Source organism: Gouania willdenowi, chromosome 21 (assembly GCF_900634775.1).
Source record: "Gouania willdenowi chromosome 21, fGouWil2.1, whole genome shotgun sequence".
Lineage (NCBI taxonomy): Eukaryota > Metazoa > Chordata > Actinopteri > Blenniiformes > Gobiesocidae > Gouania > Gouania willdenowi.
Window position 1 is genome coordinate 28,506,932 of NC_041064.1, and position 72,089 is coordinate 28,579,020.

The following is a 72,089-nucleotide window of genomic DNA, read 5'->3' on the forward strand; positions in this document are numbered from 1 at the left end:
ACACATGTGACATGGTGACATTGAGATCTCAATGTCACCATCAGTGAACTTTTTTTAAATTTGTAAATTATTCACTGGAAGTGTAGATATTGTGTGACAAAGATAGCAAAAGTTATTTTAAGAAGAGTCATATTTATGATTAAAAGTTATGATTGTATTATATTCTAAAGTTTAGAATTATCTGGCTCGTCTTCCTTTCTTTCTGTTCACAGCATAACCTTATATTTAAAATGTGTTTACAGCTAATTTTACTGATTATTGTTACATCATCCTGCATGTGCATTATATACAGTATAAATGTGTAGATTTAACCAATTGTTAGAGAAACAATTTTATTAAATACAAAGCAAACAACATGCAAACAGAAAAACAAAGGTAGAAATAGTGTATTGTGAATAATTTGTGAAATTGGTGAGTTGTTGAAAAGTGCTGAGGTGTAGTGGAGGGTCTTCTTCTGCAGAGACGTGATGATGAGGGGTTCGAGTAAAACCCGGAATTCCAAGGTACTTCCGAGGGTACAAATATGCATATAAATGCATATTACTGGTATATTAACCCATACATATCATCGACCAACGAGCGCTTCTGACACCGCTATCATTACGGAATGTGGATGTTTATGTGCCGTAAAGCGTCGCGCAATACCAACGTCATCACATTTTGCGTCCGGGTCGAGTCAAGTTGTGTGTGCGCATGCGCGGCCCACTGTGCCAGTCCGGCATGCTGTTTGGACCACCTCTACCAGCAGCATCATCGTGCCGTTGCCCCTCCTGCAGAGCAGTTCACACCTACGCAGGCCAGAAAATGGTCCCCCATGATTTCACACATGCACAGAGCTGGTTAGGAATGGCCCTGGTTGCCAGTGTGAGTACCACCTAACTGTCATATAGTTATTTATTTATTCACTGTTCATGTGACTGTTTACTGCAAGACTTGCACATGCCTCTGCATGCATCTGTGGAACCAAACAGTTGTTTAGTCCATTGTGACTGTCTTATTTCAGTCTCCAAGCCATCTTCTTCTCATGCTTTTTTATTTCCGGGTTATTGGGACACCTCTCCAAGCCATCGAGAACGCACACCAGCACCATTTGACTTCACCACCAGCGTCATTTGACGTCATCAGCGGAACTGTACTGCTGTTTGTACCTGTAACAGCCATACAAAATGTATCACACAATCTTTTCAAGGCAAGAAGGTAGAAATATGTGGACTCATTCTCTTTGGTTTAGAGCACTTCATCACCCATTAGCATTAAAAAAAACTTAAAATTGACATGAAAAATAAAAAGATAAGTACTATAGCACAGGCTACTGCCGAAATTTTACAGTTTACTAATTTACCATGTGCAGTTAATAGCTTTGTTTTTGTATGTGTACTATCACTCTACCTCTGCAGGAGCTGTTGACTGTGCTAAAAAAAAACCAACTTAAAATTAATGTTTATTTTTTCTCGAATCCTACCCTATGCTCCTTTAACAGTCTAAATACAAGCATGCATGGTTTACATTTAACTCAGTCATTTGCTTCTGAAAGACATATCTTGTCATAGTTGGTCTCTTACACTCACTTAAATTAGAAGTGCTAGATGATAAATTATTCAAACGCTTGCATGCTAGCATTAATGTGTTCGTAGACCAAGAGGCAATTATGTTGTTTTTTTTTAGCCTCATTGCATGCAGTCAAATGAATAAATATTGCATGGTCATATCTCCCCTCCCACCATCTATGAATTTATCTTTATAGAATAAATTGTAGGAGAAAAAAAATGCAGGATCTAAGGAATTTGATATGCCAGCATTAAACAACAAATGTGTTTGAACATCGTGCTGATGTTATTTCTCTACCTTCCAGGAAAGAATATGTGATTGATTATTTCCTTCTAAAATGTTAGTAGAATAATGTAACACAACAATAGTAATCATGAAACTGCTCACAGAGTTGCTGCGCAACTGGCTGGCGTGTTTACGGTCATTTTTAACCTCTCTCTCACCATGTGCGTGGTCCCTTCCTGCATTATTCCATCCATCGTCGTACCAGTGCAAATGAAAAGCAAGGCAACATGTTTAAATGGCTGGTGTCCTGTTGCCCTCACTCCTATAGTGAGCAAATGCTTTGAGAAAGATGTCATAGGTCTGATCTTCAGTTTGTTACCGCCCACTCTGGACCCCCACCAATTTTCCTACAGGCAAAACAGATCAATAAATGATGCCATAGCCACAATGCTCCACACTTCCCTCACACACTTGGAGAAAAGTAACACCTATGTGAGAATTCTTTTTGTGGACTACAGCTCGACATTCAATACCATAGTTCCCTGCAGACTGGACACAAAGCTCAGGGATCTGGGAATAAACCTCAGCCTGTGCTGCTGGATCCAGAACTTTCTGACAGGTCGATGCCAGGTTGTACGGATGGTCTCCATAACGTCTGCCCCTCTCACTCTTAGCACAGGAGCCCCCTAATCCTAAACCTATATCTCTATTCTGTGTACACCCACGACTGCACCACCACACACAGCTCTAACCTGCTGGTTAAGTCTGTTGACGACACAACAGTAATTGGCCTGATTACTTTTTTTTTTTTTTTTTTTTTTTTTTTTTTTTTTTTTTCTTTTTTTTTTTTTTTTTTTTTTTTCTACCTTGTCTGCACATGCTTTCGAAGGTTAACACTACAAGAAGTGCAATCTTTTGACAGCAATGCATATTTTATTATTGCAATTAAATAAATTTATTTATTTCATTGCATAATTGTGACCGTCACCAGCCCTCCCTAGGGAAGGGTAAGAAATACTTTATTAAAGGGAGGATGTAAAAAAGAGAGGGCAGTGTTACACCAAGGTGAGGGGTTGGAGGGGGGTGGGGAAGTTAGCAGGGAAGAGGGATACAAGATAGGATATGGAATGGGTGAGGAATAGTTTTAAGTGATGCGATGTGAAATTGTGGTTGTGTATATTGTGTTTATTGTTGTGTTGTCAAGCCAGTTTGGTGACAAGTGTGTGGTTTAGGAATAATGGTGGTGGCTGTGAACAGAGGAAGAGGTGAGTGGAAATTCCATAAAACAGGTATTTGGGAACAACGTGTCTAAGGTTGAGCCCAGTATGAGTGTTATCCCACAGCCCAAGGCCAGTGCATCCATGACAAATGTATTTCCAAGTACCGCCACTGCAAAACCCAAGAGCCGCCCCCGGGCCCGAAGAAGCAGTCAGGCCAGCAGCAAGAGCAGGCAGCCTAAGGGCCCCCGGCGACCACCCCACGGCCAAGCAGTCCCCCGAACGCCCCCAAGATCCCAAGCCGAGAGGCAGCCATCGCCCCCCCATACACACCCGAGAAAGCCCCAAGGAGCCAAGGACCCAGCGCACCACGCCACCGATCCCACCCCCAACCCCCAGACCCCCCACCCCATCGACCCCCCCACCCCCCCACCCCACCCCCGCGCCTAACCCCCCGAGGGGAGGGCCCAGAGAACTCCCTGCCCGAGGCCCCAGCGGAGGAGCCGAAGCCCACACCCAGCAGACGACCAGAACCGCGCCGAACAGGCAGCCAGTGGGCACCCGCCGGCGAGCCCAGAGCCAGCAGGGGCCCGACCCCAGGCCAGATTAGATTGGCCTGATTACTGACGCAGTCGAGGAAGCCTCCAGACAAGATGTCCACAACCTGACACAGTGGTGTCAGGAGAACAACTTGACTCTCAATGTAGACAAGACCAAGAGGGTCAGAGGGTGATGAAGGACTCGAGAATGTGGCCATTGGTGAAACCATGTTCAGCTTAAGAGGGACAGGAAGAGGAATCTTAATTGCAGGAAACTGAAGAAGACTTGCAGGTATTTACACGTGCTCCTGAATTCTAATTGAAGTATTTTTTTTTATTATTTTTTTTATTAAGTTTTGTTGTATGAAATTGATAGAACCTGTATGGAACTGACTGGGATACATTTGATGGTGTCAATGAAGAATTCTCTGGAATTCAAATTCTAGATTATGGCCCCATCCCAATACTCGCACTTGCACCCTCATTTGCGCATTTTTCTGATATGGTGCGAGGGCGTAGGGTGTCCTAATTCTCCAGAGTGGTCTTTCGCCCCACCCCCTATGCAACCCTGATCCACATTTCGCCGAAGCCTGTATCCAAGCGGACTTCGGCAAAGCATATTACCCATAATTCTTTGCGGTATAGAAATTTTGCACCGAGGTCACTGATATCATGTGGGTTTTGTTTATCCATCTGCGGGTCCTGTACCAGAAAAATTTGCTCTTAAGTGTAATTATTGAAATATTTAAACTTTTCTTTTGCTGTATATGTGTAAATACAATCAAGGTTTGCTATGTGACTTGGAAAGAAGCATAAATATTTGATGAAGCATTACGGTGATTTATGCAAATTCTGCAAACAATTTCATAACTTTTTTGTGCAATCATTCATATAACATCCAATTTAAACTTTACACTTGTACAATAAACTTAGGTGGTATAAAAACTAAACTATAAAAACATAACTTATCAGATACCAGTAAGTTACCCACTCTACATTTAAAATTAAAATTATGTAGCTACCTCAAATAAATTTCTAATAACCAATATAAATTTCTTTTAACGTGTGTGGATCAACTAATTTTAATTACTTCTGTTTTGCTTCAATTTTATTTGGTGTACTTTTAAATATTTCTGACCTTATAATAAAGGCTTTTTCTATTTTTGCAAATGATGAGTGCCTGGATTGTATCTTTTTATGAAGTTTTAGCTGCTGTTTTTGGCTGGAATTTTTTTTTCGCTCCAAAGTTTCGTGTTGTGTACAATTTTCTTTTGAATGTTGAAATTTTGCTCATTCCTCTGCTTGATGGAATGTCTACAAATCTTAAATGAAATATGCAAATGTATCTTTATTTGTGGCATTAAAAATACACAATTGGGCATTAAAACCTTTAATCTGACTTACTGCTACCTGTAGAAACTATTATTCGTACAATGAGATAAACTGTGAACCACTTCTTTATCAATAATTGTTCAGTATGATCACCATTTAAACCAATAAAGAAACTGTACAGAATATGCATCCCTATTTAATCTATATTTTACTCTTGAAATTGATCTAAGAGTTGTCACAGTATTAAAATATCACACTCGAACTGCATGACAAATAAGTTCTAATCATAAAACTCAATGTAATCATGTTCAGAAAGATGTGCTTGTAAAGTAGTGGAGCAAAAACCTGGGCAGAATGTTGCAGATATGACGCAGCGGTGCAAGTCGATGACATAAACCGCCTTGTCCCAATTCTACAATTTTTCAGACTTGTGACCTGCGCACTCGAACCCTTCACGCACTTTGAGCAAGTACACACTTAGTCGAGGAGCGTATGGTGCTGTGTGAGTATTGGGACCGGGCCTAAGAGTGTCCTCTGTCTCCATCTGCTATGGAAGCAGTGAAGTCCCTGATCAATCCTCTGGCACCATCTGAATCATTTGGTAGAAAATGATATATATCAATGGTTCATTGCATTAACAAGCTGCGTAAGTTACAATAATTGTCATAAAAATGACAGACAACGTGCAAAATATGAATGTGTGATTTTAGTTTGTGACTGTGACTCATGTTGACACCCCGCAAAAACTTTTTTTTACAATTGTTAATAATTTACTGATTTAATAAATGCAAACCAATTGAAAGAAGTTCAAATAACTGTTAATAATTAGAAATAAATAAATAAATAAAAACATGAGATATTGGCATTATTGGCATAACGAGTTTGAGCATTTATGGTTAGTTGCTTAAAAAAGAAAGCCAAAAAAACAATCTCAGAAGAATGTGGCAAGTTTGAAAAAAGTCGTAGCAAAGTTCTTCCATCATGAGCAAATAGCTCACACTCTCTGAAACGACTGTCCATGGGTTATTATAGCAGTTTCCATGCTTTTGGTGGTCAAGTGAGCTACTGGTATTGTGCACATGCAACAGTAGGAAAACATATTGTGTGATTTTCCTCACAATCATGCTTGGATTTCACATATATGATGAAGTCTTCCTTCTCAGAACAGGCTAATGTGCTTGCACTGTTATCCACTAAATGATTTTTTCCAACAGTGAGGTGCTTTGGAACTGTTTTTCTCAATCTGGCCATTGCTGTCATTGTGTTGATCTTGTTCTTTAATAAAAGATCAACTGTTTGTAGGAATTTCACAAAACATCCTCAGCTTCTTGTAGGAAGTCCTGCAGGAAGTTCATAATCTTCATTTCTCAGTTGTATTTCAGAGAGCCCTTCTCACTTGTTTCTGGCTGGCAATTAACCATAGCTGTATCCACCTTAAAACAAAACAATAAAGTACAAAGTTGTGTTGGTGCAGAACACAAACGCAGAGACAGATAGAGGCAGCAGGCAGGGATAACGTTGATAATACAGTCCATTTTAAATCGAAAAAAGGCACAAGAGGCACAAAGAAACCAGAGAGCAGGAAGGGTCAGATTTTGACATTGCCAATGAACCAGCATTTGAGATCAATGTGTCTAAGATTAAGCTAGCAGCCATTCTGTGTCCGAGCAGTCAGCTAAATAGTGCAGTAGGCCTGATTGGGAACGGGCCACACCTGCGGGGGAATTTCATCAAACCCATCGTAACACTGTCCGTGGGTCAAACCTGCTTCCGACCAGGTATAAGCAGCAGGCTTGGCTTAAGCTGCAGACGCACTCTAATGAAACGTCATCATTTTGAAAGAAGTCATTTGGTGATGTTATAAAACACTTGATAATGATCTACAAAAGGAGAAAGTAGCTAAAAAAACTTCTGTCATACTTTTTCTTTTTTTAATTACTGCTTTAATACAGTATTTTAAAAGGAAATTATACAGACTATCATGGTAAATGTTAGAATTAGATTTTAAATCCATACAACTGACGATAGAATAATTGTTTTAATACATGTTTAATGTGTACCATATTTTTAATGATATACGACAGTCTCCATGTGTTTAAACCATCAGTAATAGTATATAAGAATACTCCGTTTTTACCGCACGGTATAAATGTGTCCTATCATTGAACAGAGATTAATAATGAGAAAGCTGTGGATATACAGAGAGGGAGGGACTGCAGGGACAGGAACATCGCTTTTTGGGATGTGCACACAGTGCATGCACCTCCCGTGCACAGCTCACCTGTATCTGCAGCGTCTGTGTTGGATGTGACATCCAACAGCACCGCTGCTGCTCCCGCTGTTCATTTAGTGCTGAATTCAACAAACTATTCATCAAAAACTCACAAATCTCATAAATTACACATTATTTAATTGTGAGTTACATCATCTCTTTTATTAAATGCTGACAGGTGTTAAAAAATGTATCAAATGCACACAATGCATTGTTTGCTATGACAAATTGACTAAATAACACCTTCTTTAAAACTTTACTACTTTTAAATGTTCAAACCACAGTCGTTCTTTCTTTTTTTTTTTTTTTTGTTAACATGTCCGTTATTTATTTTCACTGCTCAGTAACAGATGACATCACGCCATGTTAGTCTCAGCATTGGTTCCTATTGGCTTCTCATTCATCGTCAAAGCTGCAGCGCATGCGCCGCCACTCTCTAATCATTAAATCTGTGGTTGAGCTCGTGGGTCTTGTGAGGAAGTTCAGTTAAGCTAAACACTGTCAGCTGGCTCGGCTCAGTTGGAGAGCTTCAAGCTGAGAAGAGTTTGATGAAATGGTAAAAGCCAGCATGGTCACGGACGGCTTAGCTGAACCAGGTTTAAACCATTAGCCTGGCTCTACTGAGAACACTTTGATGAAATACCTCCCAGGAACACAAAGACAAGAGTTAACACAAGAGGCCAGACTCAAAAACACAATACACAAAGACTCTCAGAAAAAGAAAAAGAGGACCACAAGGGCTACACACAAACAAAACATAACAGATGCAGTACAGTTGAGTGCAGTACAAAATCCCTGAAACACATTTTCTGGAAGCCTTAGCTGAAGGACTACATATTTTTGTATAAATCTGGTATTGTTGCACTCAAAATTGAAATTTCCTTAGCCCTGACAATGTAGATAAAATGGAAAATACCTTATTATCTATTTTGTTTTTTAATCAACAGACACTTGTCCGGTGTATCCACAGCTTAAAACAACATCCATAAGATTACTTATATTGTCATCATGCTTTGTTTATCTGCAAGCATGAAGCTGAATTGGTACATTGTGTCAATATTAATAAAAATACATAACTCCTCTCTTCCAAATAACTTATTTATATATAGATTATCATTTAATTTTATCTTATCACTCGTAAATTTAAAGCACAAAAGTGGCTGAAAATAATAACAGCAACTGTGATCATCCCCAAAAATTTTAAATGAGTGCAAGTATGTTTCAGAGTAAAACAATACTCTCCAATAATACCTTCATTGTAAGCTCTGACAAAACAAAATCTGTGAAATCACAAGTCGACACCTGTATAGGGTCAGAGTTACCAGAGCAGAGGTATCTGCACCAGTCATGCAAAGAGTTGGGGAGAGGTCCACCTTGCGCAATGCCATAACTTCTCTTGCAGTCCTAAATATCAAGACAATAATTAAAAAAAAAACATTTCAAGCAAATAATACTCAATGAATGTTATATAATGCACGAGGATAAAAATATATACTTGAAGTAATTGTTGTCCAGGCTGTTGAGACAGAATGTGGGATTTTTTTCCCTTGTTGTCAGCTTCACCGGTGAAAAGTTTATTTTCAGTCCCAGCAACAATTTCTGAATACCAAAATACAGCAAATATGTCACTGCACACAAAACATCACACACAAAATTGCTGTGTATTGCAACTGTACCTGTCAGAAATTCTTTCCTGGGAGCATCTGTGGTGAGGCCATATTTTTTCAGTCTGTATTTCGGGGAGGATTTTTTTTTTTCTTTTTCTACTTTGTCTGCACATGCTGTCAAAGGTCAATATTACAAGAAGTGCAATTTGTAGATTTAGGTTTAACATTTAGATTTAGATTAAAAGTAACATTAAAACATTCATATACGTTTTTTAAACGTGGTTTGTTGCAAAATGTTGCAGAAAGTGGCTGTTTATTTTAGCATGCACATCTTTTACAAATGGTGCCGCTAAATGTTGCAAAATATTGCAGTTTTTTCAGAATGCAAAACTTTACAAACAGCGCCACATACCTACCAGCCTCAAGTTGAAGACAAAATCTAAACCAGCTTTAAGAAGTTATGAACTGTTCTAAAATGTTTATTGAATGATGCAGAGGTTTGGAGTAATTGCTAACATTTTTGTTTTCAAGTACTTTATAGCGGTATGATATTTTCTGCTAATACACTGAAAATAGTTTTGTATTTTTTAGCAGTTGTTCTGCAGTGTTAAAACATGTGGATAAAAGTTGAACTTCTATAGCCACACTTTCATTCATTCATTCATTCATTTTCAGACCCACTTATTCCTGTTCAGGGTCGCGGGGGTCTGCCGGTGCCAATCTCCGGCTCTCATTGGGCGCTGGGCTTGGGTACACCCTGGACAGGGGTAACAGTATTGAACATTGTATTTCACAGATAAATGTTGCCACAGCTGCATTAGGCATAGGAAGACATACACACACACACACACACACACACACACACACACACACACACACACACACACACACACGGTAAATTTTGGTTCAATATTGGCTATTGAAAAGTTGAGTCAATGCTTCTCTGACTTTGGTTGGCTGCATATCTGATGAGGCCCATCCTTCAGCCAGGGTTCTCGCCAGCTTCTGTTTAGCATAAGGACCCCCAACGTTGTAATTTTGCTCCCCTACGAAGCAATGGCCCCGATGCTGCCTGCCCTGTGTACTTCCTCCGCTTGCTAACTGTATTTACCGTCCAATATAAACAGTGTACTTCTTCTTTCTTTTTTTTTTAATTTATTAATTTTTTTATAAATAATAATAATAAATAAATAAATTTAAAAAAAAGAAAACAGTGTACTTCAACCAGACGTAGTGTGTATCGCTTGTCATGTTTCTAACTCACAATGGATCATATTATATGTGTGCGCACACACGTGAATACCATCTGATTGAAACGTGTTCGGGCTTAAAGAGACATCGTCTTCATTCTGGTCGGACAGGTTTGGGTTCTCTTGGCCCAGGTCTTCTTTTTTCAGGCCAATTAAATGTGTCTTGGAATCAGTCTTTTGAATAAAATATTATTTCTTATCTATACAGTGTGTGTGAGTATTCATTAGTGGAAGACCTATATCTATATATATACTGTATATACAGTATATATATATATATATATATATATATATATATATATATATATATATATATATATATATATATATATATACACCAAGCATGAGTAATTCATCATCACCTTCACGAATTCAACAAATAACTTTTAGCTTTAAAGTAAAGCTGAGACAAAGATTACAAAATACATAAATAAATAAATAAAAACAACTTTAACTTTACTTTACTAAATTTGGCCCTCAGAGAGTAATACATTTTAAAATTGTCCGCGCTTGCTCGCGCGCCACGTGATCCCCCTATGCTGTGACAATTCCTGCTTCAGCCCATCTCTCAATATGAGGAACTGCTCCACCAGATTCTTCATAGGCCTCGCTGTGCATTTCACACACGTTGTGGGGTGTGCAGCATATACTTATAATGGTGGGGAAGGTGGCGAATAGGGTTCAGTTACATTTTTCAGTTACAATTACATCTTCAATTATCCATGTTCAATTACAATTCAATTATGATTATGCTGACCAGCATTTGCTTAATTATAATTAAGTTACGATTATTTCTTTCCCCCTGAAAGTCAATAACAATTACACTCTAAATTACTAAATGTCTTAACCATGTCTTAAATCAGCTGTAAAATACACTGAAACAATTATCAGTCATCTAATTTGTTTCTCATGTCTTGGTTACCTTGTTAGGCTTCAATTAAGGCTATACCCCCTGATTTATTTTTTATTTTTTTAAACAAAAGATTATCTCCAACATAGCTCATAACATGATAAAAAAAAAAATCCTGTGCTTTACGAGGTACAGCAGACCATGATTCATGCTGAAGTACTCTAATACCAACTACCTGTATGGGTGTGAAGATTCACAAGGTATTATGCATCACGGCATCCGAGGACATAATAAATGTTAAATCTAAATCTAAATAATAAATCTAAATCTAAATGTTTAAGTCTAAATGTAAAAATTATATGTTAAATGTTTAAATTTATATCTAAATGTTATATATCATATCTAAATGCTTACTCTTATATTTAAATGTTAAATGTTAAATCTAAATCTAAATGTTTAAATCTAAATCTAAATCAAAATATTAAATCTAAATCTAAATGTTAAATCTAAATCTAAATGTTAAATCTAAATCTAAATGTTGAACTTAAATGTTTCGCACATATGCTAATTGACCCCGCCCCTTGTAACCTCAACCAATACACAAGCAGAGACACACACAGCCGCTCCCACCCACCTCTTCACCAATGCTTGCCTGGGTGATATGTATGGCTGGTTCTCTCCTGGCAGCGGAGATCGAGTGTGCAGTCATGGCAGGTGTAAGAGCTGCACTTCACAGTACACTCCCAACACAACAGTGCAACACTATCTTTATCTTTGTTACATTTATTTGGATTTACTGTTAGACTATGTTTTATTACAAGACAAAGGTATGAACAGAATGAACAAAATACATAATTTGTGTTTAAATTGAATATATATATAGCAAACTCCCAGCTGGTCTGGCTCACTCACTTGGTGCACCACACACCTATACCCAACCCTTTGGGGGCTGGGGCTTGGGGTGGAGGGGGCCACCGTCTGTGCTACTAAGTAGTGGCGCCTCGTGGCTGCACGCGCCGCATGCCGGGGTGATGATCTGACTGTGCCCTTGGGGGGAGGGGGCTGACTTTAGCAATAACTTATAAGGCATCAATAAAAGGTGATCAGGGGTGCTCTGGGGGGCTCAGTCGGTGCACCTGGGGGCCGGCGAGGCAACTTGCAGTGTCACGTTGGTGCCCTAGGCGGCTGGGGATGTGGTCGTCATCCCTGGTTGGGCTGCTCCCAGTGCTGCTTCTATTCTGGGTCCTTCTGGCCTGGGGTCCAGTCCCTGCTGGCTCTGGCGCCCGCCGGCTGCCTGGCTGTCTGCTGGGCGTGGGCCATGGCTCCTTTGCTAGGGTCTCGGGGGCTCTCTGGGCCCTCCCCTCGCGGGGGGGGGGGGGGGGGGGGATGTTAGCGGTGGGCCTTGGGGTTGGGGGTTGGGGTCGGTGGTAGGGTGCACTGGGTCCTCGGCTCCTTGGGGCTTTCTCGGGTGTGTGTGTGGGGAGGGGGCAGTCCTTGGGTTTGCAGTAGCGTGTCCACAGCCACCACCATTATACCTAAGTTTCACACTTGTCACCGGACTGGCTTGATTACACAACACAATAAGCACAATATACACAACTACAACTTCACATCTCACTTTCACTTTCTCCTGTTTCTCCCTGGATTTCAAACATGTTTGATTTCCTTACGACTATACTTTTACCGATCTGGAGCTGGTCGTGAGGTGTTAATCTCTTCTCGTGACCCGATGTTTACTACACGATGCGCGACACATGATCTAGCAGAGACTCGCACGATCCCAAAAATAGACGCACAAGTCGAAAATAGGCTCAAAATGGGCCAAAAATCCCACAGTGTATGCCTGCCGTTAGGGAGGGCTGGTGATGGTCACAATTATGCAATAAAATAAATTAAATTATTTAATTGCAATAACAAAACGTGCATTGCTGTCTTAAATAGATTGCACTACTTGTAGTGTTGACCTTTGACAGGGGGGACAGGCAACCCGGCATGCGTGGGTGGGTGTTCAGCGTCGGGTGGAAGGCGGGTCGGCGGAGGGGGCCGGGTCTGGGCAGCGTCTTTTTAGCCTCCTCAGATGCAGGTTTAAACTTGTTGCTTGCCTCGGCCATGACCAGGAGTCGAACAGGCAAAAAAATACTAGCAAACGCCTTAGCCCAATGAGTATATCCGAGCCTGTGGTCACGTGACTGCCGTAAAGGATTTTTTCTCCAGGTCACATGACCTGGCCAAAGACTCTCCAAACTTACATTGGTGGTATTTCAAGAGGAAAGTCTCGCTTGGAGCATTGATACTGTCGAGCGCTGTATATTGGCCTGAGGAATCATTTAAAATAACTCATATGGGTCAAAAAGTCAGCGGAACTTTATTCTGTTAAATTTTGTTTTGTATTGTATAATGTATTTTTACATGATATAATTGTATATCATATTTATATAATATAGAAGTATATTATTAATAAAAAATATTAAATCTATAATACATTTTGTGTGTATAATACATGTGTGTGTGTGTGTGTGTGTGTGTGTGCACGGGCGTGCGTGCGTGTGTGTTCAAATGAACAATCAAACTTGTTTCTTTAATGCAATATCAAATTAATTCATTTATAATTTACCAACATGGCATAGCCTACCACATGTTTATGTTAGAGCACAACATTAAGTATTTTAGCATGAAAGGACGTATTTTTCAATGTTGAGAGCGTCCTGTGTCATAACTAAATCTCTGCCGTTTGTAACAAACTAAACCGTGTAAAAATCGGGTAAATATTCGGGGAGTCATGATGATGATTGTAATTGGGGATACTACACCTACCTCAGTACAAATAAATGCAGGCGCATTAGAGACCTGTCCAAGATGGCGGCCGCGCGGATCGTCAGCTCCAATAGGCAGCGTCAGTCGATGAGGCGTCCACGTATTATGCTACTAGGCTGTGACTGTCAGTGTCCAATCCTTTCACAGGCCTGATAGTTTCAGATCCTTTCAACGCATGCGCGAAACGCGTCTTCATCCGGTCGACCTATTTTACGGCAGTTCGTGTACTATTTAAAAAGTTGAAATCATGCTAATTAAGAGTAATTAGAAATTTATGTTTTTAGTGAATTCGAATTTCTTTTGGTTTTTTTATGTTTGGTTTTTTATCCGTTTTTTAAATTATTATTTTTTAAATTGTATTTATTTTTATTAACAATTAAAAACACAACAAAACTGTCACATATTTAAATATGTACTATCAACATATTTAACAAACGTCGTATGGTCGGTTTACATTCAAATATCACGTTCCCAGCAGCTCTGACGTCAGAATTGCGAGTATAGGAAGTGACGTGTTCTACGCGCATGAGTTACAAGGATGTGAAAAAAAACAGGCTCGTGAAAGTATTGGGCACTGACAGTGACACTCAACATGCCTGCTGCTGTAATAATGGAGGAAAACTTCGATCGATTATTAGAACAATGTGAAGCTCAAGAACTCGAGGTAAGAGTTTAATATAATGTTTTTATTTCTCACGTACATAGTCTACGTTTTCTATTGCTTTCTCCTGAAGAACTCGACTTATGATGCTGACAGTCGGTTAGCATTGGAGGTATGTGCTAGCATCATAGTATGTTTGAAGATGCTGCTGTATAACTTTACTGGTCGTCAAACTACCTGGTTAACACACAGGCCGATGCAAATAGAGAGAATACAGCATTAATATTATTATTTTAAAGTTTTTTTTTTTTCGTTTTTTTTAAATGATTTAATGTCGTTAATAGATGCCTGTTAGCTTCTGTTGGTTCTTTAAAAAACTGCTTTCCGACTAGTTACATATAATTTATTTGAATTTCTTTTTCAGAAATGTGGCAGACCAATACAAATGTTTATTGAAATATTTATTATTTAATAGTGTTTTGCTCATTAATTCTATATGTTTAAGTAGACGGATGGCATTGGCATCAGTTACAGCTTCTGTCATAACAAATCAAAGCTGTTGTTTCCAAAGCAATTAAAGATGTCTTCAGGTGTCATTTATAGCTCTTTATTCTGCATTTCTGTCTCCCAGGCTCCTGGTGGCATTGCAACTCCTCAAGTCTATGCTCAGCTGCTGGCTCTCTATTTACTAAACAACGACATGTAAGTTCTCTGTGTGGCCACCCACAGCCACCAGGGTCAGTGCTGATGAATTAATGCTATATACACTATATATTAGGCTTAGTATTTGGACCACTGACTTGTGATGTAAATGTCAAATGTTATGTTGGCATCAGTCTAATATTGTATCTTTCTGACATTTAAGCATTTGGTGTCAGGTAAGTCTCAATTAGTATAACCTTTGAAATATAGACAAAAAATAACATGGCTGCATGATATCGCCACAACATTGTGGCAGTCTTACTCGAGAGTAACTACACATAGCAATCAGCTTTTTTACATGTCATAAATAGGGCTCTTCTCAAATCGATCACAGCAGTTGACAACAATATGCAAGATTTGCAGCTAAGATGTTGTAGTGTAAACTGTTCACCATGTACTCATCAACAGCCAGCCAGAGCACTAGTTTCTTTTTTTTATATAATAACATAATAAAATTAACTGCAGAAGTTATAATTAGACATAAGTACAATATATTTAATCTACAGTATATATGATACAGACTAGAACTGGGTGATATATTGAGATACAAGATATATTGAGTTTTCTATTTTGAGGATATAAAAAATTATATATATGTGTGTGTGTATATGTTTTAGGATTTGCTGCTGTCTCTACTTCTCAGAACAGTATAAAAAGCACAGCTTGATGGATTACTGAGTGCATCCCAAGCCACACCTTCACCTAAACAATCACACTACGAAACTCACTCGCACGTGCTGTCCGTTAGAGGAGAAAAATACCTAAGTGACACATTGTGCAGCTGTTTGCTAGTAAATGTGCCTGTGTGGCATTTGAATTGTACCATGAATTGTTTTTCTGATCAGACTTTATTCTTTATTTGAAACAAAATGATCAAGATTTATATCGTATATCGCTTTTTTTTTTTTTTTTTTTTTTTTTATATCTAGATTGGTCAAAGTAAACTTATGAAGTATTGAGTCTTCTTACCTTATTATCAAACTCCAGATAGGCTGTTGCCTGTCAGTCAGTAACGCTTGTTAGTTAGTGATGTAACGATATCTAAATCCCACAGTTGGGTATAATCACAGTAGTAACCTCACGGTACAATAATTATTGTGATATTGTGGGAAAGCTCACAGTTTTACAGGAAGTCACACAGTTTGCAGCAATGCTAAAAATATTTATAACATAAACTTAATACTGCCTACTATCACAGATTCATTTGCTGTTCACCACATCAAGAAACCAGGAGAAAAGGTGGACAATATGCTAACATTGCTAGTGTACCGTGCGCTACTCGTCCGCCACTTAACAACTCGGCATCCATAAAAGTTTAAGGATTGTGTCAAACAAACAATCCAGTCTGGTCAAAAAACTGTAAAGGAAGCATTTACAACAATGTTTCCACACCTCTGACTTGTACCCGCTGCATCATGCACAAGTTCTACAAACTCCTTCATTTTTATGTCATTCTGCTGACTGTCACCATTCGCCATGTTTCCTTTCCCCTCTGACCAGACAACCATCCAACAAAGGGAACCGATTCAAGTTCCTCCATCAGATCCACCCAAAGTTCCACAAACACGGGGACAGAGATGAACCTGTAGCAACGATTATGAACTGGAAACTCAACTAAAGCTAACTATGTTAAACTAACCCACTGACACGCAGACTTGGCTAAGAGCTAATGTTAACCACTCCATATAAGAAATTGACCAAGTTAAAAGAACACGTCTTACTGTCATAAAGCCACAGAGAGCCATCGATTTGTTTATGGTCAGATTTAACACTTGTATAGAAGGATAAAAGCTAACATGTCACACGTTGTGTGAAATAAATGTTAGTATAATATGAATGTCACTATTCATCTGTCCCAACTTGTGAAACGCAATATTTTTTAATTATATTTAACATGTTCACAGACAAAGCTGGTCCCATGAGACTAATGTAACTATTGAGATTATTACACCAATATATACTGAATTATTAAATCATCAGCTTGATCTGGTTTAATTATAGGAAATCAGAGTTATTTATCAACCAAAAGTTTATGTAACTCATAAGATAAATGAAACAAGATTCATCAGCAGTGAAAACACTAATGGAGTTATTTGTGCTTTTCATGTGCTTTTTTTTTTTTTTCAGAAAATAATTTCATTTCAAGTGAGGAAAGAAATAAATACATTATATTCCATAAAATATCAGCTCATGAACTCTGAGTCAGCAGCTATTGTAGCCTTTTTTAATGTGTCTAGTAGGATGTATTCAGATTTATTTGTGTTTGTAAGGAACCTGTTTACACTAAGTTGTAAATGTATTTATTTATAGCTTTTATTTATCATGATTTTTATCGTTATCGTGATAATACCAGAAATTATCATGATAATTTTTTTAGTCGATATCGCCCATCCCTATTAAGTGCTCATTCTAGTACTTTGTTTCCAAAGTACTAGAATGGGTGGAGACAGAGTTGTTGAGACTCTGTAACTCCACACTAAGGATCCCACGGACCTGCAAGACAAAAGCCAGAAGGAGTACAGGAGCAAACACACAAGGGAAGAAGCAGACATAGAGGGAGTGTTTGAGAGAGGAATGGGACCCTCTCCGGTCCTTCTCTAACCTAAATGACCTCTCTCTTAACGCCCTCTCCAACCTCTCTCCAACCGAGCATGCCAGACCCCCCCACCGGCAGTCTATGCCTATTGCATCTTGACTGTGAGCTATGAGCTGGTTCCTAACTAAAAGCTTTACCAAAGAGGAATGTTTTGAGCCTAACCTTAAAGGTAGAGAGGGTGTCTGCCCCCCGAACCGTGGTTGGTAGATGGTTCCAGAGAAGTGGGGCCTGATAACTGAAAGCTCTTCCTCCTATACTACTTTTAGAGACAAATGGAACAACGAGTAGTCCAGCATTTTGAGAGCGTAGTGTTCTGGGGGGATTGTTTGGCACTACAAGCTCCTTGAGATAGACTGGTGCCTGTCCATTTAGGGCTTTATAAGTGAGAAGAAGAATCTTGAATTCTATTCTATATTTTATGGGAAGCCAATGCAGAGAGGCTAATACAGGAGTAATGTGATCTCTTCTCCTAGTTTTAGTCAGTACACGTGCTGCAGCATTTTGAACCAGCTGAAGTGTCTTAAGTGACTTGCTCGGGCAGCCTGCTAAAAGAGAATTACAATAATCCAGTCGAGAGGTAACAAAAGCATGCACTAGCTTTTTGGCGTCGCCCTGAGACAGGATAGGTCTGATTTTAGCAATGTTACGGAGATGAAAGAAGGCAGTTCTTGAAGTTTGTTTTATGTGAGAGTTGAAGGATAAATCCTGATCAAATAAAACCCCAAGGTTTCTAACAGTTGTGCTCCGTGCCAGAGTAATGCCATCTAGGGCAGTTAGGCTAGCATATGTTTCTCTAAGGTGTCGTGGGCCCAGTACAATGACCTCAGTCTTGTCTGAGTTAAGAAGAAGAAAATTTTGGTCCATCCAGGCCCTAATGTCCTTTAGACAGGCCTCAAGTTTAGATCGCTGATTTGTTTCACCTGGCTTCATTGATACATACAGTTGGGTATCATCAGCATAGCAGTGAAAGTTAACAGAGTATTTTCTCATAACATTACCAAGGGGGATCATATAGATACAGAAGAGGATTGGACCTAGCACAGAGCCCCGAGGAACCCCGTAGCTTACTTTAGTGTACACAGAAGACTTATTATTCACGTGTACAAACTGGTACCTATCAGATAGGTAGGACTTCAACCAGTTTAGGGCAGTCCCTGTGATTCCAAGTAATTCCTCTAATCTCTCTAGTAGAATATAGTGATCTATAGTGTCAAAAGCTGCACTAAGATCTAATAAAACCAGCACTGAGAGTCGTCCTTCATCTGAAGCCCAGAGTTGATCATTAGTTTCTTTAACTAAAGCAGTCTCTGTGCTGTGTTGAGCTCTAAAACCTGACTGGAAGTCCTCGAACAGGTTGTTGTTTTGAAGGAAGTCACAGAGCTGAGCCGCCACAACTTTCTCAAGAATCTTTGAAATAAAAGGAAGATTAGATATAGGCCTGTAGTTTGCTAAAGTGCTGGAATCAAGAGTAGGTTTTTTGAGAAGGGGTTTGATTACAGCTACTTTAAAGGACTGTGGCACGTAGCCTATTGATAGGGATATATTTGTCTCCAACAAAGATGGGCAGATCAGGGGAACAACTTCTTTAAACAGCTTAGTTGGGATTGGATCTGAAAGGCAGGTCGATGGTTTGGAGGATGAAATATCAGAGTTAAGTTCCTGAAGTCCTATATGTGTGAAACAGTTTAGGTTTGGCCTATTTACATTTAATGGTACAGCAGGCCCAGGTGAAGGCAGGGAGTGGCTAATTTTATCTCTAATCTTGTGAATTTTATCGTTAAAAAATGTCATAAAGTCCTCACAGCTGAGGGCTAGAGGAATCATGGGTTCAATAGAGCTCTGACTTTGTGTTAGCCTGGCTACAGTGCTGAAAAGGTACCTCGGATTATTTTTATTTTCTTCAATTAGTGAGGAATAGTATGTAGATCGACTATGTCGTAAGGCTGTCATGTATTTACTATGGCTTTCTTGCCAGAGTATTTGTGACTCCTCTGTTTTATTGGAGCGCCACATTCTCTCTAATTTACGGGTTGTTTGTTTGAGTGTGCGAGTTTCAGAGCTAAACCACGGAGCTTTCCTCTGACGTTTAATAGTTTTTTCCCTCAATGGGGCAATTGAGTCCAAGGTGGATTTTAGTAGACTAGCAGAGCTATCGACAAGCAGATCCAGTTGAGAGGGGTTATAATTAATATCATAGTTATTTATTGGATGGTGCACTGAGTTTAAGGCAGCAGGAATGGCCTCTTTAAATTTAGCCACAGCACTATTGGACAGATTTCTACTCCTAACTATTTTATTGCACAGTGCGAGATCCTCTAGGATAATGTTAAAAGATATTAAAAAGTGCTCTGATAGCAGAGGATTTTCAGGGTAGACTTTTAGTTCATTAATATCAAGGCCATATGTTAGAACAAGATCAAGAGTATGATTTAAACAATGAGTAGCTTCATTAATAGTTTGAAAAAAGCCAACTGAGTCTATTAGGGACATAAAGGCTGAGCTCAGGCTATCACTATCTTTGTCAACATGGATATTAAAATCTCCTACTATCAGTATTTTATCAGAACTGAGGACTAAGAGAATTCTGATAGAAATTCAGAATAAGGGCCTGGAGGACGGTAAATTATCGCAAATAAGACTGGCTGGCAGGTTTTTGATTTGGTATGAGATAAATTTAGAACCAGGCTTTCAAAGGAAGTGTAACTGGCCTTTGGTTTAGGATAGATTAGGAGAGAGGAATGATAAATAGCTGCTACACCACCTCCACGGCCTATGTCTCGTGGCATATGAGTATTTAAATGACTGGGAGGAGTGGCTTCATTTAAACTAACATGTTCATCTTGATACAGCCATGTTTCAGTTAAACAGAATAAATCAAAGTTATTTTCTGAGATAAGGTCATTTACTAGTAGAGATTTGGATCTCAGTGATCTAATATTTAATAGAGCACATCTAATGGTTTTATGTTTTGGTGTTTCTAGATTTGAGATTTAAATTTTTTTCAGATTTTTATAATTGATAGCTCTTTTATTTGATTTTATGTTAAAATCATTGTGAAATTAGGGTCGGGGGACAGACACCGTCTCCATAAAATAATATTCATCACCATCACAACAGTTGTCATGACGATGAACACAGCTATCATAATAGCAATGGGAGGGAAACTGTCCTAAGGCAAGCGCAGAGGGGCGTGGAGGACTCCCCCTCTGTAACATGGTCTCATTCATGAGATGTCATAACAGTGACTGTGCCATGTTTTCTGATAGTAGAGATGCTCCCTCCAAAGTAGGATGGATTCCATCTCTTCCTATCAGGTTCGGTTTTCCCCAGAAAGATCTCCAATTAATGAATTCATGTTGGGTGTGGGATACATATGTATGTGCATATACGTATGTGCATATACTGTACGTATATATGCATATGTGTGTAGCCATAAAATGAAGAGTCCGTCCTTAAGACTGCTCTACTGTAAAGTGTCTTGAGATACCATTGGTTATGATTTGGTGCTATACAAATAAAAGATTGATTGAGATTGATTGATACTTGAACCATCTTTTTCTCTCTCCCAGTTGGTCTAATACTTTCCACCGTGTAGTTGTAGGACATGGAGATGGGATGCTCTGGTAGTCTCCTTCGTACATGTTCAAACCATCTGATTTGGCTGTTCTTAATCTTAATAGCGATTGGTATAACGTTAAACCTTTTACATAAGTCTACATTGTGGATTTTGCCCATTCTAGTTACTCCGTTTATCATATGGATTACTTTCATATAGGGGTGTTGGAAAAAATTGTTTCGCCGATATATCGCGATATTATGTCACACGATTAACAGATCGATTCTAATTGCATCCATATCGATTTTTGAATTTAATTATTAATTTATTTTTTTTACATTTAACCAGGAATGTCATTTCCATAGCAGGAGACATTGTAACTGCACAAAGAAGTGCGCTGAAACCTAGGCATGTTGACCAGCTTGTGTTTTTTCAAAAAAATTAAAAAAAAGTACTAACTTTCTGCATTTATTTGTTATTGTAGGCATATATCTCAGTTCAATTGCACTAAAGTTATGTTGCACTAAAGTGAAAGTTGGTTTAAAAGCCACAGGCAGATTGTATGTTACTTTTTATTTTAAGTTGTTGGCACATGGCATGTTAAAGCCAATAAAATATATTTCATACATAATGTTCTCATGAAGGTGTACAAATTTACAGATTAGTTGTTTCTTAAGTCATACATAAAAAATAAATAAAATTGCAATAATCACCTTATTTACTTTAATATCGGGATATATCATATCGTATCGTGACCTATGTATCAGGATACGAATCGTATTGTCAGATGCCAGGCAATACACACCCCTACTTTCATATATGTTGCTTTTATTATCTTCATATTGTTTTTGTTGATGTTCCATGTTTTCCTATCATAAAGCTGGATAGGGCGCCTTATTCCCAAGTGTATTATATTTTTTGGCTTTGAGAAGCTTACAGAGGAATCTCAGGTTTTGCGAAAACTTCTTGATTCTTTCATTGATAGCTGTCTATTAGTCACATTTATAAAAGCATTCAAACCATTTTGTGAGATGATGCTAGATTGCTACCAGTAAACTTGTAAAGGTCTGAGTAAACTTGTAAAGTACAAACTTTCCTGTTTGACTAAAGTGTGGTCTGTTATATCTTCCATCACCAAATATACTTACAGTTTTGATGTTGGTTTAACAGGAACAATGCAAGATATCTATGGAAGAGGATTCCGCAAGCTATAAAATCTGTAAGTATTACAGTACAAATATTCTAAAACAAGTATTTGAATAAGTTGTTACTGGGTCACATGGTTCCACACAAAATAAATCTTTTAGTCTATTCATTAAAATTCCTTGCTGGTTGTTTGTGTTGCAAATATTTTACTTGCCCTGTTGACTGCATCACACATACAGTAAGCACAACCTCATTGCTTTTCATACTTTGCTACATTTAGTTATTAGACCTGAAGACCCTCTAGTTTTTACACGTTTTGCCTAAAATCTTCTAAATGTACTTATAAGACGATATTTGCCTAAGAAAACAACTTATTATGCACAATATTAATTGTATTGTCTTTTAAAGATGGGCTTAATAAACTCTGTAGGTTGCCAAAAGGAATTGCCAGAAAGTATCATAGGTTTCTGAAATTTTTCAGTCAAACTGCCTTCACTTTAAACTAGGGCTGAACGATTAATTGCATTTGCAGTGATATCATTCTAATCGCATATATACAGTATATAATTTTTTTTTTTTTTTTTTTTTTTTTTCTTTTTTTTTTCTCTTCCTGTCTTGTACTGTCCTGTTAAGTTCAGAGTGTTTAAGAAACGTGAAGTTTGTTGGATATGTTGAAGAGGTTAAGCCACAGATTTGTTTGCTTCATTGTTGTAATCTGTGCATAAAAATGTATATTTTATATTTATTTAAAGTTCAAATACATCTGAAATTGTTTATTATGAAACAGATTTATTTATTGCTTGTGTTCATTGAAAAATACATGACAAGAGGCTCTTGAAAAAAATTATTGCAATCGCAATATTGAGGTAAAAAATTGCAATTAGATTATTTTCCAAAATCATTCAGCCCAACTTTAAACTGCACAGCCCCTTGACTGAATGTGTTTGTGAGCTAGTAAAATGTAACAAAAATTAGGTGTTTTCTTATTTAGGTCAAAGTTGTAAAAACAGCAGAGCTTTTTCCTGAATATGTGGGTTGGAATTGATTTTCCCTTGCTGCTAACAGGCAAACGCTGAATTAACTGCTATTTGGGCTGTTGGCCAACGCATTTGGCAGAGGGACTTTCCAGGGATCTATGCAACCATTGCAGCTCACCAGTGGTCAGAGAATATTAATTCCGTCATGGAAGCACTTCAAGGTAATAAGGAAATATGTGTTCCATCTTTTCCATCACCCTTTAGGTTTGAACAATATACAATGATTTAAAAAACACACCTTGTGTGCCTGCCATTTTCTTTTACTGAATTTTCAAATATTTTTACCGAGCAAACACGACATACACTGTAATGTGAGCTGTCTGTCACTAGGGGCCAGCAGCAGACTGATCTATCTGTTTAAATATATTAAGAAGTATCAACAGCAAGTTATTAATCCTTTATAATTGTGGTTTTCTTAATTGTTTCATTCCAATATTTTAAAGATCTCAGTACATACTGTATATGTTATGTTTATTTAAATATAATAAATGTGTTTATATTGATGTAATCATGTCACATTTTGGTTTCATGCCACCAGGGGTTGCAGCATTTGTGTTATCTGATTTTTTTTTTTCTTTATGCAATGGTTAAGAATAGCTTCTCCCTCATGTTTATGGCAGCTGGTACTGAACTACTATTGATTCTCACTTGCAGTTTGTCCCGAAACCTTTGGTTAGAGACTGATAGATGGAAGGATTTTGAAAAAAAAACTACACTTTCAGTGCTTTTTATAAGGAAAAGGTTTTTAATTTAGCCATTAACGCCAATAAAGCCTTTATACATAATTCACTGACAAATAGGATTCTTCCAACATGAGGAAACTATCAGTTGTCTATTATAGCCGCATTATCCAATCCATTATAAAAGCGAGTAATCTTTGTAAATTAAATGTAAATTTGGAAATTTCAAAGAAATTGTCTTCATTTTATACATTATTATTGTCTGTATGAATACATATTAGGAACTTTAAATGTGTTTTATGCTTTAAAAAAAAAATCTTTTAGATAAAATATGTATAAAGAATGTATTTAAAAAAGAATGTATTCAGTCCTCTAGAGTGCTTTAATCATGTCAACATGCTAAGACCTGTAATAGTTATACACTACACAAACAAAACTTGCCTCTAAAGCTCGTTTATTTCAAACCAAAGCACAAACTTTGTTTTACTGATCCAAAACAACTTGTGCAATGAGGTTTGAGAAGCGATGGCACATGAGACCAGAGATGTGGACAGACAAACATTTGCCAGGATGTTGACATCAACTTGTTTACTTATTTGACTGAGCCTCTTGTCTGTGATGAGCACCTTGGAGCTGGTCACATGGACCCTGTTTGTTTGTGTGCTGGCCACCACAGTCCACCAGTGTCACGGGAGACACAGTGCCCACTGGGACATGTGACACATGCTGCACCCTTTTGGAGGGGGGGGGCATTTCTGTGAAAAGATTTTGGGCCTGTAACCAGCCTGGAATGTGTGTTCTCTTTGGTGGAAGGATCATGTGTCACCAGCTGGGCCTGGTATATAGGACAGAGCTGCTAGCTCTTAACCAGAATAGATATCAGCACTTCACTCGTGGCTGCACACACAGAGGATAAGCTTTGAAAGGCGTCTCCATTTTTTTCCAATTTCCAAAGAAAGCTTCAAGGTCTTTTTTTCCACTTACATTTCTCAACTGGTGTAAGTGTCGACACAGTCTCTATAATGGATGTCCAGAGGACAGGATCCATTGTTCGCCCTCCTAGCCCCATGGATAGCCTTGAGAAGCAGCTAAGCTGTCCCATCTGCCTTGACATGTTTACGAAGCCAGTAGTCATCCTGCCCTGCCAACACAACCTCTGTCGCACTTGTGCCAGTGACCTCTATGACTCTCGCAATCCATACCGCTTTTCTGGTGGTGTTTTCCGTTGTCCAACCTGCCGGTTTGAGGTGGTACTTGACCGCCATGGTGTGCATGGGTTGCAGCGCAACCTGTTGGTGGAAAATATCATCGATCTCTATAAGCAACAGCAAGAGGGAAGTGGAACCGGAACCACAGAACCTGCACTGAAGCCAAAAGAATCCAAAGATCCTATGTGCCTAGAACACGAGGATGAGAAAATCAACATCTATTGTGTGAGTTGCCAGACACCCACCTGCTCTATGTGCAAAGTGTTTGGTCAGCATAAGGACTGCGAAGTGGCACCTCTAGCAAGCATTTATCAGACCCAGAAAAGTGAGCTGAGTAATGCCATCGACACCTTGGTGGCAAGCAACGCTCGTCTGCAGGCTTTGCTAAACCAGATGGAAGATGCCTGCCGTGCTGTACAAGAGAATGCTCAACGTGCCAAGCAAGGCCTGTCTGAACGCTTTGACCTGTTATATGCTGTCCTTGAAGAGCGAAAGACCATCCTACTTGAGCAGATCGGGAAAGAGCAGGATGATAAGGTGGCGGCTCTGCGAGCTCTGGCTCAACGTTACGGTGAACGACTACAGGCAAGCTCAGAGCTGACAGATACGGCTGTGAGGGCACTGGAGCAGAGTGGAGCTGCTGAATTTCTTTTGGCTTCAAAGGGCCTTATAAATCAGACCAAAGATGCTGCCAAATTAGCCCTCGGGGAAGACAGGCCAGAGCCAGGCTTTGAGAAGATGGACCACTTCACTTTGGCAACAGAGCATGTTGAAACGGTCCTTGGTAAAATGGACTTTGGAGTGGGTGACGAAGATGATTTTGAGGATGCAGAAGAAGAGGAAGAGGAGGAGGAATAAATAAAAACTGAAATGCTCAGTAAATGTTTTTAAAAAAGAAATAGTTTGTAATAAGAACTTTGAATTTGATATGAAATGGAATTGAAGGTCTTTAAAGAAGAAGGGTTACAACAGTCTGTCCTTTAAGTGCAATATTTAATTTCAACGTTGTAGGCCTTTTCTTAACTTTTTATACTTTTGTACTTCTACACCACGTAAATGGGAAAACTAGGCTTCAAATGTCTGTGAAATGATTGCACATGGTTTTCAGTTGTCGGTTATGGAAATGGTTTCTTGTGTTTAGCTGGTGATCAGTTGACCTGTTTGTAGTCACCACATCTGACTTGAATAAAGCTGCATGAAGTTAAGCTTGAGGTTTTTTTGTTGTTGTTTTTTTCACAGCAATTTATGAGGCAGTCCTTATATTTTTGGTTGCATAGAGTTTCTTTGCTGTACTTTAATCCAAATGTTTCCCAGTCTGATCCTGCACTTACTTGGCAATACACTGAATGTAAAAATAAAAGCCCTTGCAATGCCCTGTCTGCTTTGCCTTTGCTGGGAGACGTGGGGGCTATTTTTAAGTGGTGAGAGGGTGAGAAATGATAGCACAGCCCTGGAATAGACCGTCACAGAAGGACAGGCCAGGTCCTGTTTCTGCTCCATAAAACTCCCCACCTCCCACTCATGGATGTCTTGCTCAGCACCTCCAACCCAGTTCTGCCATGCCAGAAGAGCACATTGAGACAAGCCACTACAGTTGCTATACAAGTCATCTCTTGGTGGTCAATAGGGCAGGATCAGAATACGTGTCTGCCAAAGGGAATGAGTTTTGGAAAACCTCTTCAGATGACCTGCTTTATTGGGCTGAGAGCGTGCTGATCTGCAGCCAGTCAGAGTCAAGACATGGATCAAGAACAAATAAAAGAAAAATACACTTTACTCTTCAGTTTAAACAAATAGTTATCACTGTGTCGCATGAATTATAATCTTTTCATTAATTGTTTGTAAGTAAGTACTGGTACACAGGTTTCACTTTGCTGTGTTTTCAGTCTTATTAAAATTTATAAAAATACTATAAAAATAATTGCTCATCTGCAGTCATTCCATTTTAGTTTCTTTTTGCTCTAAAATAAAAACTGTGAGAACAGGAAACGTCATCAGCCCTTAGGATTTGCAAGAGTGGCCTTCCCCTACACAGCTGTCTCTTCTCATCCTGCGTGTAATTTTTACTGCTGCTAACAGTTGCAACAGGCACGAAGCTTGGTGTTGATACACATTGCCACGTTGCTAGGCTATTAAACACAAAGGGCTGCAAACCTGGGAACTTAGTGTGATACCACCAGTAGCTGCAGCAGATACAGCCCACCACTCAACAATCTCCACAGTTACAGCAGAAGGTCAAGTCTTAAGTGATAAACAGGACTGAGTGGACAGAAACCAGGCCCTGCTGATAAAACAGACTTTTTTTTAGCCCAGGCAGTGATGCTCTCCATTTAACTTTAACCTGTTCCTTTCATTATCCCTAAAACATTTGACTACAGTATCAGCAATCAAACAGCAAGTCACACCTAATGAGGAGGAGCAGTTAAACGCATATTAGTTTGAATCCTAAAGCATCTGTTTGATTCCGTACACACACTATCAATAGTTTGCTTTAGATACTCTTCCTGTCTGGAAAATGTTGTCACTTGCTGCTGCTGTGGCCTGTTAGCTGCACACACTGTGTGCTGTTTACAGACATTAGTCTTGTGCGGACCATATGCATTTTTTCTAATTGTCATGTCTTCACAGAAAGCACACGACAAAGGGCATACAGTCTTTTGGCCCAGGCATACACGTCCATAACAGCAGACGATTTCGCTGCCTTTGTGGGTTATTCTGTGGATGAAGCTGTAAAAGGTAATGTCCAACTGATGCACTCACTACCGGAGAAGAACCTAAACAAAAACAATCAAAAACTTTAGTTGAAATATACAGACCAACCTTAACTTTTCTGAATTGAGTCCGTAAGTTAGTTCAGTCTGTACATGGGAGTCTAGACTTATTACGATGAGTCTAGAGCTTTACCTCAAAACTGGGTTAACATACCTACTTTCTTTTAAGAAGGGGTTAAGGAATCACTTTCTTTAAAAAAAAAAAATGAAGCGGAGATAAGACACTGTGTCTGCACATTCAGTTTCAGATGACTGTTTAATAAAAAAGAATCAATTCCACACAGGCTGCTGTGAAGAGTATAGATGTCTGTTTATTAGACATTAGACAATGACACCCCATTGACATGTGCTGACCAACTTAAAGGACCCTGAGTTTCTAACTAGTAATTGTCAAATCACTGCAGGCTCCTGTAGCAGTTTCAGACTGATCAACAGTTTTAAGATTTGATGTATCACATTTATATATTTTTATTGTTTATTTTTTTTAATGTATTCTATTGTTTTACTTTGCAAGATAGAAGAAAGTGCAAAGAATGTGGGCGTATAATGACCAACTCTGTAAATACAGTTGAATAAATGAAAAGCATTAATATGTCCATATACTTTACAATACTTCAAACCTTTATTTTGTAATGTTTTATCTATTTAAATTTATTTAAGTATGGTTTTCCTCGCTCAGTTTTTTGTAGGCATTATTTTTGCAGATTTTGCTTTCTGCTTATTTTATCGATTAGATTCTGTATTTAGTTGAAATATATTTTATAGAAGCCTAAAACTGAGTTTTTATGTTAAGTGAATTAGAACTTAAATGTGTTCACCGGTACAAGCATTTCGGTGTAGTTTTTAGGCCCAACCCCAGTAAGCTAAAAAGTGTGAAATGACCACTTGTGTGTGTGGTTATCAAACTTAAAGAAAAGCTAGATTGATCCTCTCCAGCAGCTGGTGAAAGTAATGCCACCTTGGGTGTTTGATAAGTGAGCTGCTGTAATCATTCTCTCTGAATCAGAAAATGTTTTATTACTAAGTATAGTTTTCACAATACCAGGAATTTGTTTTGGTGCAAAAACAGCAACAGTAATAACAATAATAAATAATATGCAGAGAAAAAAAAAAAAAAATATATATATATATACAGTATATATAAATGATCATCTCTTCTCAAATCTGCAGACCTTGAAATTTGTCACCCTAACTGTGACTCGGATTGTAAAAGTCTAAAATTCTCATCTTCTTTTTTTCAGTTGCAAAACAATAAACGGTTCCTTAAAAGTGACTTGTTATTATAGATATTCTTAGTGTGCAGATGAGTGGGTGGCATTCCTGCTGTGACCTGGCCTGGCTTGAGAGTGAGAGTCCACCCCTCACTTTGAGGCGTTATTGTCTGCCTGACTCTTGTTGGGTTGAGAAATATGTCTATTTTCACTAAAAGTACCATTGGTGCTAAAATCAGTTCAATTGGTGTTTGATAGAAAGCAAGGATTTATGCTTGAGCCAAACCCTTTTTTTAAATCCTGCTAGAGTTACTTTAGCCTCTAACACTATCCGACTCTTCTCTGGCCTTGATGCTTTTTCCAGAGCTGCATTAGCACATGGTTTTAATTTAGTCCAAATTGTTTTAAATGTCTAAAGTAATGCTTTTATAAGGGTTGCCTTTAAGCTTTAATTCTCAGACTAAATCGCTCATCCCATGATTTGAGTTTCCTTTGATCAGCTGCATGATTGTTGGCAGTGCACATGCAGACAACAAAAAAAAAAAGAAAATCAAAATGAGAAATCAAAAAGATGATTAGATTGGTTTATTTGAATGGAGACTTCATACAACACATGAACAAACATGGTTTAAAAAAAAAAAGAGCCAGAATTAGCCAGAAGCCTATTTTTCATCTGTAGTCCCATGGCCAAGATGTAAAAAAGTATTAAAATACAAACATGACAATACATTTACGAGTCTTTGATAAATCAATAACAACAGGGACACTGTAAAATAGCACAGTACCTGTTACAACATTAAAAAAAATCATGTTCAAAAGGTTACAGTATACAAATATCCAATACAGCACAACAGGCTCGTCTTTTAATGTTGGCATATGTACATGTTAATGAGCCACATTTTCACATTTTTTGCAAAGGCCTTGTAAGTGGTTAGCTGTTTTACTTCTTTGGTATTAAGTTCCACTCACTGACCAGGCCGAGCTACTGAAAGCCTCGAGTGACGTGCTCAGAGCTGTTTCTTTGGCTGATGACTCTGCCAGAGGAGCTGGGGTTCATGTTTTACTTTGTGTATGAAACTCAGATCTGCAAATCTATGAAGACTGTCCCAGTTTAAAAGGCTGTACTTGTTTAGAATTGCACAGTGATGATAGTGCCTTAGTTTAATGACTTGTTTGTATAATGTTTCTAAAAGTCTTTGCACTCTGACTTGCCTGAGACCAACTTGTTAGGCAATAGTTGAAGTGGCTGAAAATCATGGAATGTAGTAAAATTATTACAGCTTCATTTGCTTGGCATGACGATCGAGAATGGCTCCGCTCAGGTTTCACACAAAGCTTATGGTTGGTGTTACTATAACAGTTCATTTGCTTATAAGAATCTTCTCTTTTTTCATCCTCTGCATTCAAAGGTGTGGTGAGCCAAGGCTGGCAGGCAGACCCTGCAACCAGAATGGTGATGCCCAAAAAGCCAGGTAGGTAGCAGTATTGCACTGTAAAATGGGGAGAGAATTTGTTTTTTGTTGTTTTGTTTTTTCATTTGGTTTAAAACTGTACACATTTTATTTAGTTGGATTTAATGGAAGCCACATTATTCTTTGTAAACAAATGTTAAGATAAATCACAGTGAAGGTAGCGCTAGTTGTTAAAAGTATAAAGTGAAAGCTAATCATTTTGTTATTGACTTGACCACCCAAATGTTCTCAGTCATGTTTTTCTGTTCTTTGGTCATTGTTTTTTTTTTTTTTTTTTTTTTTTTTTCCCCCGCTTGTCAGATTCCTGGAATCTCATTTTCTGACCTTAAAAAGTAATGTGTTAATCCAGCTGGATTTAGAATATCAAATTTGATTTATGTTGCAATGCCAATAAGAGGCTGTGCTTTGTATTCTTTGTAATCATCAGATCATACTGCATTAGCCAATCATCTGCTGCACACATGTTCACAGTTCCCACTCACTTAACGCCTTTGTCTTTCTGGGTTTTTTTCCCCATTTGTTTGATTTCTTGCATGATCCTGTGATGTACATGTATTACTTCAATATGACGCCGGTAAAGTAGACCTCAGACAGAAGAAGCAATGCAAAATGTGATGAAGAATAAACTATATAATTGTAATGCTCCACTCTCCCAGTCTTTCACACTCAGCAGGATGTGTTGTTAAACATGTGGGGGTGGGGGGCAGTGAGCTCATAGCAAATGTTCATGGTTAACCTGAAACCTGCCCCTTGCTCAGCCCCTGAGTTAGAAACACGTGGGTTGTAAGATGGAGTTCGATCACCCTTTGCACAAGGATTCCCCTTCTGACTCAACTTTTCTCTCTCAACAGATCCTCCTCCCGTCTCATTGGTTCCAAACGAGCAGCAGTTGGCCAGACTCACTGACTACGTGGCTTTCCTAGAGAACTGATAACTCACCATAACCACAGCTCTGGTACTGATGAACAACAACTCTACTTAACAAATTTGTTGAGCACTCCTGAATAGTCAAAAAAAAAAAAAAAAAAACGTTATGCATGATCGCATTATGCCTGATTGCTCCTCCTTGATGACATATCTATTAATAGTCAGCAATTTATATTGCTCCCTCCACTCACTCCCTCATGGAAAAAGCCTTGATATAATTTTGTTGTTTTGCTTGGTCCAACCCATCTGATGATTATATGTGAGACTCATTGAAGGATGTGCTTTTTGTTTCTCATTTCACACCAATCCATCCTCACTGACAAGGGTGCATAAACCATTAGTTATCAAAATGAAAATATCAATCTACAGTTCATGTATTGCCTTTTACTGTGGCTTAAGTTGTCCTGTTTAAAAGTTTATGATTTGGCTGTTGAATAAAGAATAGGCACGTCTATGTAGTGCTCTCATTTTTGTATTTCATCAAAGCCGATGAAGGTTTAAGAAGCAAAAAAGGTTTCATCATGGATATTTGTAGGAATAAAAATAAAGTGTTATCTCACATTTTCTCCTGTTAATGGTGCTTCTTTGACCTTGGACTCCAAACAACAATGTCAGCAAAAGCAGCACTGTGTTACATAAGAAAAATATATTGATTGGTTATTGAAGTCTTACTATATATTGTAAGAAGTTATTGGACAGACCCTTATATTGTTTTTTTCTTGTAGCAGCTATAGTCATGACCAGAAAAGTGAAACAGATCATTAAAAAAAAACCTTTACATTAATTTAGTCTAACTCTAAAAAAAGAAAAAAGATTTGTCACAGTTTTCATTAAGTTAATAAATTAAAAACCTGGCTGCTTGTCTTTTTGAAAAGCATATTTCATGATGTTTGAGATTGTATAAAATCTTAAGGGTATTTCAAAAGTGTTTTGATTGAATAAAATGGAACTAAATTAAAAATCATGTAGCACACTTGTGTGTTTTGAATATGAAAACATGTTTTACAGTTGAGGTCAATGTGTGTAAAAAATCTAACACCAGTTACAGAATGCGTAACAACAGTTACACATCCAAACATGTTATCAAGAAACTGAAATGACATTCACCCACTTGTGTAAAACTCCTTGTTAGCCTATCACATCCCATTAAGGCTTTACTCAATGAAAAAACATTTCAATTCACTCACATTTGCTTGGTTGCAGGATCCTTAACGTGCTCAGAAAAGTTATTGCTCTACACTTTAAAGGCTCTAGGGCCTGCATTAATGCTGAGCAAGGCATTACCAGTCCCAATAACATCTAGATAAGATGCAAAACCTCTCATCAAACCACTCACTTCCAGAAGTCTATCCTGATGAGTGACACATTCTGCATGTTCATTTCAAAACACACTGATGCTCCTGTTAACAACCCTGTTAAAGTTTTAGAATCTTAAGGGCTGATCACATTTTGAATGTCTCAATTTTGATAGGGTGGAAGTGACATGTGAGTGGCATCTTTTTCCAGAACTCATGACATAGATGACCCCTGGACACATTAACAAATGCCTTCATTTTTAAGAGCTGGGGAGCAGTTTCTGAAGAATTGAATGCCTGTCTGCCATCTGTTCTTTTCAAAAGCTGGTTTTATTTATTGAATTCATTTCCTGCCGTGACGCATAATGTGAAACAAACCCAAGCTCACATTGTAGTGAGTTCATCTGCACTTAATGTTTGTGTGAAATCACTCACATCAAAGACTGCATGTTTGTGGTTCTCCATTGAGAGCAGTCATGTAAGTGGTTCCTGCTTCCATTGTTTACTCAGCAATGTACAGATGATATTAATAATGCTCTTTGGACTGCACACACAAGTGGAATACACACAGGAGACGTTTAGGTGCCTTATTAATGCTCATTACTAGTAATAATTGAGGTTTTGAGCGGACCAATCACAAACAGCCCTTGCAGTCACATCAAAGCATCGTTAAGATGTTTGGGAGGTGTGTGTCGATGCAGTGGGCTACTCGTAGCTACAGCATCGACAGGATGCAAAAGCATAAGCTATTCTTTACATGGATGGGAGAATAGGGCCCATAGAGAGTTGTGCCATCTGGAATGTTTCTTCATCATACAAAGAATACTTTTTAACTCCACTTGTGCTGTTAAGCTTCAGGTAACATTTAAAAAGAGCCTTGTATTTTCAGATTTTTAAAATAGTAAAAACATTTAAAATCTGATCAGCATGTCACTCCATATAAAATTGAACAGAAAAGGATGGTGTGTCAATCTACTGCTTAGATTGGACTGTGAACAGTTAACAATTTTTATTTTATTTATTTATTTATTTTACTTGACGGGGACAGTGCACATAAATCTATTTACACACACAAAGATAGAAATATGTCCAACAGAACAAGAAGTATAAAGTCAATATATCAAAGTAAAAACATACTTTGCATTAATAATAATAATAATAAGACTTTATTGTCATCTATGTATAGGTACATACACAAAATGAGTTTGCTGCTTTTAAATGAAGGTAGATATGTTGCAACATGTGAGAGCTTGTAGAATGTGATGTGAGCTTGTGTATAAAAATCCACACATGAAATAAATTTCATGTCACAAATGATGGGAAAGTGTTTCATTATTTGTTATTATTTGCACGTTTTTTTAGTTCTTTTTGTGAAATATTGTTTACAACCACAACTCTCCAATTACAACTTCTCGAATCTGTCACTACAGAAACACAAACTACTTTTTTCCCGTGAATCTGCGCTGCTTGAGTTTTGCAACACATTTTGCGAGATGTCTACACAAAACAGATTTGTGCTTGAAAGAAACATCACATTCTACAAGCTCTCACATTTAGCAACATATCTACCTTCATACCTTTAACCCATCCCTGAGAAGCAGGGGGCAGAGAGCAGTTAGAGTTAAGAGACTTGTTCAACATCCCAGTGATGTACCTGTAGTTGTAGTTGTAGTTGTACAAAACCTCTTCAGATGTTTCAGAGTTGGTAACCTGATGCTGAAGGATGACATAGAGCTTTATATGCTGTATGTTATTTGTCAGGTCGTCGTTCTGAAGCAGCTGGGGAAGGCTTTGAAATGAGAAACCAAAGAGTACTATGTGTTTCCAGATATACTGTAGCTGTCAGCACTCTCTTTGGCTGCCATTGGGACAAATAGATGTACGTAAGTCTGCCAGCTTCTCATCTTTTTCTTTACATGCATGAAAAAACATTTAGCATCTCATCATTTGAAGGCAATTTTCTTTTTGTTTTGTCAACAGCTGTAACACAAAGCTCTCTAAGATTCATAAGCATTGTGTGCTTTTTTTTTTTCTTTAAATAACTAACAGTATAATTTGAGTCATCCCATTGCAAGTGACTGCAGGATATAGCCTGTGTCATTTATTTATTTTTTTGTATCTGTTTTGTACCTAGTGTAAAACAAAATTTTCATATCTGGAATACAGATACAGAAAAAAAACTGACATGTGAAATGTATTCACAAAAAAAAAACCTATAATTAGGTTGACTAATAAATGAAATCTGAAATTAGGTGTTGGATAATATAAAAAATTGACAAAAAGCTAATATTGGACATCTATAGAAAATTTTAAAATGTGAGCATGCCAATAAGATGACATTAGTGAAAATTCTTTTTTGTTCTGTTGCTGCAAACATTTATTGTTTTGACTAAGGCTGTACATATGTCTCCATAGTGTGATAAATTGCGTGATTTGAGATAATTTAGAAAAAAAAAAGTATTGTTGCCACAATTGTTGTATCCTCTGTGCTTGTTAGTGCCAATAGTCCATACTATATAGTTGTGCAATAATGCATATTTTTTCAGAATGTGCTTCAGAACAATTTTTATACATTAGGTGTGATGTTCAACAAAGTAAAACTAACACCAGAGTAGACTCAACAACTAAAGCTTGTTTGCAAAGCCACTGCATTGGTTGGAAATGTAGTCTTTGTTGAACCTCTTATTAAGACAGAATATAATCAGAATCATTTTATTGTCATCATTCATACATTTCCATACACATAATACAATTATGAACATTACATCTAGAGTGATTAGGTGCACTGTGAATGTTTTTAGTCTGCTTGGTGCAGACTAAAGAGAGGAAGTGTGGGAGATGATGTAGAATACTTGTCATCCTCATCGGGGTCTTGACCTGACTGCAGTTCGTTACCGACTTAAGTGAGTAAATGCTCACAATCAATGGCGTCTGGCACGTTGAAGTGTTCTCTTCACGGATGAATCCCAGTTGTCACTGTTCTGTCAGGGCAGATGGCAGACATTGTGTGTGGCTTGCTGATGTCAACATTGTGGATGAAGTGGCCCATGGTGGCGGTTGGGTTATGGTATGGGCAGGTGTATGTTATGGACAACGAACACAGGTGTATTTTATTGATGGCATTTTGAATGCACAGAGATACCGTGATGAGATCCTGAGGCCCATTGTTGTGCCATTCATGTGCAACCATCACCTCATGTTGCAGCATGATAATGCATTGCCCCATGTTGCAAGGATCTGTGCACAATTCCTGGAAACTGAAAACATCCCAGTTCTAGCTCTGGATCAGCGTGTACAACAGCGTGTTCCAGTTTCTGCTAATATCCAGCAACTTAGCACAGCCATTGAAGTCAGGGTGGCCTTTTATTGTGGCCACCCTGACTGGGAGTTTCCACTGGATACGTCTCCACTGTGCCACGGCACAGATCCGGTTTTGCCCCGCTATCCGCCGTCGGTAATCCCTACCGGTTGCAACAGGAGTGCGCCACGGTGCACTCCTTTTGGATGACTGTGACGTCACGAGACAGAGGAGTTCTCACGATATTTCTATAATCGCGCGAGAACGCAGTTAAAGGTTTGTGTTATAAACGCAACAATAAACAGATAAACAGGTTCCTAACAAAGGAGAACAAGAAGGTTGGACTCTCTGGATTTGTCATAGCCACATTTTTTACCAACAGCAACAGAGAAGAGATAAAGCTGCACCAGTAAAACATGAACTAAATCAAAGTTGCTGCAGTTTACAATGCAGTTACAGTATGAGAGGAAACAATATATATGTGATTTTGTTTTTACACATTATGACGTTTTGGTGATGTAGTTTAGCTTAATTTGCTCTGTGCTGATTGATGCGTCGTGCTCCGGTGTCTGCCAGAAATAGAAGCCCTGCGTATATCTGGCGGAGGGCACTGGACTGTCGGAGCTGGGAAGGAGCAGACTGGCACCATAGAGGACCCGGTGGAAATTAACACATGGACTAAAGTGGAAAATCCGGTGGCGCGGCGGAGACGTAACGCAGCGGAGCCGCATCTAGTAATTGGGGGTGAGGCACACCTGTGCAATAATCATGCTGTCTAATCAGCATCTTGATCTGCCACTCCTGTGAGGTGGGATGGATTATCTATACAAAGGAGAAGTGCTCACTAACACAGATTTAGACAGATTTGTGAACAATATTTGAGAGAAATGCATTTTTATTTTTGTTTAGTGTATATATTGTTTTGCCAAAACGTCATGCATACTCACAGAGGAGGGAAACACATTATCTACATCATGGTGCCTGCTAGCAGGTACAATATAGTTTGCAACAAAGTAAAAAAAAAAATCTGAAGTAAGTATGCAAGATGCAAACCAGGATTTATGCAAGTTTGAAAAAGGCCAACATGTGATTGACAGTGTGTAGTGGGAGAGGGCATCTCCAAAACAGCAGCTTTTTTTTTTTTTTTTGAACACTTTATTTAAAGATTTTTCAGTTTTATACAAACAAACATATCAAGACTTGTTCAAACTTATTTTACAGAGATTAACACCACAATGCCAACCAGCAACACGAGCCCCCAAACTTGTGCAAGTTTGGGGGCTCATCCATTAAAATAAACACACACAAAAACAAAAACACAAATACAATATAATACAATAGGCTGCACACCCACCTGTGAGCCAAATAGCAAAATAATAGGTGACATGTAGGAGGTAGCAGCGCACCTTTGGATGTGAGATCATCCGTGCTCATCGGAGCTCAGAGGGAGAGAAGAAAGGAGTTTGTGAGATAGAAAATGGCGCTACGTACAGAGCTGACGTTCCCAGCAGCGCACACTCTGACCAGAGCAAGTGTGGAACTCATGGATAGTGTGGCGATTGTGAGATAAAACCATAAAAAAACGGGGTAAGCAGTGACACTCTGCATGTCCAGGAGGAAGAGGAAGTTATGTGTGTGCAGACTGACAGGAGAGAAAGTTGGAGGAACGCCAAAATACAGTAAGAAATCCATTCAACTCTGACCCAGATAGATAAATAATAATAATTTTACCATCAAAAGCCCGGTCTGTGTTTTCTTTTTTTTTTTAGTTTTATATAGGGAAACAATGTTCAGATGTTAGAGTTGTCACTAAAGCAAGAAAAAGCTATAAAGTCACTGAGGGTTTTTTTTTTACAAAAAGGCTTTTTTTCTCACCTTTTTGCTCTGAAACTGAAGATTTGTGTAAAACTTGCTCAATTCAACGGCTGATTTCAAAAGAATGAAGCGAGACAGAAACAATTTATTTTTTCTGATGAAAGTAGAGGATTCAATCTTTTAGAATCTGGTGTCAGATTTCAGATAGTCATAGTAGAAAATATTCTGTGGGTCTTTAAAATCAGTCAAAATGCTCAAAAACGGCTGGCACTGAGGGGGGTAGAAAATCTGAGAATAGCTGGCACTGAATGAGTTAATGTTTTTAAGAGTAGACTCAAGACACACTTGTTTAATTTAGCTTTTATTTATCTAATTTAGTTTTCTTATTGTGTCTATTTCATTCTAGTTTGTTAGTTTTATCATGTATCATATTTCAGCTTATTTTTATGTTGTTTAAGGACTATCATTTGTTTTATATTTTGATTATTTTTAGTGTCCTTAATTATTTCTCTCTCATCCAGTGTTTCATTGTGGAGCCCTCTAGATCTCCCAGTGTGGCGTACTGGGACTAGGATTGCATCGTACTGAGATTGTATACGTGCACTACCGGAAAATGTATTTTTGCAAAGAAAAACAATAATTCAGTTTTATTTATTTTTGTTTTCAAAGTGAACGGACACGTGTTTTATTTGTTAATTGGATTAGGTTAGGGTTAAGGTTACAATCCCAGTATGGTTACAAACTCAGTACGTGACACCGGTCCAGACGGCTCCTGTAATGGCGTCTTCTTATTGGAGCCTCTGTAGTCATGTTTTGTGTATGTTTCACTGTATTTTTGGAGGGTGGGTGTTTTGTTCCTTTTTTTTAACTATGTAAAGCACTTTGAGCTGCATTTTCTTTGTCTGAAAAGTGCTTTATAAATAAAATGTATTATTATTATTATTATTATTATTATTATTATTACTCTGAGAAGTTTTCTTTGAGCCCCACTTTTTTATATACGTTGATGTTTGGGCAGGTTTTCTTAATCTCTTTAAGAACAAAGTTTTACATGATTTGCACTTATTTTCTTGCAATATTTTCATTGAAAATAACTGAAGATTTTCTAAGGCAGTAATGTTCAAAACATGTTTGTATATAGAAGCAATGCTGTACCTTCTGATTTATTTGTGTACACAGACACGTGCAGACTCCAAACCTGTTTAGGCAGAGGCACGCGCTGAAGCAGCACTGCCTGAATGTGAGAACACCGTGCCAGAGGCAGTCAGCACAAGTGTGAGGAGGCAACTGACCCTGAACACTCGGCTATGCTGCAACACAACTAAAGTTGTGTAGAGACGACACATGCCATGCACCTCCACATATATGACACCGATGAACTTAGAGTAAGCTCAGTTAATAAAAGAATAAAAACATTCAGTGTACCAGTTCCTGCATACCGTCAAACTTTTCACAAATCAGCTTTGAGGAATTGGAACATCAAAATACTTCACATATAAATAGAGAATAAATTAAATAACAGGTATTAAATACTGTCCACAATCATTTTCCTGTATTTGTTTTTCTGTAACCCCTAACATTTGAATTTTATTTTTTCAGCACAAGATGAAAAGGTATCGACTGAAAACGGCTGTGCAGATGATAATGAAAACTATTTTGTGAAAACTGACTTGAAGAGCAGACACATATGGAAAACTAATTACATTTGATTATTTTAATTAAATTAAACAGAAGCATTCTCACTGTTAACAGTTTGATGTTGGAAAAGAGTATGTCAATAAACAACTGAGACCCATTTTATGCAGGCTACTGTGTAATGTGTTGCAGTGCAGTACACCGTCAGTGGAGTCCTGTGCGTAACTGGGACATGCTTATATACAGCGGATCTTGTCGTTTTTTCAAAGCACCTAATATCTCAACCAGCTGTCACTTGTATCAACATTCTTCTAATAGAAGGTGAATGATCTGCTTTCACATATTTAGGATCTGAACTTCATAATACAGTACATAATTTGCCACACTTAAAAGCTGCTTTTAAATAAGCACAAAAAGTTACTATGCTCCAATTAATTCACTTTTACTGCTGTGGGTATACATTTTACACCATGTATACATTATAAACACCTGAAGCTGCTGACTATTGGATACAAGGCTATTATGGACAAATTGGATATCTGATTGTTTTATCACAGAGTTTTGCCTATCTCAATTACATTTTTAAGTTAGCAAGTTGGGACTCGTTTCTAAAACCACAAACAAAAAAGCCCACACATTAGTTTTCCTTCTCTTATCTTAAAATTACAAACAGTTTATGTATACAATCCGTAGTTTGTTTGTTCTGACGTACATTCATCCTGCTTTATCTTGTTACTATCTGGTGTTGCTAAGGACGCTTTGAACATATTAGAAGTGATGTTGAATTACGTACCGTGTTTAGTATTTAAAACCATACTGATTGTGTCGTATTAATTTATTCTTATCATTGTTATTATTTATATTAATTTCCATCAAGGATAAAGTGTAGTTTAAGACTGTTTGGGGGACTGTTTGGATATTATGAAAGTGAAGGGCACATTTCTCACTAGAAATCTCAAAATGAAGCTAAAGCCATACACTCTCTTAATATATAGTAATTTCCAGTGAAAATTAAACAAATCTCTGCCATGTTTTTCCTTTCTGAAATGGGATGACAAGGTGGTCACATGAGCTGACATATGCCCCTTAGAAAACACTGGGCAAATTACACGTAGTACCAGTATTTCTACACCCTCAGTGGCGTATGTGTTGGATGTCTATGCATTGTGGACAAGCAAAGTCATTCTACACTTTGGAGTGAGACTGGGTTGCTGAAATAAGCCCAGAAGATAGTTCCAGCAAATCTGCTGCCTTATAAACAACATGTAACAAAAATAAAGGGAACTCTCTGGGGGTGCAGAAGATATAACACAGGGCAATAAGTGTCCTATCTGAGCTAACACAGATACACCCCACACAGAATATCAGTCTATTCCAAAGCTAATAGCCAATTTCAGTCACACACACATTCAATCCTACATGTACAACTGCAACTAACCTATAATACACGTTTTTGGGCAGTGAGAGGAAGTTGGAGTACCTGGATAAAACTCCTGCAAACACAGGGAAAAGGTGCAATGTCGACAGGAAAACCTCACAAAAAACTCTCAGAAGGATCTTTTCATTTTTAATTCAGACAGAAGATGAGTCAGTAGGGGGCATTATTCATCAAAACATAGTGTGACCCAAAAAGGTAAAATCCTGACATTCTAACTTTTTGCTGCTAAATTTAAAAAATAAATAAATAAATATAAAAGGACTTTTACACAATGTGATTTTGCTCAAGTATGTGTTTAAACCTTCTTTTTATTTATTTATTAAATCTGTGAGATGAGTCAGGAGCATGAGGTCGTGAGAAGATTCTAAGATGTGTTATGCTGATCAGAAGATCGAGTAGATAAAACAGTGGGCCACTGTTTTGAAATAAAACTAAGTCACGTATGGCTGCATTTAAAAATCATGTGTTTGAAATTGGAGATTTGTGGAGTTTTTCCAAACTTTTTGAACTACTCATAAAAAGTTTGTGCCATTGCAGTTCAGTTTTTGGACATCAGAGATTACTTCTCTACCTTGTCTGCGTAAGCTATCGGAGGTCAACACTACATGCAGCTGGGTTCTCCCCCCAGCAATTCTTGTTTTGATTGCAAAAGAAAAATGGAAAACACTGTTCATAACAGAAGATTTGGTTACACTTTTGTCAGTGCAGCTGTTACCATTAAACTCTGCATTCTCACATCTGAAATCCAAGAGATTGCCTAATCTGCTATTATAAGTGAAAATATCTTTGGCTGCTCTGCAAAATTAGGCTCAGCTACCTCTCTTTCATATCCTGTGACTGCTTCTGGGACGCCACTTTCATACACACTAATTCCACAGGAAATGGAAGGAGGAAACAAACACAGATCTATCACAGAGCACTGTCAAGGCATAAATACTTTATTTCCATTTCAAACAGCTTTGTATTCTAGTTAAACTTTAAATATACTGTTTTTCAGAGCCAAAAGCTTTTTTTCAAATCACAATGACTTTATAAACACACTTTTTGTCAATCTGATAACATGTCAGAGGAAAATTTGCAAGGATCAGGTGCTATATTGAGCCAGTTGGATTTCATGCATTATTGCTCCTCATTAGCTGTTTCAGTGGCTAAAGGCCTCACTATTTAGAATGTTGAAATTGTTTTCAGTTGTGTGAATTCAAGACATGAAGTCTCACATGTACAAAATACCTAAACCAAAAAAAAAACCAAAAAAACTCAAACCTTAAAGGGTCCTAAGAAACTTTATTAAGAGAAACCTTCCTGTGGATCATTCTGTTATAATAATTATGTTCCGTATGGTTGTGAATAAACCAACTAAATGCTCACAGTGAACATTTCTTATTGAGATGGGAAGATTTAGTTTAAGCAGAAAGATGACTGTCTTTTCCACTGTTCTTTCCAGTTGGTTAAACCATGAATTTGTACTACAACCCACCTCCTTAGGATCTGTAGACATGAGACTTTAGTTCTTGTTGTAGATTTTTGAAGATGGTTTGTTTTTCTTGTAGCAGTATTTCTTTATGTGAGCTTAATCATTGCCATCTGGAGATATTCAACCAACGTGCGGGGGAAATAAGTTAATTCATCATAATGTCTAACACCAAGTACATTACCACCACTGTAGCTTTGAGGCTACAGTGCTACAAGTGAATACATTTTCTCTCTTTGGCTGAGCTGCAGGAGTGAAAGATGTTGCACAGAAAACAATCTTTTGTTTTGATGATAATACAGTATTTATACATTATTTGACAATATTCGAAAAAGCAGGCCCTTTGTTTTCTTTTACTTCTTATTTTCTATAATGTCAAAACAACTAAATGTTTTTCAGAAAAGATGTTTGTGTCATGTTCTTGGGTTGGTGAATAGTTTTTGAGTTTAGATTTCCTGCTTCTGTTAGTTGGGAACTAACAGAAGCAAGAAATATACACTCATAAACTTGTATTTAATTTATTTTTTTAGATTATGAGTCAGTTTTTTATGATTTTGAGTGTGTCATGCGGCCAAAAGAGAATGAGGCGTTTCTTCCCTCTGGCCATCTGTTTACTTAACTCTGAGCTTTAAACTGAGGTCTGCCGACCAGCTGCTCCTGGTTGTTTTAGAATAATGACCGATGTGAGCATTAACACTGGAAAGAACAAGGAGTTTCAATAGTAATTTTGTGTGTTTTTCTGTCATTCTGGGTATATTTGTGGTTGCCCTGCTCCTTATGAGACATTACGTGCATTTATTTTGTCCTTTTGTGTTGTTTCCTTGTTATTTGGAGTTATAATACGTACTTGTTTTGTCATTTTGCATTTTGTTCAGTTATTTTTGTGTATTTCTGTTGTGATTTTGCTTGTTTGTTCGTACTATGGGTTTGCAGTCATTTTTTGTGTTTTTCTTGTCATTTTGTGTATTTTTTGTTGTAATTTTTAATTTGTTATTTTGTGCATTACTGTTGTCGTTTTGTTTATTTTTGTCATAGTTTTGTGTGTTCTTCTGTTATTCTGTATATATATATATATATATATATATATATATATATATATATATATATATATATATATATATATATATTTCCTGTACAATGTATTTGTCATATTGCATATTTGTGTTGTAATTTTGCATTTTTGGAGTACATTTTGTGTATATCTGTTGTCATTTTTGCTTGTTTGTTAGTACTGTGTGTTTGCAGAGTCATTTTTTGTGTTTTTCTTGTCTTTTTGTTGTCATTTTCTATTGTGAGCCATTTTGTGTATTACTGTTGTCATTTGGTTCATTTTTGTCTGGCAAGGGAAATTTATTTGTAAAGCACATTTCATACACACGACAACTCAATGTGCTTTACAGGATCAAAAACTGCAAGTTGTAGTAATTTTGTACAGCTTTTGGAGTATTTTCTGTTTTTCTTGTCTTTTACTGTATTTTCCTGCAATGTTGTAACTCTGTATTTTTTACTGTATTCTTACTTTTGTTTTGTGTGTTTTTCTGCCATTTTGTACGTTTACTTTGGAAAATTAGACCAAGGGCTTCATGTGGAAAGAACAAAGAGTTTTTATCGTAAATTTGTATGTTAACATTCCTCTTTGGTAAAGCTTTTAGTTAGGAACCAGCTCATAGCTCATAGTTAAGATGCAATAGGCATAGACTGCCGGTGGGGGGGTCTGGCATGCTCGGTTGGAGAGAGGTTGGAGAGGGCGTTAAGAGAGATGTCATTTAGGTTAGAGAGGGACCGGAGAGGGTCCCATTCCTCTCTCAAACACTCCCTCTATGTCTGCTTCTTCCCTTGTGTGTTTGCTCCTGTACACCTTCTGGCTTTTGTCTTGCAGGTCCGTGGGATCCTCAGTGTGGAGTTACAGAGTCTCAGCGGCTCTGTCTCCACCCTTTCCTCTGCACACACCCAACACAGCATAACGTGGATGGCTGTTCATCATAGGAATGGGATCCACACAAGGTTCCTGCTGCTTAACAGAAGGTTTTCCTTGCCGCCATGATGAATTCATGTTGGGTGTGGGATACATATGTATGTGTATATACGTATATATGCATATGTGTGTATCCATAAAATGAAGAGTCCGTCCTTAAGACTGCTCTACTGTAAAGTGCCTTGAGATACCGTTGGTTATGATTTGGCGCTATACAAATAAAAGATTGATTGATGATTGATTGATGTGTATGTGGTGCAATAGCTCCGGAGGGAGGAAGTGGTGGTCCCACCATCCGGGGGTGGTGTGTTGAGGTGCACCAAGTGGGTGAGCCAGACCAGCTGGGAGTGAGTGAAGTGAAGTGTCCATGTAGGAGGCATGTCTGGTATGAGCCCGGCCCGTTCACATGGTGGGCCACCGGAGAGGGTAGATGGCGCTGACGGGCACGCGGCACTGTGGGCGTCAGGGATGCGCCGAGCAGCACAGCCGGAGACCCAACCCGCGGCACCCCACGGAGCACGGGGGGTCCCGCCCCGCCAAAGCAGGGGGCGGCCAAATAGGAGAGAGGCCAGCGCCCACACTAGGGCCAGCGCCCACACTAGGGCCAGCACAGGCCCGCACGGCACCATGATACAGCACCCTCCACAGGGAGGCGGCCCTGGCCCTCCCGACGAGAGAGGACCACCGCCCCGCCAGCCACGGACCGATAGGCAGGCGAACCAAAGCACCCCCAGCCAGGCACCGCAACCCCACACCAATGCCCAGCAGAGCGCCCCCCACGGTGGCCGTGCCCATTCACCCACGCGCCAACATGAGACTCCCCCCCGAAGCCAGCACAGCCCGGAGGACAGCGGGCCCCAAGCCACCAGCCCCTCCCCGCCCATGGTGTCGCAGTGCCACACTGAGCCGTGGCCAGTTCCCGGGACGAGACAGGGACAGAGGGCAAGAGGATAGAGTGGCAGAGAAATACGCAGGCCCCCAGCCCCAAGGGCCACCCAGATGTGCACGGAGGGGGCAGGAGAGCAACACCAAACAGCCCAGGGACCACAAAAGCACCCTAAAGGGATGCACACCGGCACAGAGGCACCCAGAACACCCGGCAACCCACCCAAGCCACCCAGGTCAAGGCCACCCAATGAGCCTATTGAGGTCCAGGTCTACAGCTACATCAGTGTGTTAGTAAAGAGTGGAGCTGGTAGTCGCTTGCAGGCTGTATCCTATTTTCAAAGAAAACCAACAGAGAGGCCGAAATTTCAAAATGGTCGTAGACAAGCTTTACATAGATGGCCAACTGTTTAGGGATTCTAACATCACCTCCTGGCTCTACTATGAAAAATTTAATTAAATTAAAAAAAATGTTTTTTAAAAAAACAGGTGATTTATGAGTTAATATTGAAAAGACAATTCTCGACTCATGGTGTAGTTCAGGTAGCACTATTTGAAAGGTAAAATAAATATGTGTGTGAGTATATATATATATATATATATATATATATATATATATATATATATATATATATGCTGTCTTCACTAAAAGTTGTTGGCAAGCAACGTGATTTTTAGCTATTCAGCTAGCTAAACAAAGTATTCTTATTCTTCAATGTTGCATCCTCCAAGGATCAGACTGGTGATGTAGTGGCAGGATTTAATGATTGGGAATATTCATACATTCAATTTGTAAAACTGAAAAAAGAACACAAACAATACAAATATAAATGTTCTTTTTTGTACTCCAACAAAAAATTAGATAATTAACATAACACATCCCAAATGTCTAAATGACCATATATACATGCAAAGAAATGTACACATGTAAATAAGTCTGCATAACACTCAAGTTATTAACTATAGGACTAGCACATTTATCTGATGCTAACTGTTAGCTCGTAGCCATCTTCCAAAAACACCACTCAAAAAAGTATGCAAAGTACATATAAATTAACCAAACATGGTAACACAATGATATATAATGCATAACTTACAGATGAAGCCGTTTATGTGGACTTAGATGCAAGACTTAGCTGTACTGGACGGACACAGATCTTCCGTTGCGTGTGGACAGGTCAAAAAAGAAAGTACATTACTTCCGGGTTACCTAAGCCCTTTCTGATACAGTGCAGTTACACTTTTCTGCTGCTAGATGGCGGCCACAACACATAGATAAACATGAACTGATTTACAATACAATATGTATGTGAGTGTATGTAGATCTATATGTGTGTGTGTATGTATGTTATAAAAACACAAAAAATGAAATAAAAAATAATAATTCGTCTGCCCAGGGCTGGCCGCAGTTCGGTGTGGCCCCGCGATGCCTTGGGCGGGGTGGGGCCACCACCCCACCCCTGGAAGACAGCCTGCTGTCTTCCAGGCTGTGCTGGCGTCAGAGGGGTGTCTCGTGTTGGCGCGTAGGTGATTGAGGGTGGCCTTTGTGTGGGGGGGGCTCTGCTGCCGGCATTGATGTGGGTTGGTGGTGCCTGGCTGGGGGTGCTTAGGTTCGCCTGCCTATCAGTCCGTGGCTGGCGGGATGGCCCTGCTTGGGCGGTTGGTGGCGGCCTCTCTAGTCGGGAAGGCCCGGGCTGCCTCCCTGTGGAGGGTGTTGTATTGTGGTGCCGTGCTGGCCCTGGTGCGGGGCCAGTAAGAATGTCATTTGTATGAGGATAAAATGAGGTTTTAACTGTCGGGTTGGACTCGAGAGAATGTGGCCTGATCCTCACTCCAACTGTGATACGGTTATTTATTTACTCGTCGTTCATGTGACTGTTTACTGCAAGACCTGCACACAAGCCTCCATGGTAGTTTAGTCCACTGCAGTAGTGGCCGGCTCATTGGGGGCGCTGGGGCATCCCGTGTAAGAGGGGAGTGAAATGTAAAAGTGCAGAAAAATAGCCAATTGTGTACAGTTGCCATGGCAAATCAATAAATACATGGCGAATCAATGTCCCAGAATTTTAAGGTCCTGGAGCGCTGAAAATAAGAACAGAATGTATGTATTTTAAACACTATTAAAAACTGGAAGCAGGCTTGTAAATTATTGAAGATAAATAGTGAATGTGTAGGGAAATGGCACACGATCCTGACTTTATACCAAATAAGTCTGACAAAATATTAGATTTGTGGGCCAGCAAAGGGGTAAAAACATGCTCACAATTAATTACAAATAATACAATAGATTAATTTGAAACAATAGCTGCAACTTAAGAACTAAACTAAAAACATTTTTTTAAGGTTTTTACAGCTAAGAAATTACCTTATGCAACATGCAGAGGTGAATGAAATGACAAACGAATTATTACAGTATTTGGTCCAAAATAGAAAGAAAGCTAAAGGAAATCTATCCAATATTTTTAAAATAATACAAAAGCAATGTTTTATTGACAATAAGCAAAGAGAAAAATAATTAAACATTAGCATCAAGGTAGGGGAATGAAAAAAACTCTAGCATGGAAACCTAAAGACGACTCATGGAGGTTGAGCATGAGGTACTTTATTGCACCTATCACTGTGAAAAATACTCTGCTTCTGCTCAAGGCACAAAATGTTTGAGTGGGTGTGGAGAAGAAAAAGCAAAATATATGCATATGCTTCTTACATGACCTACTCTGACCAAATTCTGGAGAGAGGTTGAGAAGGTACTGACAAATATTTTTTAACTAAATCAAAACCTGAAATTAGAACACCTTTTGTGAATACATATATTATTTATAATAAACAAGATGTGTGACAAAAAGGCACTCACACTTTTTATTTATCCCCACATTCATTTTGTGTACGGTATGTCTTTTTATTCATGTTTTTGTTTTCTTTGTTCTCTTCTGTTTTTTGTTTTGTGCTATAAAAAAGAAAAATGCAGTGTACTTTTGAACACATCTCTGAAAATTACATTTGGTTTGTTAATGAATGCAATAAAGTATTAAAAAAAAGGTTGTGTTTGGAGATGAAACAGAGCTGAATTTGACAGCCCTACGAAGAGAGAGACTGGCAGCTACTGTGTGTGGGAATGTCAGAAGATGAAGCTTTCTGTTTTTTCCTTCCCCTCTTTCACATTTGAATGCGACATGTGCACATGCTGTGTAACCAGGTAAGCTATGCATCTGTGTACTGTTAGCCAAATGTTAATTTTCTTTGAATATAGTCCTTAATGTTTATCCCTCATCTTATTAAAACAATGAATGTATCTGTAATGTTTGAACTAATTTGAAATGCTCAAATAAAGTGACTTAAACAGTCTTGGGCTTATGTGTTATATATAAACCAATTTTCAGTAATAACTTTTGAAACTTTTGTATTGTTTCTGTATATCAGGGAGGCTGTTCAACATCCTCATCACCACACCAATGACAATGTACAGCATCCATAATTTCAACACCAGAGTCTTTGAGAAATGATCCACTCAGAAAGACAGATGAGCAAATAACAATGTCCATCTCTCACTCACTCATCATATTACACTAACCTTAGAAACACATCACTCACTCACACACACTGTTCATGTGTATAAATTTAGCTGATCACAGACTGCTGTTGATTATTGTATATGATACCCTTCCTTTCTAAAGCATGCATGGAGCAAATTGAAAAGTAATCATTTACCTTCCTGTGGAATTGGTGATTTTGAGAAGGAGATTAAATCATGACTTAAATTATAGTTGTATACTGGACTAGGGAGAGAAAAGTATTGTCACATCATCAGTCTCACCCAGATTGTCTTCTTTCAGTCTCCAAGCCGTCTTCTTCTTTATTTCCGGCAGTGGGACGCCTCTCCAAGCTGTCCAGAATGCGGTGTCATCATCAGCATTTATTGACGTCACGTTTTCAGGACTGCGAGGGAAATTCGGCCCCAGAATTACAGTACAAAATTCACCACACAGTCTGTTCAAGGCAATAGGGAGAAACTAGTGTGGGCTCATTCTCTTTGGTTTGGAAAGCTTCATCACCCATGAGCATTAAAAGACTTAAAATTAATGTTTATTTTTCATAAATCCTGCCCTATGCTTCTTAAACCTTTTTTTGCAGTAGGACTACTGAAAAACTTTATGTATTTGTGAATTTCCTGAGCTAAAAAAAATTGAATGACAAAACAAATGGGAATTCAGATGTCTGTGTTTATATTTTTCCGCAAGCTAGGACTATTGTCTGAATTTCTGCTGAGCGTTCTTGCATGACGAACAGTGGACCATGTGTTATAACCCACTGTACAGTTCCTCCTATCTTTCCACTCATTTGCCAGAAGGCAAACTGGAAACATCTGGGGACCTCTGGGGAATAGCAAGAATGCGGCAAAAAAAATTATTTTATCAAAACCTGCTTTTAATCACATTCCCCCCTCAGAAATGCATTAGAATTCCTTTCACATCTTATTTCACAAAAGGTCAGGGGCCCAGCTGAGGCAGTATGAGGAAAATGTGAGAATCTCCATTCATTGATTGGATTTACATTGTACATGCTGGTAAATGGAATTTGTTTGTCCTCATTATTCAGTGCATAATGTACCAGACTTATCAGCACAGACATATCACTTGGCTTTGCTGGATCCCTGCTGTAGGACAGCTTGGATGAAATTTAATACAAGCATTTTTTTTCAGCAACTGATAAGGAACTGTTGCAGAGCTCATTATTATATTATCATTACGGTCTAATCTGAGTTAGTGCAGTTTTATTTTATGAAGCATTACCAACTCAGTCCATCCACTTACACTGATATACTTTCATACCTTTTTTGAAGAGTGACATAAGGTACATAGAAAACCAAGTAACACAGACTGTGCCTTGCCTTAGATTCCTCACACCAAACTGAACAGTCCAGAACTGTTCCGGGGGTTTCATTGGGAAAAAAAGAATCACCCCACCTACACCCCTCAAATCTTCTACACCACCTCAGTTTATCTGGTGATCAGTTCATTTGGTGACCAGTTTATCTAGTGACCATTTCAAAGCACCAGTTTACGCAGCAGCCATTACCCCCACCCTCTAATGACCCCTTAGCCCACCTTAAAGCCCCCCACCCCCTAATGACCCCAATGAGCCCCCCCGGTGTGAATGCACCCTAAGAGAGTACAGTATTTAGAGGTGCAATGTTACCACCAGGTTGTGCTGTAGAACCCGCCCAACAACATTATTCTCAAAGACATAAATAAAATACAAATTAAGACAGGAAATAAATACCTCTTTGACTGCTTGACATGAAAATAGAAACTCAAAGATGCTCCAACAGGCCAAACCTAAAGATACTCCAACAGTGTACGTATCTTTCACACTAATAAAGAAGTTGAGGCCGATAAACTTAATTGTGCCCAGTCTGCGCTTTGACACTGTTCTTTTTTTAATTGTGCCACGCAGATACCCGACTCCCAGTGACGATTTTGGTATGAAATTCTGGGGGGGCCATACAATATTCACACACGAAAATCTGATGCAAACATATTATACATTTTATATATATATATATATATATATATGTGGCGTTATGAGGCGAAGTGCCCGTTAGGTAGAAAAAAAGATGACAATGCCAACCCCTCAAAATTAGGTTTAAACAGACTTCCGTCAAGGGGTAAACAGAAGACACACAGGTGATCGTGTATAATGGAGAACAGAGACGTGTTTCTTGGTGGAAAAACTGACAATGGTTTATTCTTTAACAATAAAAAACAACTGTCCATATAAAAGAGTAAGCTCACTATATACAGCAGCAACCGGCCTACCATCAACGTGGGAGGAGGGTCCAAATAAATCAAATCAAATTAAAGTGACACACTCACGACGATGTGGGGGGGGGAGGAAACGCCCAAACGCCTACACCAGGACTGCACCGCACACGAAAAAAACCACCACCTCGGACCCACCACCACGATGACTGCTGCGGCTGCCGAGAGGAGAAGCACAGTGAGGATACAATATAACCAAATTTAAACACCAATATGAGCGGACATTCCATAAACAAAAAGAAAACACAAATAGGTTTACAAATCAGGTCTACAGTTGGGGGTATTCTGTCATGAAAACAAAACATTCAACTATTTTTTTAACCAAATATATCTGACAAAAACAATATGCAAAACCGAACAATAAGGACACACAAGTGATGAATCTTCCCTTAGGCAAAACACACACACCCACAACACACACTGACACGCAAACGCCACACACACACGCAAGCATGCACACACTACACACTACACACTGACACAGACACGCAACGTCGTGCACACAGAAGCTGGACCGGGCGATACCCGTCACTAACAGCCGCAGCCGGGGCAGCCGAGTGCGAGCCGGGCACCGGCTTCGATTAAGGCAGCCGAAGCTACCGATGCCTCGGGGTGTAAGCGTTCCCGTGGACACGCAGTAGGCGAAGCAGCAGTGTTCCTTGTTCTACTTAGCTTTCTCCAACAGGTCCCGTGTCCCGATCGCCGGCAGCCCTCCCCCGGTAGCAGAGCCTCCGTCCTGCGCGGCTGGTGTGTTCCGGTTCTGTTTAACACAGGCACGTTATCACCACAGCTAATGGTAGCCTACACATTAGCCACAATCAATGCCTACCCGCTGCAGGGCGAGGTCAGGTTTGGGGGGGCTGATGATCGCCACCGTCTGTCGGTATTAAATGACCCTATAATGCGTAATAACCACGAGTCCATCATTAAGATCAGGCAATCAAACATTTGAAAATGAGCGAGTCGCACACCTACCGATCTGAGAATCAATGAGAGCACGCAGTTCCGGTAGCGTGCAACAGGAGTGCCCGAGTCAGGTATGGGGAGGAGCAAAAGCCAGGGAGGAACGAGTGGTTGGAGGAAGAAACTCAATCCCTTTTATTCTCCCACCCTGTTAATAGGCCAGACTAACTTGCTAGCAGCAATACTGCTACATCCACCCCCCTTTTCTCTGATCGTCGCCCCGACGAGGCACCAATAGAAGATGAATGAGCCTAATTCCATGGTCGAAAGAAAACAGACATAGCAATTGATTGTGAGGAAACGGGTCTTGCGGGGGCCCGCTCCCTAACCGTCCGAGGAAGGTGATGGAGGTTTGAGTGCTGGCCAGCTGTGGAGCGTGTTGTTTGCCGCCTAATCAAGCCCCTACTCCCCAGAGGGGAGCATGCTCTGGCGGCGGGATGAGGTGCCAGTGTCGTGGCTGGGAGAGCCGGGGTTAAGTCCTGGGTGACTGCCGAAGCACGCCTGGCTGGTGTGGGGGAAGTATCCCTCACCCACGCCATTACATCATCCCCGGATGAATCATCCTGTCTTATTGGCTGGTCAGGAGAAGCTTGAGGAGGAGGGGATGTATCCACAGCGGGGATGTCTCCCGCAACAACCTTCAGGAGCGTCCGGTGCACACGTTTGACCTCAGTAGGTTCATTGACTGGGGCCACTGCATACACCGGGCCTTCCCCGGGCGGGGCTTTTACCACCCGATGCTGCACCGAACCCCACTTATCTTGGATTTTGCAACGGCCTTTTCTACCACAGTTTCGTAACAACACCAGTTGGCCCTCCACCAGGGGTTCCAGTCGAACACCCTGGTCGTGGTTCTTCTTACGGCGCTCGGCTGCGACCTTTAGCCGGTCTCGAACGCTATCAAAAGCTAGAAGCAACCGAGTTTGGTGCTCCTGCACCCAATCACGCACAGTCCCTCCCACAGGGTCTTGGACCCTCCCCAACAGAAAATCGACTGGAAGCCTTGCCTCCCGGCCGAACATGAGGAAGAAAGGAGATTCCCCAGTCGATTGGTGGGGAGTAGTGTTGTAGGCATACAACACTTGTGGTAGACAGGAGTGCCAATCCCGCTTACGGGATGTTGGCAAAGTACGTAACAGATCGTGAAGTGTGCGATTAAACCGCTCACACTGGCCATTCCCAGCGGGGTGATAAGGGGTTGTCCGGGACTTTTCAATCCCATATAGTTTGCAGAGCTGTTTGATGAGTGTACTCTCAAAGTTCCTACCCTGGTCCGAATGAATCCGGACTGGAGCGCCAAACTTTGAAAACCACTCCACTGACAACACCTGGGCTACTGTAGATGCAGTTTGGTCTCGGGTCGGAAAGGCCAGGGTGTACTTGCTGAACACATCGGTCACCACAAGGACATTCTCCAGTGCGCTACGAGATGGCTCGAGCATGGTGAAATCTATGGCTAAAATTTCATTCGGCTCTGAAGCCAACAAATGGCCCAGGAAACTCCTAGCTGATGGCCCGGCATCCTTTGCGACCTGACATCGTTCACAGGTTTGACACCAGTGCCTCACATCCGACGCCATCCCCGGCCAGTAACACCGCTGCCTCAGCAAGTCCAAGGTCCTATCTACACCCTGATGGCCCTGATTTTGGTGGAGCTCAGTAAGGACCTGTGCTTTCAAGGCAACAGGCAGGAGCACCTGACGAACTGGCTCACCACCATCGGAACGCGAAACCTGTCGATAAGCCACCCCAGTCTCCTCAACCAATTGACCCCATTGTCTGAGAAGTGCCAGCGCGAGCCGGGACAGCTGGCTACGCTCATCGCGGTTTGGGTACCGTTTCTCACGCCAGAATGCCAACACCTTACCGAGCACCGGATCAGCCTGCTGAAGGGCTGAAAGGTCAGTGGGTAGTTGCTGGGGAAATACCTGTACAGCGGCTTGCTGTGCTTCAAACCCTCGGGTTTGCAAAGCTTGCCTCAAGGGTGATGGAAGACCGGTACCGGCAACCATTGCACCCAAATCTATGGCCACCGGTGGGTGCTGACGGGACAAAGCATCCGCATTCGCGTTGTTTTTACCTGGACGGTAGCGGATCTCAAAATCAAAAGCAGCTAGCTGGGCTGCCCAACGCTGCTCTAGAGCGCCAAGTTTGGCCGAAGACAGGTGGCTCAGGGGATTATTGTCTGTGAAGACAACACACCTGTGGCCAAGCAAATACTCTCGAAATTTATCGGTCATAGCCCATTTTAACGCCAGGAATTCCAATTTCATAGAACTGTAATTTACTGGGTTGCGCTCTGTCGGTCTCAATCCTCTGCTAGCAAATGCTATAGGCCGAACCTTCCCCCCTTGCTCTTGCGAAAGAACAGCGCCCAGGCCACCATGACTGGCATCCACCTCTAGGATGAATGGAAGGGAGAAGTCAGCATATGCAAGCACAGGGGCATCTGTGAACTTGGACTTCGATGCCTCGAAGCTCTGTTGATGTTCGGACGTCCACTTGCCCGCAACCAAAGGCTCAGACCGCTTGGACTTCGACCCTCCGAGATCGGCTACCAGCCGGTGAAGGGGGGCAGCCAGTTTGGCAAAACCCTCCACAAAACGACGATAATAGCTGGCGAACCCGAGAAAGGATCGCAGCTCTGGGATGGTGGTGGGAGACGGCCACTTAGCTACCGCCTCAATCTTTGTGGGGTCAGTGGAGACACCACTGGCAGAGATGACGTGCCCTAAATAGCTAACCTCCGGTCTGAAGAAGGAACATTTAGACAGTTTTGCCTTCAGGCCCTCCCTCTGTAGCCGCTGGAGCACTTCCTCCAATCTCCCCAAATGTTGCTGGAAAGTGGAGGAGAAGACAACAATGTCATCCAAATACAAGAGTAGGGCCTGACACTGCTTATCCCCAAAAATCCTCTGCATGAGGCGCTGGAACGTGCTGGGGGCATTACACAGACCAAAGGGCATACGGTTCCATTCAAACAGACCGAACGGAGTGCAAAACGCTGTCTTCGGCCGATCTGCTTCTGCCATCGGAACCTGATTGTACCCACTGGCTAAATCCATAGTGGAAAACCAGCGAGCTCCAGTCAACGCATCTAGTGACTCCTCTATGCGGGGAAGGGGGAAGGCATCCTTTCTTGTCTTACGGTTAAGTTGACGGTAGTCCACGCAAAGGCGCAAGCTACCATCCTTTTTCTTAACCAGGACGATCGGAGAAGCAAAAGGACTGCTGCTCTCCCTAATGATCTGTGCACTTAACAGCTGATTTATATGCTCTTTGACTACTTCGTATTCCGAGGGAGGAATACGTCTGTAGCGCTGTCGGATGGGGGCATCATCTAAGAGAGGGATCTGATGGGAAATTAAATTAGTACAACCTAAATCACTGTCATGGGAAGAGAACACAGAAGTGTACTGATTGAGAAGACAGCGCGCTTCCTTCTGCTCCTCTCTGGACAGGAGGGAAAGGTCTACTGCCTCAACCTGATCCAATAACGTAGGGGCAACTGCCTGCGATGTCACAGTGGCTACATGGGCAGAGGCCTCTTCAATTATTGAGGGTGAACTCGCCACATGAACTTCCACCAGGGCTCCTACTATAGTACGAGGGTAAAGCACCACCTCCACAGTACCGACGTTCACGATGGGAATATACGCCGTGCTGTACTCCACATCCACCAGTGATGGGGAGGCCAGCAATCCAGCAGGGAGTCCCTGGATTGGGGGCTCATAGAGTACGCTGGCACCAGAAAAATGGGCTGAACAGGTGGCTTGTATCACCTGCATGGTGCCACCAGGGATCCTACAAACCTTCTGTCCGCGCACCTTCACTCTACCAGGGACCTCAGTGAGCGAGTCTATTGGGATCCGGTGGCATTTCTGCAAAGCTTGTGCCACCGATGGGGGTGCTTTAGTGACGATTGGCAGCTCAAACAGAGCGAGACCATACTGGCCAAACAGTGTTTTGTAACACCTTTGCAGGATGTTCATCCCCAAAACACCAGGTAAATGAGGAGAACCATCAGCGGGAGGGTCCTGGACCACCAGTACTCCGCATCCTGGTAGCAAGTTGCCACAGAGCTCAACATCGAGCTCCAGGTAGCCGAGGTAGGGAATGGGTAACCCATTTGCCGCCCGAAGTTGCAGCCACTTACAGGATTGTAGCCTATCCTGGCCCCACGGTTCAAAGTGCTCCTTAAAAAAATGCTGTGTGACAGTGGATACCATTGAGCCGGTATCGACTAAGCATGGAACCAGTACCCCCCCCATAACTACCTCCAACTGCGGACAAGCGGCGACTAGCTTAGCTTGGTCCCTGTACCCAGACATCGCTAATGAGCCTCTGGTGGCCCCCTCCGAACTTTGGCTCTGCAGCTCGGCGGGCACTAGTTTTCCGACTGCTGAGAGGAATGAGGCTGCAGGCCCGGCAGAGCGCAAGCCGACCGCGGTTGGGGACGGGGAGGACCACGCCCTCCCTCACATTCTCTGGCAAAATGGCCGGGTTGCTGACAACGTCTACAAATTACTGTAGCCCGGTTAAGTGGCCGATTGTACTGCTGGTTAGTCTGCAGCCTAGCCAGTGTTTCGGTTAGCTGGTTAAGCTGTACCTGCTGGAGCTTTAACATCTCCTTTACTTCGAGCAGCTCACTAGGTGGTGGATTAGACACCGGGGGGGCGCGCTGGACTCCATACTGTAGGCCCAGTACTGAAGGGACCGAGTGACTCCGCCCCCGCACCCCTCCTGGTAATCCCTCCTTCTCCCATCTAATTGCCTCGGCTCTCACTTCAAGCAGAGAAATTACAGGCTGCCGACGTACCAACTGTTTTAGCTCTCGGCGGAGGGAGCAATCCAACACGTTCTCAATAAACTGATCACGCAATAAAACGTCCGAGTTAAGCACATTACTTGGAGCCCGTTGCTTCACAGAGGCCATTAAACTCATGAGTGCAAGCGAAAACTCCTGAAGAGTCTCCTCCTCCTGCTGCCGTCGTGAGAAAAAGGCCTCCTGTAAAGCAACATAGGAGTCCGAACAGCCGTAAAGCTCCCGCAAAATGGCAATAATGGTGTCTGGATCATTGCGCTCTACGTTTGTTCGGTACTTTATCTCCTCCCGTGCTTCTCCTGTCAAGTGATCATAAAGAAAAAACGCTTTATCTGATCTTGACAGATGACGTGCTCGCATACATGCCTCAGCTTCCTCCAGCCATTCCTCCAGCCCTAAGCCTGATCTACCTGAAAAGATGGGGCACTTCCTGTCTCTAGGTACTAAGACCAGTCTCTCAGCGACTGGAAAGCTAGTAGCAGAAGACGCCTGCTGGGGCTCGGTGGGAGTGAGAGGTGCGGCACTAGGACCAGGCGCAGCCTGCTGCAACCTCTCATTGTCTGCCCTCAACTGTGCTACCAAGTCCCTCAAATCCTGAAGTTCCCCCTCCATTATGCTACCGTGACCACTAAATCTAACCACTATAATCAGGAAACGCACTGCTGCTTCGCCTTAGAGTCAATATCCATAGGACTACCATTAAACAAAAACCATCAACGTATCAAGAAAAAAAAAAACACCCCAAGCCCTCACGTCTCCACGCTCACTATACACACGTCCTGTCGACGACGCCAAATGCGGCGTTATGAGGCGAAGTGCCCGTTAGGTAGAAAAAAAGATGACAACGCCAACCCCTCAAAATTAGGTTTAAACAGACTTCCGTCAAGGGGTAAACAGAAGACACACAGGTGATCGTGTATAATGGAGAACAGAGACGTGTTTCTTGGTGGAAAAACTGACAATGGTTTATTCTTTAACAATAAAAAACAACTGTCCATATAAAAGAGTAAGCTCACTATATACAGCAGCAACCGGCCTACCATCAACGTGGGAGGAGGGTCCAAATAAATCAAATCAAATTAAAGTGACACACTCACGACGATGTGGGGGGGGGAGGAAACGCCCAAACGCCTACACCAGGACTGCACCGCACACGAAAAAAACCACCACCTCGGACCCACCACCACGATGACTGCTGCGGCTGCCGAGAGGAGAAGCACAGTGAGGATACAATATAACCAAATTTAAACACCAATATGAGCGGACATTCCATAAACAAAAAGAAAACACAAATAGGTTTACAAATCAGGTCTACAGTTGGGGGTATTCTGTCATGAAAACAAAACATTCAACTATTTTTTTAACCAAATATATCTGACAAAAACAATATGCAAAACCGAACAATAAGGACACACAAGTGATGAATCTTCCCTTAGGCAAAACACACACACCCACAACACACACTGACACGCAAACGCCACACACACACGCAAGCATGCACACACTACACACTACACACTGACACAGACACGCAACGTCGTGCACACAGAAGCTGGACCGGGCGATACCCGTCACTAACAGCCGCAGCCGGGGAAGCCGAGTGCGAGCCGGGCACCGGCTTCGATTAAGGCAGCCGAAGCTACCGATGCCTCGGGGTGTAAGCGTTCCCGTGGACACGCAGTAGGCGAAGCAGCAGTGTTCCTTGTTCTACTTAGCTTTCTCCAACAGGTCCCGTGTCCCGATCGCCGGCAGCCCTCCCCCGGTAGCAGAGCCTCCGTCCTGCGCGGCTGGTGTGTTCCGGTTCTGTTTAACACAGGCACGTTATCACCACAGCTAATGGTAGCCTACACATTAGCCACAATCAATGCCTACCCGCTGCAGGGCGAGGTCAGGTTTGGGGGGGCTGATGATCGCCACCGTCTGTCGGTATTAAATGACCCTATAATGCGTAATAACCACGAGTCCATCATTAAGATCAGGCAATCAAACATTTGAAAATGAGCGAGTCGCACACCTACCGATCTGAGAATCAATGAGAGCACGCAGTTCCGGTAGCGTGCAACAGGAGTGCCCGAGTCAGGTATGGGGAGGAGCAAAAGCCAGGGAGGAACGAGTGGTTGGAGGAAGAAACTCAATCCCTTTTATTCTCCCACCCTGTTAATAGGCCAGACTAACTTGCTAGCAGCAATACTGCTACATATATATATATATATATATATATATATATATATATATATATATGCGTCGAAGGGCCTCACGACCCTTCTGATTATTGGGGTTTTAAGCAGGAGGTGTCAGAAAAGTTACCTGGCTTGTGGCGATCATAGCGGCGTCGCTTTTTGATCCTTTGATGTCAGCTCTTCCTATCATTGTGAAGCAGAATTCACCAAGCATTGGATTGTTCGGATTGTAATCCTGCTCAGTACAGATTACTATTGCAACAACACATCATCGGTAGGGTGAAACTAACCTGTCGCACGATGGTCTAAACCCAGCTCACGTTCCCTATTAGTGGGTGAACAATCCAACGCTTGGTGAATTCACAAGGCGGGGGTACACCCTCGACAGTGCCCAAGTCCAGCACAGGGCAACACACAGGCAGACAAACCAATAACACACACATTCACTCCAATGGGCAATTTAGAGACTTCACTCAATCACAGTTGGATTGTGGGAGGTTTATTATTAAATGTAAACTTTAATCGTAAACAATTAAGGGAGGTAGCCCAAGTGCCCCGGGGAAACCCATGCACGGGGAGAACATGCAAACTCCACACAGAAAGGACCCAAGTGTCCACCCCAGGGCTTGAACCCAGAACCTTCTTGCTCCTATTATTCTCAGGTTTCATTAAAACCCACATTTCTAGTCGTAACTCCACCTAAATCTTATATTTTTAAAGTTCCCAGACAAGCAGATGTTTAAAGTTAGTGTAAATCGCTTGTATTTTTTCAACTTAAAGTAGTTTTAGGTCTCCCAGCCAGCTCTTATTTTCTGAAGGTGAGCGAATCATGACTCTGAACTCCAATTTTTAAACATGTCCATTACCCACAGCATCATGTTCTGCAATAACCCCCCTGGTGTTTGGTTTTAACCTGAAAATTTAAATTGTATCTTTGTGAAAAACAAAAGTTTTTCAACATGTTTTTCTTTGTGAAAACGAAAAACCTAAGTATTTTACTAAGAAAGAGCCAGTGAAATACTCTGAAATACTGCCAACCATATTTTAATTGAACATGCTTCAATTAGGTCTGTAAAATAAAATGCTTCAAAATTAAAAAAAGAAAAAATGGGAGTGGGACAAAAAAAAAAGATTTATTGTAAACAACAATTAAACTGAAATAGGCTGTTCATCAGCCGATCAAAAGTTTAAGACCATATCTAAAAAAAAAATTCACTGTCTGGAACTGATGTCCATTTTTTTAAACTTCCCTTTCCATCCATCCCCAAATGCTCTCAATTGGATTTAGATCAGGGAAACATGCAGAATGGTCCAAAAGAGTGACGTTAGTCCTCTGAAAGAAGTCCTTTGTCAGGTGGGGATCGTAAACTGCAGCACTGTCTTGTTGAGAAACCAGTCATTACCTCACAGTTTAGGGTGAGTCATGAGAGATGCCCCCAGCAACATCTCATATAGCCAGCCGCCGTTCGACGCCCCTGCACAACCTGGATTTTCATTGTTCATCAACCTCAGATCATGATGGCGCTCCCTCTACTGTGCCACGTAGAAAACATCTCATGTGAGATCTCCTCTTAATGCCAATAACATTGGAAGCCATCAGGACGGTCAAGGTTGTTGGTTTTTCTCATCAAAATATAAAACTTTCTTCAACCTTGGTGCTCTCATGCAAACTCCTAGTGGGCAATTTTGTGGCATTGAAGGAGACGAGGCATTTGAATACGTGTTTTGTCCTTAAAGCCCCTCTCTCGCAAGTGCTGTCTGATGGTTATTGGACTGCAGTAGGCAGCAGTCACAACCTTAATTTGGGTCAAGGATCATCCTTGTCTTGATGGACAGCCAATCGAATCCTGCAGCTTAGGGCCAGTGAAATTTCTCTGGGTCTAATACTTTACTTAGTTGTTCCATAACCCTAAGGATTTTTTTAAGAAGATCAAAACGACTGTCTTACTGTGTCCAACATCAGCAGCAACAGTGTGTTGCGAGAGGTCTGATTACCTTCAAAGCGAGAAAGCTTTTTTGCCTTTGCCATCAGGAGCTCATCACAATGTGAATACTCAACTTTACCTGACAAACAGACAGAAAATGACATTTAATCCACATTTTGCACTGATATTGGCTTTTAAAGGCCAAGGTCTTAAACTTTTAATCAGCTGAAGAACAGCCTGCCTCAGTTTAATTGTTTACAAAAAATTGCTTACTCGTTTTTTTTTTTTCTTTCACTCCCATGTCTTCTTTCTGCATTTTGAAACTCTACTTAGAACCCTTTTAAGATCCAGTGCAAAATGTAAATTCTTCAAAATTTTCAACTGCTCTTAAAATGTATTTTGATCGGGAGTGCAGAGCTTGATGATCACAAACATACATCATAAATGGGTGAGAGAGAGGGATATATGTGCTTTACTAGTATCAAAACAAAGTAAACGTATACTGTTCAATGATTTTGATTAATGGAATTTTTTAATTAAACACATCTTCACAAACTCTTTTCAATAACTATTTTTCTCTTATTCTCTCATGTTTAACTTCACCATTAAAATTTAAATCCCATTAGTGAAGCTATATGATCAGGGGGTCTGAAGGTAGCGCCAGTCACTTGAGGCTTTGATGAAGAAATACCACATACAGGTATTTGCAAGACACAAGAGAAAAATCGTTCACCCAAGTCGGTGCAACTAGAAGATGGGGAGCAAGATATGGGAACACCTGACCACTGCATGATGCAGATACTAATTTGATATATAAACACAACAATGGATGTACAGATAACCCAGGGTGATGGGTTTGAGATCAGTCATTACTATTGTGAAGAACAGGAATTGTTAGCAAACCCCTGCTACAATGACAAATAGACCATATCATGCTTTATCTCCTCATACTGCAAACTCCACATACACAAGGCAGGCATTCTAGCACATAAAGGTTTCCGGGTATTAAAACGTGAGCAAACGTCACTCCATGCGCTGATAAGGGGTACAAACCCCAGGGATTCAGGACTGCGCCCACAATCCATTTAACATGTTTCCCGCTGATGATTATGTAATGAAGGCAGATCACACAAGGGGAGCAAAAAATGGGAGGGGCAAATGCAAATAAATTAATGCAGTGAATGCAATGCAATTCATCAAACCTGGAACTGTTTCTGCGCCGGAAAATAGTACACACAGAGATCATAGCTGCAGTGAATGCTGACACAATACACAGCAAAGATGGAAAAAAAACACTCCAGTTAACCTATCTAATAAAAGAAAATAATTTAAATAAAACAAAAGGCAATAATAACAGCCACTGAAAGAAATTGCAAAGTAAAGTGTGTGTGAGGGAGAGAAACAGCTGAACACCCTAGGCATCCTGTGTAGAGTCCGGTGTGGCACACTGTGGTGCAGAGAAGATGTTTTCCTCATGTTATGCAGAGTCTGAGATCCATAGATGTTGCTATGGATGCACCTGAGCTGTTTCTTCCTCTCCATGTTTTGACAGTCAAACTGTATTGAGTTAATGGCAAGGAGTGTCAGGCCAAAATCAGCTGACCAGCTTTATTTACGCAGCGATGGAACAAGGTTCCTATCTGAGCGCTACTCAGGAGCTCAAACCTGCTGGACGATGCACAGTAGATCATCTTCAAGTGCTGCAGAACGATTTCTCTGTTGCTGCAGTAACACAGATCAATGGCATCAATAGGACGGTTTCTGTTCAAAGCTACCTGTTTCCATTGACTGATAACAGCAAAGTTACAGGACCTGACGGAGCAGCCACATTAAATTAGAGGGGAAAAAATTAGGTTATTAGGTTTTAAAAGTTTAAAACATTTTTTAGTTTAGTTCTCTATACTATTGAATGTTTGTGCAGAAGACAGAGAAGTCCACCTGCCTCCAATTGAACCTTCTGTGCACTCACCTCTCCATGTTGAACGAGGAAAATATTAATTTAAATAGGGCGGTCTCAACCACGTCTACACACGCAGCTATTTGCGCCGCAAAGTGAATTCCTCACAGCAGGTAAGGAAGATAAAGATGAAATAAAGACAAAGACAACCTTTATTAATCCTACAAAGGGGAAATTTGCAGAGATTATGCAGCACATAAGTAGGTAGATATATGGGCCTGTAAATAAAATAGTTAAAAAGATGGAAGACATGTTGCAAGAAAGGAAATTGCACAACAAAAACAATAAAACCAGGGGCTAGGGGGCGTTGAAGCTACCCCTAAGCACCCCTCAAGCAGTTCTGTGGTTTATTTAGAGTTTTTTATGTTTGACAACCATAATTTAGCTATCATTTGAAAATGAATAAATACATAAATAAAACAAATTTGTAGACTAAAAACATAAATCCAACAGAAGGTGATTCGACCAATGAGCAGAAAGTACGCTCCGCTCCCCCTCCCTCCTAGTGCACGGAGTAGCTGTGCGACTTTCTCTGTGTTAGCAGCTGCTTGTCGGAGGCTCAGTGCAGATGTCCGTTTGTCAGCTGTAAAACTCCATCTTTTCTGATTGTTGGAAGCACTGAGAGACATTTGAGGAAACACTGCATGTATTTCTCTTCTGTAACTAACTCACTATGAATTGCTCCACAGCAGCAGCAGCTCATGGGGCTGTTTACACACTTTCTTAAAGGGACAGTGTCCTGAATGTGATTTACCAACTCTACAGAATTTTACCACGCATTTCAGCCTTAATGATGGAAAAAGTCAAAAGTGCCTCAAAATGTTGATATTGTGCTGCTAGTGATTAATAATAACTGAATTTGACTCATTATTGTTTTTCTTATGTTGTAAAAAAATAAAAATAGAGTTTATAAATTGCCATTCTGAGGAAAAATATAAAGATATGATTATTAGTCCATATCACCCAAGCCTAATGTAACCAAAACAGTAGCGTTTTATCTTGTAAAGCAGTGGTTCTCAACTGGTCCCACCCTGGGACCCACATTTTGCCACGGACATTAAACCGAGACGCACTTTTTTTCTTCTTTTTTTTAGAATTCAACCAACAAAATTGAGTTTTTCCAAAAATAGCTGTTGAAAACACATATATAATATTTTTTCCAACAATAAATCTACACATTTTCCCGTGTAACATGCATTTCACAGCATGCCTATCAAAAGAAAAGTTTCTTTCAAAATAGAATACAACATGAGAGACAGTAAGCATTTATTTAATTTTGACTAGCTGTCCGCGACCCACCCAGTACAGGTCCGCGACCCACATTTGGGTCCCGACCCACCAGTTGAGAATCACTGTTGTAAAGGATCTTATTGTCTAAATGAGGGGTACAAAACACTGCTTAAAGTAGGATTTTATCAACATGAGTGTGTTACCTCAAAATCAATTAGAAATCACTTGACTGATATGCTGCCTTGTTATGTAGCAAGTGTCGCTAATGCTAATGCTACACTACTTTAGTTAAACAAAGTAAAAAGACTGTGTGACTGAAAGAACAGATCAGCCTTTTTGTTTGATGTTAAGTGTACTTTGAATCAGTGTGATAAATTACTTATATACATTTTTGATCTTTGATTTTTGATTCATGATCTTTTATCTCTTTTTTCCATTGAGGGCGATGGTTGTAAGTAGGTAAATTGGTTTGTTTTATTGGTAAATAACTTTAAAATAGTTTAAATAATCTGAATGGAAAAAAATTGTGATAAAATCATGATTTTACAAAGAAAAAACCGTGATATGATTTGTACTGTATGTAGCCTATTGTGAATTTAATGGTGATGTAATTGCAAATTCTGACTCCTTGTAGTTAACGCTATGCTTAATCTCAGAGCACCCTCAGAAGCAACCAGATAGCACCTGCAAAAGAAAATGTCTGGAGTCGCCCCTGAATAAAACAGAACATACACATATACACACTAGAATTACTGACTGTTGTCTGTTTTGATTATACTGTACACTCTGACAGCTGCAGGCAGAAAGGAGCGGTGGAATCTCCCCTTCACACAGCGTAGGTGTCTGTCACTGAAGGAGCAGTGCAGTGTTGTCAGAGTGTCCTGGAGGGGTTGTTTAGGGTTGTCCAGCATGGATGACAGCTTAACTACCATCGGCCTGTCCCCCACTGTGTCTATGGGGAGCGGCACAGAACAGAGCTGGCCCTCCTCAGTTTGTTCAGCCTCTCCTTCACAGAGGCTACCACAGAGTCATAAAAGTTCTACAGGAGTGTTCCCTTTACTCTGAAGGACCTCAGCCTCCAGTGCCACCAAAGGTTTACTCCACTTTATTTCAGATCTTAGTGAAATTTCCCCAATGCATATTACAATATTTGTTTTTGCCCAAAGAAAGCTGAGCTTTTTGAGCACTTACACTGCCTCGTCAAGTAGATATGAATGAATAATACATGCACTGTTTAACATAGTTCTACAGTTAAGGCTATTTCTGTTTTACTCGTCGAGGGTTCAGATTCTATTATATTCCCAGGATTTTTTTAAAATCACATGCATATGTAAGGCAAGGCAAATTTATTTGTATAGCGCATTTCATACACAAGGCAACTCAATGTGCTTTACATGATAAAACATTCAATTGTTGAAATTCAATAAGAACATTTAAAAACATCAGTAAAATCAATTAAAATCATCAGTAAAATCAATTAAAATCATCAGTAAAATCAATTAAAATCATCAACAAACACATTACATCAACAACATGACCAAAAACTCTCTCTCAATCATACGCAGTAGAGAAAAAAAGTGCCTTTAACTTTGATTTAAAAATGTTCACATTGGATACTGACTTCAGCTCTGCTGGCAGTTTGTTCCACTTCTTTGTAGCATAACAACTAAAAGCAGCATCACCATGTTTACTGTGAGCTCTGGGCTCTACTATCTGACCTGTGTCCATAGATCTGTGAGACCTGCTGGGTTCATACCTGACTAACATGTCACTGATGTATTCTGGACCAAACCCATTCACAGATTTATACACCAGCAGCAGAACTTTAAAGTCTAATCTGAGGCTGACTGGGAGCCAGTGTAAAGACTTTAAAACTGGAGTAATGTGTTCTGACCTCTTTGTTCTGGTTAAGACCCGTGCTGCAGCGTTCTGAACCAGCTGTAGCTGTTTGATGCTCTTTTGGTGGATTCCTGTCAGAAGATCATTACAATAGTCCAGTCTGCTGGAGATAAAAGCATGGACCAGTTTCTCCTGATCTTTCTGAGTCATTAAACCTTTCACTCTGGAGATGTTCTTGAGGTGGTAGAAGGCTGTTTTTGTGATAGATTTGATCTGACTGCTGAATGTAAGATCTGAGTCAATCAGAACACCAAGGTTTTTGACTTGGTCTTTAGCTTTTAAAGATCGAGACTCAAGATACTTGCTGACAGCAGTCCTCTTTTTTCTTGTTACCAAAGACAATCACCTCCATCTTGTCATGGTTTGGGTCTGGTCATCTACAGAAGCAGCTTTTAATCAGGTAGGTAACTTCACATACTCATTCCCTGTTAATCACCTGAGGGGTGTTCTTCTCTGAGTATGTTCAGGCTCAAATGAGGGAAACTCTGAGTATCCCGTTCCAAAAAGCGAGGTATGTTCTTCTCTGAGTATGTTACCATGCCAACATTGTCTGTGAACTAAACCTGGTTGCTGGCAGGTTTTATCAAAGAAACCCTGGGTTTATACTTGGCTCCGCCCACCTGAACACTGTTTCTGAACACATTAATAAACCTTAACACTTTTCTCTGAAACACATTAGTAACATCACACACCACAGGCGTGCTCACGTCATTACTAATGTTGTGTTGCTTTACGTTTTTTTTATTTATTTTTTTTGTGTGCAAACGGTAATTTTCTTTATAACATTGTGGATACAGATCATTAAGTGAAAGTCACTGAGAGGTTGATCTGCATTAAAACATCTACTGATGTCTGTAGTAAAGTTCTCTGAATACAAACCTGTGGATAATGTAAAGGAAGAGATGATCATTTAAATAAATCCACTTTTAAGGCTCGATTGTTGTTTTATATTGTTATATTATTGTTATATTTATAGTTAAATTTGTAATACGGGCATCTTTGAAGGTATGATGGTGCAGTGAATTGTGACGCTGCTCTTGATAGCGATGGGTTGCGAGTTCGCGTCCCGCTTCAGTGTTTCTTTATGACATTTTTTTAGGACGTTGAGATGACTCTGGCGACAATATTACATTAAAAATTAATATAAATGATGCGATATCAAGCGGCTTTTACTGTCTTTATATCCAGTGTAACAGGAGGGTTCTCTATGCAGCCATCCTATGCTGCTGACACGCCTCCTCACACACATTTTATTCATATCATTCACCGCTCGTCACATCACTGAAGAGATAAAGTAAACGCACCTTTAGAACAGGCTCATATTCCTCAAACACCGGCTTATTTCACCCGTTACGGTGAATAAATCACTATTTTCCGGGTGGTTGCCATGGCAGTTTGAGTCATCTTCGATCCATTGATGATGGCTTTTTATCGCGCGCGTGCATGTAAGTAACCCAAGGTTTACATACTCAGGGTTGATTAACCCACTTCATACCAGCTGTAATGGAATCCGATACCCGGAGTTTCCCATCACTCGGTATGTTGACCTAGAGTTTATGGATAGACTCAGTGTTTGTTAACCCTCCTTTATGGAATACCCCTCTGTTGTTGTAGCATGCCAAAAGCCAACAAAAGGAAGCAATGCATCATATCAATGACCAGACCAGTACAGACAACGTATATAAACTTTTACTTGTGTTTTGCCTTATATTCCTATTTGTACAAAGGTCTGGTTTTCTACAACTCAGTAGACTCACTGCTTTTTTTTCCCCATGGACCAGTCATCCAAAATATCTAGGTTGAATATTTGTTTCACTACCAAACACCATTAGCTATGATAACCGGCCAAATGTTGACACAAAAATGTACTTTCAAATACAAAACAGTTGAGGCATTTATTCTGCATTTTTGATCAGGATCATGGATTCTGGATCCTTTCCCACCCTGTATGAATCATTTCCTAGCAGAACAAAGATACAAAGACTTTCACTGGCACCCTCAAAGTTATTTCTACTGTGAGTTTAGACAGTCCAGATGTTGCACAATGGCAGGGGTGGAAAGAGTACAGAAAAAATCTACTTAAGTAAGAGTACTGTTACTTTGATTAAATTTTTACTTAAGTAGAAGTAAAGTTACTGGTGTAAAAATCTACTCAAGTAAAAGTGAAAAGCAGATCACTTAAAATGTGCTCAGACTAAAAGTTACTTAGTTACTTTTTTGGGGGGGTGGTCTCTCCCATGCAATGAAAAAGTACAACAACGTGTATAAAGATCAAACTAGGTTCTTTTTTTATTATCATTAAAGAACACCATTTCAAAATAACGTGCATGAGAACAAGACATTGTGTGGCTAACCTGGATAAATAAAATAAAATCAGTGCTTGTGTCAATATATCCAATGTGTCAGAGCATCCAATAAAACATTTTCCAGTAAGGGAACAGTTCCTATCTTTAGGAATCTCTGAAAGCAAGAAATGCGTGCAGTATGTTTTATAAAGTCTATAAAACTTTCTAGGTGGAATGTCAAAAACTTTGTATGCATCTAGGCATTTAAAACAAACTGTCTAATGAACAGATTGCATTGATTATGCTTAAATAATAATAATAATAAAAGAAAACAGTCAAAAAATGCTTCATGAAATTATGAGAGGCAATAGTGCTTGTGTCAGTGCAGACATTTTCAAGTAACAGAGCCATTCTTCAGGAGCCTCATTAACTTATACAAAAGAAAAACCTGGCGAGATAATGTGCACACCTCCGCGACAGCTCTGACCCTGCCGTAGGCACAAAATCATGAGAAACGGAAACTCCGACCCCAACAGGGGAAGGATGAAATGAATGACTGCTTTGTGAAATAGATACATTTGTGTGAAATAGTCAAACATTGCACATTTCACAACACATATATGAAGGATTTGCAAAAACTAAGGAGGAAAAAATTATACTGACGCCCCAGAGTGATGTGCGTGCGCCTACAAATACAGTTTCATAATAATAATAATGATTGTAATTAAAATTACATGCACAAAACTGCTGATCAGTTGGCTAGCTGTTATAAAAAGGAACGCTAACACAATGCGTAAAGATGCACAGTGGCTTATCAGGCACTGCTGGAGGACGAGGTGCACGAGAGACTCTGTAGGGAGAGGATCTACAGAGACCAGTGAGACCTATAGGCAGGATCCCCCCTTGAGGACTAGGTGCTGCGGGAGGGCGGAAGAGGCTACAGTGGGAGGGAGAAGGAGGTGATGCGGAGCACCCAGCCTCCATTCACCAGTAAACACCCGAGAACTGATGAAAAATATGGTTTTACTTGAAATTAAATATTGTAATTTATATAACGGAAACAGGCGTGGGACAAGAGTGCAGGATTTATTTTATTCTGCAATGGAATCTATTTCCAATGTAGTGAAGTACTGTTACTTGAAACAAACTTGACTAAGTAAAAGTAAAATTACAGATTTTAGAAAGTACTCAAAAAGGTTGAAGTACACAAAAAAGCTATTCAATTACAGTAACGACAGTAAATGTAATTTGTTACTTTCCACCCCTGTCGAATGGGTACATTTTTGGCTCCACACACACACCGAAATTGATCACGTTTTGGACAATTCACATCAGTCCACAGTGCTCCATATATTTCTCCATCAGCATCCCCCCTCTTCTCAATCACTCTCCTGAGGAGGAGGTGGAGGAGTAACTGGAGGAGCACCAGGAACTGCAGATGTGGAGGGCGCCGGTCCTGGACATTGACGTGTTCTTCAGCTGTGGAATTTTGAAACCGTGAGAAATTAAGTGCTTTCAAGCTCTGTTGCATGCCAAAAGGCATCAGCACGGGAAGACATAGATGTTAAAGTGCTCATAACCACTCTGAGTATGGTCACATTCATAGCAATTGTAGCGAATGCTACGCACTGTTAACTAATTGAGTGCCATTCACGTCTATACGTGAATTGTGTTTTTTGGCTGGGATTGCTAGGAGACAGTGTGACAAAGCTCTCTGGTTAATATCTAACTCTTACAATGATGTAGTGACCAACTGGTGCCATGTAGGTGGCAGCAGTGCACCTTTGGATGAGAGATCACCCGTGATGGGCAGAGCTCAGAGGGAGAGAAAAAGAGTTTACGAGACAAAAAAAGCTGTTTTTTTAACGTTTTGTCACAAACTGGCGATTTGTGTGAAACTTGCCTCTTTTCAAGTGCTGATTACAGAAGAATGAAACAAACTACAAAAAAAATTCTTTTTTCTGATGAAAGTAGAGAGTCTAATCGTTCAGATGGCATATTGTCAAAAATATTCTGTGGGTCTTTAAAAATCAGTCAAAATACTCTAAAATGGGTGTGTGAGGGGGTAGAAGTTTTGAAAATGGCTGGCACTGAATGAGTTAAGGACCTGATCCAGTTAGGTTGAGCTTTGTTGTTACTCATGAGTGTCACAAACATTTGTCATTTGACATTCATAACCTGGTGGGGCATAAAAAGCCATCTAAAAAGAACTCTAAAAGGATTTGACCTCACAACATTTGGTAGTGCCAGCATACGTTACATTTTTCTGAACCTAAATTTACTGTATATATGTATATATATATATTCGAAGAGCACTTTACAATGTTCTTTAATCAGGAGTTTTAAAATGTATTCATTTTAAGCAAGAAATAAATCAATCAGTTCCTCATGTTTATTAGAAAGTCTAGTTCATTTTTATTTACCCATACCCAGGTTTGACACGAATCATTTGTAAACACAAAAATGGTACATTCTGTTAACTAATAGCTGGAAAAGCTGTGATTTAGACAAATGGTCTAGAAGTGCACCTAATATTACAGTATAGTCTATATCTAAACCTTTGGCCGCTACCATTTTGGGACACACACTACCTTATAGGAAAAGTGTAAACATTGCTGTTAGACTGAGAACAATTGATTCCACAGGGATCAAGTGAATGATGATATAACAATACGAAACCATTTTATTTATTGTGAACTGACAAGTATATAGATATATGTATATATATTGAATTGTAACAATTTCATGTATGATTCTTTCCAAGATATTCACATATGACTTCTCTTTATTTATATGAACTGCATCTCTAAAGTAAGTAAATTGCTTTGGTGTCAATGTACCCATATATCAAAACAAACACACTATGTAGCACCAGTAAATTGAAACAAATCATGCAGCAATTGTGATGTCTTATTTCTTATTGAAAAAGAAAGCAAGAAAAAAATTATTCAAGAAGTTTTGTGGAATCCAGTGCAGCCACCATTGGTTTGGTTTTGCATTCATACAGTGTGGCCATTTAGAATGGTTCTCCTCAAAAACTCTTCTCAGGAGGTAAAAGGCTTGGCCGCTTCTGTCATCTTTCTCCTAGGTTCTTATTGAAGCAATGATTCCATGCTTGACAGGTACTGGGGAAAAGAATGTTGAAAGAACATGGTTAGCAAATATTTGATTTTGGGCTAAACTTTGTTTTTGTTTTTTTTTAGATGCAATTAAATTTAATTGATATATACTGCTGGACTTTGCCAACAATATGCAGAGTTAGGAAATACAACTACTCATGATAATATATTGAACAATATAGCCACGGGTGCACATGACATTGTTTTGGTCGAGTGCCCAGGGCGTACCTCTGGTTGTTGCTTAGTGCTCACTTTTTTTTTTTAAATGCATGTTGTCTGTAACCCACCTCCCAGGAGAAACATAATAGAGTGATATGTGGATAATTTCAACGGTAACTGAATGGAAACACCACAACAAAATGTCAGTTCTTCTAGGCCTTTGAGTAAAAACAAAATGTACAGATATCTTGAAAGCAGAAGAAATTAGCTTTTTAAGAACTGAAATTTCTCTTATCATAAATAATGAAATCATCATCTATCATCACTGACTCTCTTGATCTATTTTTGAAAGGAT

General features: G+C 40.0%; 2 protein-coding genes and 3 long non-coding RNA genes across 6 annotated transcripts; 3 read left to right on the forward strand and 2 right to left on the reverse strand.

Annotated features, from left to right (window-relative positions):
• Positions 1-14,165: 14,165 nt before the first annotated feature.
• Positions 14,166-32,120, forward strand: cops8 (COP9 signalosome subunit 8). Its single transcript, XM_028435598.1, has 7 exons — positions 14,166-14,318; positions 14,887-14,957; positions 22,280-22,328; positions 23,321-23,453; positions 27,809-27,916; positions 30,572-30,634; positions 31,486-32,120. Exons 1-7 carry the CDS (start codon positions 14,247-14,249, stop codon positions 31,563-31,565), a joined length of 576 nt encoding a protein of 191 aa, XP_028291399.1. The 5' UTR covers positions 14,166-14,246; the 3' UTR covers positions 31,566-32,120.
• On the forward strand, positions 24,828-26,552 carry LOC114454818 (E3 ubiquitin-protein ligase TRIM63). Its single transcript, XM_074783792.1, has one exon. It carries the CDS (start codon positions 24,995-24,997, stop codon positions 26,036-26,038), a length of 1,044 nt encoding a protein of 347 aa, XP_074639893.1. The 5' UTR covers positions 24,828-24,994; the 3' UTR covers positions 26,039-26,552.
• A 4,639-nt stretch (positions 32,121-36,759) lies between the features above and the next one.
• On the forward strand, positions 36,760-39,769 carry LOC114455586 (uncharacterized). 2 transcript variants are annotated; one of them, XR_003672741.1, is made up of 3 exons: positions 36,760-36,898; positions 39,149-39,491; positions 39,569-39,769. It is a non-coding gene; the product is annotated as an uncharacterized LOC114455586 (long non-coding RNA). The 2 variants fall into 2 exon arrangements; XR_003672742.1 differs by having other exon boundaries at positions 39,149-39,354.
• Positions 39,770-51,709: 11,940 nt separating this feature from the next.
• LOC114455627 (uncharacterized) lies at positions 51,710-52,234 on the reverse strand. Its single transcript, XR_003672748.1, has 3 exons — positions 52,168-52,234; positions 52,022-52,088; positions 51,710-51,952 (listed from the first exon to the last, which is right to left on the reverse strand). It is a non-coding gene; the product is annotated as an uncharacterized LOC114455627 (long non-coding RNA).
• A 6,355-nt stretch (positions 52,235-58,589) lies between these two features.
• On the reverse strand, positions 58,590-59,065 carry LOC114455299 (uncharacterized). Its single transcript, XR_003672666.1, has 3 exons — positions 58,999-59,065; positions 58,853-58,919; positions 58,590-58,783 (listed from the first exon to the last, which is right to left on the reverse strand). It is a non-coding gene; the product is annotated as an uncharacterized LOC114455299 (long non-coding RNA).
• Between the last annotated feature and the right edge of the window lie 13,024 nt (positions 59,066-72,089).

Coding starts and splice junctions, on each gene's coding strand:
- cops8 (XM_028435598.1), top strand. CDS start 14,247: ATGCCTGCTGCTGTAATAATGGAGGAAAACTTCGATCGATTATTAGAA. Junction 14,319..14,886: donor GTGAAGCTCAAGAACTCGAG/GTAAGAGTTTAA, acceptor TCTGTCTCCCAG/GCTCCTGGTGGCATTGCAAC. Junction 27,917..30,571: donor TGTGGATGAAGCTGTAAAAG/GTAATGTCCAAC, acceptor CTGCATTCAAAG/GTGTGGTGAGCCAAGGCTGG.
- LOC114454818 (XM_074783792.1), top strand. CDS start 24,995: ATGGATGTCCAGAGGACAGGATCCATTGTTCGCCCTCCTAGCCCCATG.